Genomic DNA, 72,089 nt, shown 5'->3' with positions numbered 1-72,089 from the left:
GTATTTTGTTATCTCGGCATGTTTTGAAGAACAAAATATGGCAGAGATCAGATTATGAAACAATGTTGTGTTTTTGAGTTCGTATGCCGTTCGATATCACAGTCGGATTGGAAATGAATTAAGAAACGAACTTGTCATGGTTTCAGCATGTTTTTGACTTGTTAACATGTGATTATAGCTGCTGATATGATGAATTGAATGATGAATTCAGCTGATATAAGTGATACAAATGATTGAGTTGATTAGAAATGAATTCGATACCGAGTCGGTTCCCGATTTTCAATCGCTACGCCGCCGGTTGATGTTTTGACTTCGTTTTGATATCCTATAACTGAGTTGATATAGTTGTTTAGATGTTAAGAATGTTATGGCATTTGTATTTCTCGATTTCAGTTGAGTTTCGAAGGCTAACGATTCAAAACTCCGAGTTATATCGAATAAGAAGAAGTTGAAGTTTGAAATGTTGTTGATTGAATCTATATTGATGATTTTGATTCAATTCTGAAATGATTGAATAGAATGAGGTTTGATATGCATGTTTTGATGATATTTTTCAGAGTTTAATAGGAGACTATTGACTCAAGAACCTCAACTTGAAACCGAAGAAGAAATGATGATAGTTGAAGTTGTTCTACCTTGAAGATCGAATGTTATTTGAATGAGCAGATTTGCTATGAGTTGTTGTACTTCCTATCCAGATGTGGAACATCGTCAACTCGAGAATGAAAGGTATAATGATGATATCACGAGTCAGGGACTGTGAAACTCAAGAACGACTATTCTTGAGTTATCCCGAACAAACCACATACTTGTTTAAGTATTTGTTCTTGAGGTAGAACTTATGTTATTGTCGATCCATCATAGGTAGTGGATCTTTATTGCTTTTGATATGATTTTATATTGAATTGATTCTATTCCAAGGTTGCGGCTAACCTTATTTTCTAGCCCGGAATGGCTACGATAGATGGATATCCATGTCAAGATCGGATACGAATCTTGATGGCAACGAAGTGATAAGAATCAATTCTTGAAATAAGAGCTCTATATAAATTGAGTCTTGATTTGAAGTTTGAGTCGATATATGCGTTATCTTTACTCTATTCTTGAGTTGATATGTTTAGAGATGATATGAATTTATTTAACGCATTTATATGTCTATTATACTGAGAATGATTTCTCACCGGAGTTTATCCGGCTGTTGCTTTATTTTGTATGTGTGCATTGCAACAGGTGGGGCAGGATTTTTGTTGAGACGACATTGATAGCTCGGGAGAGAGAGGTAGCAAGTGTGGACTCGGGTTTATAAGTTAAAACTTGGTATAGTGATAGCATCAAACATAGCAAGAACTTAAGACTTGAAGTTGTTTATGTTATGTTGAATAGCTTGTAGTTTTATATCTCTTAAGCTATTCATTTGATGTAATACATGCATGATTTGATGATAGGAAATTGATATATGAATGTATGCATGTTCTCATAATTTATAATATGTTTAGACTCGAATTTTGTTGGTTGATTCATGCCATTGTTCCAAGATTGACAGCAGAAAATGTCTTCTGGTGTTTTCTTGAAATGGTGCCCGCTCGATCGGGTGAAGTTCACCGATCGAGCGAGGCCCTTAAATTGATGGCAGAAAATCGAGCATTTTGGGCTCGCTCGATCGGTAGGTTTTGACCGATCGAGCGAGACCAAAAATGTGCAGACCCGAGAATTTGATATTTTGCTCGCTCGATCGGCTGACTTTGCCCGATCGAGCGAGGCTTGGGAATTTAAAAAAAAAAAAAATTGCTCTTGGTTTATTACTTTTAATTGTTTGATTAATTGTTTAATTAATCATTAGCTGCCCTAAAATGATATTAGCAACCCGAGGTCCCCACAACAGGTGGTATCAGAGCGTAGGTTCTGGACTGAGATAGAAGCTGAGCGGGGTAGAGTGAGTCACATGCATTTATAGTATTGCATGATTATGCAGTATTTGATTCGATGATTTAATAAATTGCATGTACTCTTGATCTACCTTTGAAATTGAATTGATTAATTTACTGATTTGTACATTTTCAAATTATTATCGATGTTATTATAAGAATTTCCCCGGGTGATGTAAGCACCCAGGATCGAAGAGAATATTGTTCTTTGGGTGATGTAAGCACCCCAGACTGACAGAGTTGTATGGCCAGACTGAACAGAATGGTATGGTCAGATTGAATAAAACTGTATTATTGCTCAGCTGAAAGAAGTATCTCTGATTGAACAGAACAGAATATCAGCGAATGAATAGATGTATTGCAGGTAGAAGTTGTTTTGAAGAACTTGATCAATCGTTCAGATACCTAAAAGATACCGATGAATGATGTATCAGATTGATTGAATACCAACTTCGAAACCTAGCAATCAGCTGATGAATTTTGATGAAGAAATGATGAAAGAACAGAGGTATATTAATTTGTTGGTAAGTGCTTAGAACATGATTTTTGTTTATAGTTATTTGCCACAACAGATAGAAATGATGAGAAGGAAAAAAAAAACATATACCTTTTAGAAGCTGAATATTTTGAGTATTGAAGAATGTCTTGTTAGATTTCAAGCCTATTATAATTTTTTGAATTGTAAATGATCAGAAGCTCAAGATTGAGTTGTTTAATTATGGCTTGAATTCGAAGAATATGTCTGAATAAATGCTGATGACTGAAGTATGTTATGAAAGACATAGTCTTGTTTAATAGAACTGAAGCTGAATGATGAAGCAAAAGGACTGAAATTGTAAAGATGCTACGCTGTGTGAGAAAAACACATATTTAGCTACAATTTATAGTCCAGAAATATACAGAGAATCAGAATGAAATTGCACCTGAGAATGAAATTTCAGGTAACAGATTTATTTTGTTTTGACCTGTTTATTATTGGTGCAATAGATTCATAATAGCTGAAAGCTTATTATATGATCACCTCTGTATCAGAAAAGAGACTGTGTGAATTGAACTGAAGAATGGAACTATTGCTTCGATGAACTGAAACAGAAGATGATTTTGTTCGTATTGAAATATCTGTTTTTGTTGCATGATAGATGGTGATGCAATAATCTAATACAGATTAGTAGAAGAATTGATGATAAGAAGCGATTAAATTAGATCAGTAAGAACATAATGTGCAATTGAATATGATGATATAGAATCTCGAATTAAGATTATGTGATTTCGGGTTGATATATGATGTTTGATTACAGAGGTATGCCGAAATAAATATATTCAATGCACTAGATATGTTCATGATCTAAACCAGATTGCAGAGATATATTTCAGTAAGATTCTTGACTTTAGTTAAGTTGTGAACTGGAATTTATCATAGAATTAATGAGTTTATGAATTGACTACTGCTTATGAGGTTTACAAAATAGATGATGATATGAAAATCAGTTACAGATGAGTCTTTTATTTGATTTTACTGAAGTTATTACATCATAAAATCATGATTTTTAAAATTCTTGATATTGATTTTGAGGTTTTGGTACCGACCTCAATCGATTTTGACTGACTCTTATTTTTTTTTATAGAGTCTGATTTGATCTACTCGTCTTGAGTTGAGATGCTAGTGGGTTGTTTTCACTTAGCATATTGTCATTCATATTATTGTTCTGCGGATGATCTTGACTTAAGTGAGTTTTCCTGATTATGAATTTCAAGAGTTACTGATTGTTTGATGTATACATTCAGGATATTATAATATTATGACTCGTAACTGATAGAATTTCCAATTGAGATTTGGGAAATAGAACGAAGAGAAGAGATGAATGCGTGATTGATTGATCTTTTGAATTTATGTGCTTGAAGTATTGGGATAGATACTAAAACAGTCAGAATTGCTGTAATCCAAATTAAGTGAGAATTGATTTTGAAGGACTAAAGTACATTGAGACGAGATCAAGTTATTAGAATTTAATTGAGAACTAGAAATGAAGAATGAAACAGGCATTCGATTAATTGATTTCAGAATTTTGTATCTTCTGGTTTAAATATTCAGACGAATATATCACCAATCAAAATGATTTGCGATTGAAAGTAAGCCAGAACTGTTCAGAAGATAAAAGAAACACAGAAAGTAAACGGAAGTGATGACAATTCAGTATAGAATGCCATATAGAGATATGAATTGAAGCCTCAGATCAGAATGAATGAATTCTATTCTGATTGATTATCTGATTGTGATTGATATTTCTGAAAAGAGATATCAGAATTTGAAGAATTGCACAACAATGAATTCAATATTCATCCGATAATTGTTTTATCAGACGATAAAGCAAATAGAAGTAACAAAATTAGTACGTTTTCGAAGTTAAACGTACAGAGAGTTTCCGATGAATTTGAAAATTGTTGATCAGATGAGTTCAGTGATAGTTTAGAAACTCCAGAATTGTTACGAGATTGTGATTTGAAAGAATATTTTGCGAAACTACCATGATGAAAAAGTATAGATGATGTAAATAGGTGATAGTTATGAACAGATTGATGGAAATTACTGTCTACGATGATTTGTCTGTATGATTAAATCACTGAATTGTGATTAGATTCTGATAAGTGTATTTTATACACTTAATTTATATATGATTTTAATTGTTAATTATTTGTTTCGAGCGAAAATATGTCTGGGTTTTGTTGTTTTTGTGCTTGCAGAGAATTATGGAAATAATAGAGAAAAGAAGAATTATTGTTGAAGAAAAGGAGAAGAAAATAGGAATTAAAAGAATTAAAAGAAAAGTATAAAGAGAAAAGAGAGAAAAGAACGTTCAGAGAAAAGAAAAGGAAAAGTGTTGGGCTTCTTTATTGGGCCAAGAATGATTAGCGCTTGTTGTTAGCGCATAAATTAGAGCAATCGCGCGGTGTCATGAGAAATCTGAGAATTGGAAATTGCGAGTTGAAGGCGCGCCCGCGCCTTCACTTGAGCGCCCGCCCCGTCGCTGTTAATTGGAAATTTTATTATTTCGGGTAATTAATTCTTGGGCTTGGTTTTGTGGGATTTTGTACGCAATATAAAAAGAATTCTTATCAGACGAAAAAGAGAGAGCCGCCGTAACACACACTACAGAATATCAGAGAGTTGATCGTGGGATTTCTGGAGGAATTTCTGGAGCTTCATCGTGAAGAACAAAGACGGAGTTCGATAGACCGGACACGGAATCGACGACGGATTTGTTTCTTATCTTTTATTTTATTCTGAATATGCTTGAATCTATGAAATATTATGTTATTCAGAACTTGATTATGAACTAAAGTTTTAGAGTCTAGAGGTCGGATGGAACCTGGTGTAGACGCTTTCATGAATGTTTGATTTTATTAAATTAAATTTCTTCTAGATTAATTGTTTTTTTCTAGAATTGATTGTCTTTTAAATTATCTGATCAATAATTGATTTGTTATATTTATTTGAAATCATTGCTCGGGAGAGGGGATTTTGAATAGGACATTAGAAACTACACTGTTAATTATTTATACAGCTCGGAAGAGTGTATGATTTTAACAGAGCTTTTAAAAAGAACATTGTTTTGTGATAGATCACTGCGAAAAATTCTTAATACGGATATTGGAATTTAATTGTAGTTGATAAATATTATTTGTTGCTCGGGAGAGAGAAATAATACACGTAAGTGTTCTTGGCTATTAATTGATTGAAATTCATGAAGATTAATTAATTAGGATTGATTGTTGTTGAAACCAGGTGAAATCTAATCCTCTAGACCATTTTTCTCTGATTGATTTTTCCTGAAAGTTGTGTGTGTGCTATCAAAATCATCCTGATTATTTTTATTTATTGCAAATTTCTCAGATATTAATTTTCTAGATAAAGTTTAGACTATTTTAATTACAAGTACTAAATATTTTCATTTTACTCCCTGTGGGATCGATATCTGAATTATTCACTATATTAAAACTTGACACTCGTACGCTTGCGAGAATTTAGCCTATGGACTGTTGATTGATGTTTTTAATGATTATGAATTTTGATCGAAACACGCACACTATTATTCTTTGCATTTACCTATTTGTGAGTGTTTTTGATTGTATATCCTTTATTTGATTCTATGTCTTCTTAAAAAAGTCCTCATGATCTATGAATGTTTGAATTGAACTTGGAGAATGGTGTTTTGAACTTGAGTTGCGGAGATTGTGAGTTTATGCGGTTATTTTGTTATGACTGAAACTTTCAAGTGTTAGTAAGTTGGATGAGATTGGATTTGAAAATTCTTTGAAATCATTGTCGTGGCCATTGCTCCATAATATTTCTTGACTATTCTTGTGAGTTTATGATGATTTGAGTTTTTGGAAGTTATTGTTTTGAATTGTTTTACTAGAGACTAGCAAAAGACTAAGTTTGGGGGTATTTGATAAGTGTATTTTATACACTTAATTTATATATGATTTTAATTGTTAATTATTTGTTTCGAGCGGAATTATGTCTGGGTTTTGTTGTTTTTGTGCTTGCAGAGAATTATGGAAATAATGGAGAAAAGAAGAATTATTGTTGAAGAAAAGGAGAAGAAAATAGGAATTAAAAGAATTAAAAGAAAAGTATAAAGAGAAAAGAGAGAAAAGAACGTTCAGAGAAAAGAAAAGGAACAGTGTTGGGCTTCTTTATTGGGCCAAGAATTATTAGCGCTTGTTGTTAGCGCATAACTTAGAGCAATCACGTGGTGTCATGAGAAATCTGAGAATTGGAAATTGCGAGTTGAAGGCGCGCCCGCACCTTCACTTGAGCGCCCGCCCCGTCGCTGTTAATTGGAAATTTTATTATTTCGGGTAATTAATTCTTGGGCTTGGTTTTGTGGGCTTTTGTACGCAATATAAAAAGGAATTCTTATCAGACGAAAAAGAGAGAGCCATCGTAACACACACTACAGAATATCAGAGAGTTGATCGTGGGATTTCTGGAGGAATTTCTGGAGCTTCATCGTGAAGAACAAAGACGGAGTTCGATAAACCAGACACGGCATCGACGACGGATTTGTTTCTTATCTTTTATTTTATTCTGAATATGCTTGAATCTATGAATTATTATTTTATTCAGAATTTGATTATGAACTAAATTTTTAGAGTCTAGAGGTCGGATGGAACCTGGTGTAGACGCTTTCATGAATGTTTGATTTTATTGAATTGAATTTCTTCTAGATTAATTGTTTTTTTCTAGAATTGATTGTCTTTTCAATTATCTGATCAATAATTGATTTGTTATATTTATTTGAAATCATTGCTCGGGAGAGGGGATTTTGAATAGGACATTAGAAACTACACTGTTAATTATTTATACAGCTCGGGAGAGTGTTTGATTTTAACAGAGTTTTTAAAAAGAACATTGTTTTGTGATAGATCACTGCGATAAATTCTTAATAGGGATATTGGAATTTAATTGTAGTTGATAAACATTATTTGTTGCTCGGGAGAGGGAAATAATACACGTAAGTGTTCTTGGCTATTAATTGATTGGAATTCATGAAGATTAATTAATTAGGATTGATTGTTGTTGAAACCAGGTGAAATCTAATCATCTAGACCATTTTTCTCTGATTGATTTTTCCTGAAAGTTGTGTGCGTGCTATCAAAATCATCCTGATTATTTTTATTTATTGCAAATTTCTCAAATATTAATTTTCTAGATAAAGTTTAGACTATTTTAATTACAAGTACTAAATATTTTCATTTTACTCCCTGTGGGATCGATATCTGAATTATTCACTATATTAAAACTTGACAATCGTACGCTTGCGAGGAATTTTTACAACAGATTCGTTGTAAGACGAACATTAAGCCAAGAAATAATGTTTCAGATTGAAACATTGGGTTTACTATTACATTGTAATATAGATGATTCGACGACTTTGAGTACTTTTTGAGATGAAGGTACAATATGTTATCCTTGAATTGGAAGAATAATCAGAGAAGATGAATTGAATTTCGAGAATGAAATTTTATCTGACATGATACCGATTATCAACAGCTCTGAATACTTTGAAGTCTGTAAATACAGCATATATTCTGATTAATAGATAATTCGAATAGACTAATCAGATTTGTGGAATATACTGTATGAGATGTGAATAACAGCTATCGATTCAGATCTGTGAAAAAGAAAGAGATATGATGAAATTACAGGAATGATTAAAATCTATTGTCAGAATTAAGACTTTAGATTTTTTCGACAGAATGTGGCATTAATTGATTGACTAATGTTCTGAGAGTTGGTTATATGTGATTGCATTATACCATTTGTCGATTGATGGATTATCTGAGTTGATTTTCCGGATATTGAAAATAATCTCAAAACTTTAATACCTGATTCGGTATTACTTGTCTTGATGTGTTGCCACTTGATGATTATAATTCCTGTAATAGCCAATGAGTCGATTTTGAGATAATGCTATGATGATATGATGAAAAGAAATCCGATTTCTTTGTGGTGGAATGATACTACTGAAGTATATGATATCATATCAGACATGATTTGTTGTCAGCAGATTAGATTTGATTTGAGGAACACAAGGATGATGAATATGAATCTGTATGGAATAAAAGCAAAGAAGATGAATCAAAATTAGTAATTGAATGATAGATATAACTTTTGAAGCTGAAATTGATTAGTTAAGTGGAAAAGTTATTCTTGAAACATCATTCAATTCAGAATAGAGAAAGGGCAGAGTTTAATTTACAGATTCAAAATATGAAATTGAATACTAATCTTGAAGCGATGAATTGAATAACAGTATAGACTTGATTTATTTCTATACTCTGTATAGAATGATATAGAGAAAGAATCAAGTCGTCACCAAAGCTGAATTGCACTGAATGACATGTCAGACGGAATTGATGATTGTATTGACCGAATGTATTCTTTTCAGCTGAATAAGTTCAGTATCTAAGTGAAAGAAGTATCAGTAGATTCTTCATATGTACTTTATTCAGATGAGATAGATATTGACGAGATTCTGAGTTAAGTTGATTATTCGACAAATCCTTGATTGAAGAAAGAAACAGCTCAGATTCAATGACTTAAAGTACAACTGAATAGATACTGATTACAAGAGAATAAAAGCAGATTCGAAGTAATAATCTGACAAGAGATTGAAAGATGAAGTGAGATACGAAATACAGAGTGGATGATTGAAGTGAGAAGCACTTCAGATAATCATTCAGTGTATTAGAGTTGATATTCTGGATGAATACGATTTCGAGGACGAAATCATTTCTTAGAGGGGAGGAATTGTAAGGCCCGAAAATATTAAATTATTAATTATGGGATTTGAGAATTAAATTCCATATTATGGGCTACTATTGATTTGAGACGTTATGGGAATAATAGATTTAATTTTCGAACCGAAAATATTTAATTTGAGAATTTACGGATTTTGCGAATTAAATTCCGAGAATTCTTAAATTAAAAGAATAAATATTCGATTTGAATATTTATGGAATTTAAGATTAAATTCCATGTTTCGGTAATTAACGAAGATTAATTTTGAAGATGAAACCCGACCAGGGGTTGATTTGAAAATATCGAAGATTCGAGGGCTAAAGTGCAAAAGGCCGGGATTATTGATTTAATCCGAATTTATTTAATTTTAATTCGAGTATATTTAATTTGGGAATATTTAGAGTTTCTATTTTAATTCTAATATTCTTAAATTATTTTGGATTGAAATTGAATTAAAACGAAGGCCGAGGACTGAATTATAATTAATGAAGACTTGAGGGACTAAATTGCAATTTATGCAATACATATCCGATTTAATCAGATTTGTAAGCTTGTACACGTGCATAAGTTGTAAGAAACTTCAGAATTCAGAAAGTGGACAGAGGAGCTCGAACCCTCTTCCATTTCCTTTGCTTTTCGATTTTCAAATCGTCATAACTTTTGATCCGCTCGTCTGATTTCAATTCCGAAAGTGGACAGAGGAGCTCGAACCCTCTTCCACCACGCCACAGGGAGCCTCAATCGCCAGACCATTGGCGTCCTCGTCCAATCGCTCCATCTACCCCTAATCCATACTTAGAGCACTGCCAATTATGTGGCGTGCAAGGACATTCAGCCAAGCATTGTTCGGACTTTCAGTACCTTCCCTGGTATCCGTTGGTTCCCTCTAATCCTCGCCTCCAGCATACACCGGTCCTCATGCCCATACTGCTTCACGGCCCATGGCTGATCCAGCATCCTCCGAGTGTCTCCTTGACTCTGGTGCATCTCTCCATGTGACGACTGACGACAGACCTCGCCAACCTATCCCTCCAAAACCCATACAGCGGTTCCGAATCCATTGTCAATGGCAATGACTCTAGTTTTTTTTTTCTCGCACATTGGCTCTATCACTTTGTTTACTTCGTCCATTTATTTCTTACTAACGGATGTTCTTTGTGTCCCCTCTATGACTAAAAACTTGATTTATGTTGCTCAACTATGCCTTAATCATAATGTATATGTTTCATTTCTTCCCTCTTGTTTCCAGGTGAAGGATCTCAACAAGGGCGATCTGCTCCTCACGAGATCGTGTAAGAATGACATTTACAGCTGGCCCTCCTCCAACTCACTAGTGTCGTCACCATTTGTCTTCTCCTCTGCCAATATTAGTATTTATCCTCTTCCTAACTTGGATCCTAGTACACTACATGATAAGATTACAGTTCCTATCAAACAATATTAAACACAAATTTGTTTGAATCTACAGATTCAAACTTTCAAACTCTTCTTCTTGAGCTTTCTGTCTGAAATGGTCGAGGAGCTTGATAAACCCATAGTTGATCCTTGAAGATCTTATAAATTTCTTGATAAGTGAGGGTTTGTAGTGACCCGTTCCGAAATCACTAACTAATTGAGCTTAAGCATGCAATAAATATCTTAAAGCTAAGTAATAATTAAAAACTAGCGAAAACTTAAATAATACAACTAAAACCCACCATCATAAAATACAACCGGCACTGGAATCAAGTGTAGAAAAATGTTATATAACCCCATCGAATATCAATACTAAAAATCAACTAATAGAAACTTGGTATGGTACAAATCCAACCCTGCTGTAGCTCAATGACTACTACCTCCCGACCAGTCCAACCTAAGCCCTGTCCTATAGAATAGGGTGTCCAGAACCAAAAACCGAGGACGTGAGCTAACAACGCTAAGTACGAAAGTATAAGTATACACATGTTATGAATGTTAATGCAAATGAACGGGTATCGAAAACCCATCACGGTATAAAACTCTTGATCAAACAAATGGCGCCATGGTATGTAGCGTGCTGAGCAGTCACATTAGTTGGTGACTTTCATACCATAAGGAAATACATGGATATAAGTAACCGGATCCGAATCCACAGAATCCATCCACACAATAACTCGGAACTGAGAAAACCCACTACTGGTAATATCAAGGTATAAGCTCAACATGCTAATACATGTAGCATAATAACCATGACATAATAAATGAACATAAGCCATGCCATATATACCATTCAAACATAGAACATGCATACTCAACCACAATATCTCGGATAGAACGTCAGTACCTCTATCAAGCAACTCAAGCAACCTAGAAACACTGGCTCTGTAGTGACCCGCACCGTGATCACCTACTAATCAAAAACTTAAGTATGCAATTAATCTATAAATAATCATAATCAGAGTGTCTGAGGAATTAAGTTAAAATACTGAATTGACGGAATATGTAGTAGACCAGTTCCAATTTACAAGATTAAATGGTTAATTATGTTTAGATCTAATAAATATTTTATTAACAAGAGCACAAGTCAAGAACACATGGCATGAGAATGAGTAAGGGTTGATGGATTTGACCATGGCTCGGGTCGGTCATGAGTAGCTCGGGTCGGTCATGGTTGATCAACAAGGGCTCGGACATGGAGCAAGGGCTCGGGTATGGAGCTTGGCTTGAGCTCGGGTCTTTCCTTTGGGGATCGGGCATGGAGCTAGGGCTCGGGCATGTGTTTGTGCTTGGCTCGGGTAGGGGCTTAGGGTGCTCAAGAAAGTGATGTGCAAGGCCAAGGTAGTGTTCGGTCATGGGAAGAACACATGGTATTCAGGTCGGGAATGAACACATGGCTGGAGCTAAAGCACGATTAGTGTCCTGCCAGGTGTCATGCACTCGGTTGACACTTGTCCCGGCTCATCCTCTTTAAATAGGAGACGAGGGTTAGGTCATTTTACACCATTTCATCTCACTTCTTAGTTCTACTCGGACCAAGGAGTAGCTCGGGAGCTCGGGAAAGAGTAGCTCGGGAGTTTGGGAAGGAGTAGCTCGGGGCTTGACCAGGTGCAACTCAGGTTGGGCTTGTCAAGGAGCAGTTCAGGTCGGGCTTGACCAGGAGCAGTTCAGGTCGGGCTTTAAGGGAGAGGCCAGGTCGGGTCAGTCTTGAGACTAGGTCGGGTCGGGGCTTGGACCTAAGGCAGCTAGGGGTTGTCTTCTTCCAGCTTATTTTAGACTTCGGTGTGAGGTACGAAAGTACTGTTCAAGATATCCTGACTGAGTATGCATGTATTATGTGACTGCATGATTTATATGTCATTGATTTATGCTACATACATTTGTATATTGAGTTATCTCGTTCGAGATGTCTATAGTAGGGTTTTACCCTATCCTGTTAGTGGTTGGACTTCCATCGATTTGGGTCCAGCATATCCACTGGTATTTCGATATGGGAGCCACCTCCTGAAGTGACGGCACAGCGTGCTACATACCAGGGCACGGTCTGTCTTTGTTATCTGATCCTTGACCTCGAGTTTATAGGGAGTTCACTTTGCATGCATGTATACTCATACTCTCATGTTGAGCATTTTATGCTCACGTCTCGTACTCTGTGTTTCTGGACACCCTATTCCTTGGGGCAGGTTTGTGATTGAACGAGGCGGGTGGATCCAAGAGGGGCTAGGCAGTGGTTAGCCAGCTGGAGCTTCGTCTAGGTTTTTATTTCTGTTGTATTAGGTTGATACATCTTTTTATTTGGTTGTATAACTCTTTGGGTATTTACAGATTCCTTTTCTTGGGATTGTATTTTTGTTTATGGTTTTCGCAGCTTATTCTGGTTTACTGTTTGATTAAGTCAATTGCATGCCTAAGTTCTGTTTAGTAGGTGATCTCGATAAGGGTCACTACATTTATGGTATCAGAACATGCATTATATTCTTGGGAATTTAGATTCTGCATAAGATAACCGTGAGGTAATTTTTGTAGATGGAGGATCGTGATGATCAGAGTAGTCACGACAGTATTGGTGGATGTTGGGGCGATGCCGACCAGGAGCGTCGTCGAAAACGCCATCATCGTCGTCGTGATGACGATTGTTTCAGTGTGCGCCGCTTCCTGCAGATGGTTCCTAAGCCCTTGGTTGGAGGCGAGTCTCCAGAGGATGCGGAGAACTGGTTAGACCGCATGGAGACGACTTTCCAGACTTTCCACTGCACTGAGGAGCAGAAGATGGAGACACTGGGGAATCTTTTGGATGGGCGAGCCCGTAGGTGGTGGAGGTTTACTTCTGCACCTTTTGTTGCGGCGAGAGGAGTGGCCACCTGGGCAGAGTTCCGCACAACTTTTCAAAAGCTATATTTTCCTCCTGCACTCCGTCAGTCGAAGGCGGACGAGCTACTGAGTCTGCGACAGGGAGCCATGTCTATTGACGAGTATCAGCAGAAGTTCTTCGATCTGTTATCCTATTGCCCCGAGATTGCTGACAGCTCTGAGATGAAGTATAATCTGTTCCTTCAGGGCCTTAACCCTGAGATTCATGATCGTGTGGTGGTTGGTGATGACATGACCTACGAGGGTTTGGTGAGCCGTTGTCACCAAGCGGAGGATAGCATTCGGCGGAACAAGTCTTTCTCTCAGTCTAGGCCTGCGAGTTCTTTGGGTCCCCGTGCTCAGACTTTCAAGAATTCCGGATCTCCTTCTTCTTCCTCTGGTTTTGCTGGTGTTGTCCATCTTGGGAAGAAGGACAAGTGTGATCATTGTGTGAAGAACCATCCAACCGACCTTTGCCGCAAAGCTTCTGGAGCTTGTTTCCGATGTGGAGAGGTTGGTCATCTTCGGAGGGATTGTCCATTGTCTGGGGGAGGTGGTTCTGGTTCTGGTTCGGGATCGGGTTCTCAGGCCATCGTTCAGCAGAGGTCGCAGGGACAGCCTGCTGGGAGTTCTGATTTGAGGCCACGAGCTTCTGGCCAGGTGTTTGCCTTAAGGCACGACCAGGAAGTGGAGATGAATGAGAAGGTCATCGCAGGTACATTTCTCTTATATGGCATACCTGCTCTTGTACTTATTGATACTGGTGCATCTCATTCCTTCATTTCTGCACGTTTTGTTAAGAGGCATAAGTTACCATGCATTGCACTAGACGTAGTAGTTTCTGTTTCTACGCCGACGGGCCAATCTTCTTTGGCTAAGCGTCTAGTGATGGATTTCCCTTTAGAGTTCGAATTGAACATTTTGATAGCGAATCTCATGGTTCTTGCGATGGATGACTTCGATTGTATTCTGGGGATAGACATGCTGACTACCTATCGAGCTTCAGTGGACTGCTATCAGAGATTAGTACGCTTTCATCCGGATGGGAGTGATAGCTGGTTTTTCTATGGTGAGGGAGAGCGACCCCCGATGCCTTTGATATCAGCTTTGAGAGCCTGTCGAGCTCTAGAGTCTGGCGGGGAAGGCTACCTTATCTATGCAGTTGATTTGTCCGCTGAGAGCGTTGGGATAGAGAGCATTCCTGTTGTGGATGAATTCCCAGATGTATTTCCAGATGAGATTCCGGGTTTTCCTTCTGCTAGGGAAGTCGAGTTTGGCATAGAGTTGATGCCGGGTACTTCGCCTATTTCTCGAGCACCGTATCGTCTGGCTCTGTCAGAGATGCGAGAGTTGAAGAATCAGTTACAGGACCTTTTGGACAAGGGGTACATCCGTCCTAGTGTATCTCCTTGGGGAGCTCCTGTTCTTTTCGTGAAGAAGAATGATGGGTCTATGCGGCTATGCATTGACTATCGTCAGTTGAACCGAGTTACTGTGAAGAACAAGTATCCTTTGCCTTGTATCGATGACTTGTTTGATCAGCTGCAGGGTACTTCGGTTTACTCCAAGATTGACTTGCGGTCTGGGTATCATCAGATGAGAGTCCGAGATCAGGACGTAGCCAAGACTGTATTTCGCACGCGCTATGGGCATTACGAGTTTCTAGTGATGCCATTTGGTTTGACTAATGCGCCGGCTATGTTTATGGATCTGATGAACCGTGTCTTCAGGGAGTACTTGGACAATTTTGTCGTGGTCTTCATTGACGACATTCTGGTGTATTCGCGTAATGCGAACGAGCATGTTTCTCACTTGCGGTTGGTACTGCAGACTCTTCGGGATGAGCAGTTGTACGCCAAAATGAGAAAGTGTGAGTTTTGGATGGATCGAGTGGTCTTTCTTGGCCATATCATATCCAGGGAGGGGATTTCTGTTGATCCGAGCAAGATTGAGGTTGTGCTTAATTGGTCACGTCCGACGACAGTTGCTGAGATCCGTAGTTTTCTGGGTCTAGCAGGATATTATCGTCGTTTCATTCTGAACTTCTCTCAGTTAGCTCGACCATTGACGCAGCTTACCCGCAAGGGTGTTGATTTCGAGTGGTCGTCAGAGTGTGAGGAGAATTTTTGTGAATTTCGACGACGGTTGACTTTTGCGCCAGTGCTGGAATTATCGTCAGGATCTGGAGGGTATGTGGTTTACACGGATGCTTCTCTTCAGGGGTTAGGTTGTGTCCTGACTCAAAATGGGCATGTGATTGCATATGCTTCTAGACAGTTGAAGTTGTACGAGAACAATTATCCAGTCCATGATTTGGAGTTAGCAGTCATTGTGCTTTCTCTGAAGATCTGACATCATTATCTGTATGGCGAGAAATTTGAGATCTTCACCGACCATAAGAGTCTCAAGTATTTGTTCACTCAGGCGGAGATGAACATGAGACAGAGACGTTGGATGGACTTTCTTAAGGACTATGATTGCGAGATTAAGTACCATCCAGGAGCTGCTAATCTCACTGCTGATGCCTTGAGTCGCAAGGTGCGACTATCCGCACTTCAGACTTGTTCGATGTCTAGTGCGATTGAGGAGTGTTGTTCTTAAGGGTATACCTTCAAGCAAAAAAAAGGTATGCAGAGTATCCAGATGTTTTCAATTTTATCTGAGCCAGCTTTGTATTCGCGGATTCGAGATGCTCAGATGTCTGATTCGAAGACCCAGCATTTGACTCGTCTGGCCAACGAGGGTAGCACGTCTGGATTTCACTATCAGTCAGATGGTTTTCTGTGTTTGTCTGGTAGGCTTGTGGTTTCGAAGGATGCAGAGTTGCGAGAGGAGATCTTGTCTCAGGCACATCGCACCAAGTTGAGTATTCATCCGGGGAGCAACAAGATGTACAAGGATCTACGTACTCGGTTTTGGTAGAAGGGAATGAAGCGCATTGTTTATCAGTATGTTTCGAGATGCTTGGTCTGTCAGCAGGTCAAGGCGGAGCACCGATGACCTGGAGGTTTGCTTCAAAGTCTGCCTATTCTTGAGTGGAAATGAGAGTTTATCACGATGGATTTTGTGACCCATTTGCCGGTATCCTCGAGGAACTATGATGCTATCTGGGTTGTGGTGGATCGACTCACCAAGTCTGCTCATTTCATTTCCTATAGCCGAGAGTACAATGTGGATCGTATGGCTCGGTTGTACATTCAAGAGATCGTTCGACTTCATGGAGTGCCTGTGAGCATTGTCAGCGATCGAGACCCCAGGTTTACTTCTAGATTCTGGGGGAGTGTTCAGCGCGCGATGGGCACTACTCTCAGTTTGAGTACTGCCTATCATCCGGAGACAGATGGTCAGTCAGAGCGCACTATCCGTACTTTGGAGGATATGCTTCGAGCGTGCGTTATGGATTTTGGTTCAGCCTGGCAGGATCATTTGCCATTGATTGAGTTTGTGTACAACAATAGCTATCATACTAGCATTGGGATGACACCTTTTGAGGCGTTGTACGGACGACGTTGTCGTACTCCACTTTTATGGGAAGAAGTGGGGGAGAGACAGGCTGAAGGACCGGAGTTAATCCAGCAGGCAACAGTTATTGTTGATCAGATCAAAAAACGGATTAAGACTGCACAGGATCGTCTGGCCAGCTATGCTTATACTAAGCGTAGGCCTCTGCAGTTTGATGTTGGGGAGAAAGTGTTTCTGAGGGTGTCACCTTTCCGCAGGATTCTCAGATTTGTCCTTAAGGGAAAGTTGTCTCCCAGATTTATCGGTCCGTTTGAGATATTGGAGAGCATTGGCGATTTGGCATATCGTCTAGCTTTGCCACCATATCTGTTCATTATTCACAACGTGTTCCACGTATCTCTGTTGCGACGGTATGTGGCAGATTCGTCTCATATTCTGCAGCGGTCTGAGGTTCAAGTGGATAAGAATTTGACTTATATTGAGAGACCTATTCGTATCCTGGATCATAAAGATAAGGTCTTGCGGAATAAAGTCATTCCCCTGGTATTAGTTCAGTGGCAGCGCCGAGGCACTCAAGAAGCCACTTGGGAGCTCGAAAGCATGATGCGGTTAGAACATCCTGAGTTATTTTGATTTTATTTTCGAATTGTATTCAGTTGTAAACTCTGTAAATTTTGCAATTTGAATAAAAGAATGTTTCTATTTATTGTTTGACATTCAGTACTTAAGATCGGATTTCGAGGACGAAATATCTTAAGTGGGGGAGAATGTAGTAGCCCAGTTCCAATTTACAAGATTAAATGGTTCATTATGTTTAGATCTAATAAATATTTTATTAACAAGAGCACAAGTCAAGAACACATGGCATCTGAATGAGTAAGGGTTGATGGATTTGACCATGGCTTGGGTCGGTCATGAGTAGCTCGGGTCGGTCATGGTTGATCAACAAGGGCTCGGACATGATGCAAGGGCTCGGGTATGGAGCTTGGCTTGAGCTCGGATCTTTCCTTTGGGGCTCGGGCATGTGTTTGTGCTTGGCTCGGGTAGGGGCTTAGGGTGCTCAAGAAAGTGATGTTCAAAGCCAAGGTAGTGTTCGGTCATGGGAAGAACAAATGGTATTCAGGTCGGGAATGAACATGTGGCTAGAGCTAAAGCACGATTAGTGTCCTGCCAGGTGTCATGCACTCGGTTGACACCTGTCCCAGCTCATCCTCTATAAATAGGAGTCGAGGGTTCGGTCATTTTACACCATTTCATCTCACTTCTTAGTTCTACTCGGACCAAGGAGTAGCTCGGGAGCTCGGGAAAGAGTAGCTCGGGAGCTCGGGAAAGAGTAGCTCGGGAGTTCGGGAAGGAGTAGCTCGGGGCTTGACCAGGTGCAGCTCAGGTCGGGCTTGTCAAGGAGCAGTTCAGGTCGGGCTTGACCAGGAGCAGTTCAGGTCGGGCTTGAAGGGAGAGGCCAGGTCGGGTCAGTCTTGAGACCAGGTCGGGTCGGGGCTTGGACCTAAGGCAGCTAGGGGTTGTCTTCTTCCAGCTTAGTTTAGACTTTGGTGTGAGGTACGAAAGTACTGTTCGAGATATCCTGACTGAGTATGCATGTATTATGTGACTGCATGATTTATATGTCATTGATTTATGCTGCATACATTTGCATATTGAGCTATCTCGTTCGAGATGTCTATAGTAGGGTTTTACCCTATCCTGTTAGTGGTTGGACTTCCATCGATTTGGGTCCGGCATATCCACTGGTATTTCGGTATGGGAGCCACCTCTTGAAGCGACGACACATCGTGCTACATACCAGGGCATGGTCTGTCTTTGTTATCTGATCCTTGACCTCGAGTTTATAGGGAGTTAACTTTGCATGCATGTATACTCATACTCTCGTGCTGAGCGTTTTATGCTCACATCTCGTACTCTGTGTTTTTAGACACCCTATTCCTTGGGGCAGGTTTGCGATTGGACGAGGCGGGTGGATCCAAGAGGGGCTAGGCAGTGGTTAGCCAGCTGGATCTTCGTCTAGGTTTTTATTTCTGTTGTATTAGGTTGATACAACTTTCGATTTGGTTGTATAACTATTTGGGTATTTACAGATTCCTTTTCTTGGGATTGTATTTTTGTTTATGGTTTTCGCAGCTTATTCTGGTTTACTGTTTGATTAAGTTAATTGCATGTCTAAGTTTTGTTTAGTAGGTGATCTCGGTAAGGGTCACTACAGAATACAACTGGTAAATAAATCCAAATAATACAACTCAATCGAATTAACTTAATACAATAGAAATATAATCTAGCGGTTAACCCTGCAATCATGCCTTGGTCACCACCTAATTCCCATATCTCTGGGTGAACTACCGGCAACTGCTTTCGTCGAATGGGGTGTCCAAGAAAACACAATAACAAGGACGTGAGCAAACTAAGCTCAGAACGTAAGCTTGGGTAAACATACTAATATGATGCATGCATAAATGAATGATTGGGTATCCATAACTGGGAAAACTGTATCAATCCTGCTCAGACTGGCGCCTAGGAAATGAGCAGTACCATTGGGGAGTCAAAACACTGGGTACATCCACTCACTCCTAACCGGACGTGGATCTAAATATCCGAGAACACTAGAGTTCGATCAACCCATCGGTCACTGTGACTCTCAGCGTTTATCCGTCCAATCAAGGGCTGAGCAACCCTACTACAGGCTTCTCTCGAAAGAGACACATGCTCAATATGACCTATATATGTACATGCAACATAATATATCAAAGCAATAATATTTAATCATGACACATAAATGTAACACATAAACATGCATAACCGCTGACAATCTCAGTCAGTACGTACGTACCTCAATAATTGTCCTACATGTCCAGACATCTACAGTCCAATCACTACAAGTCAATATAATCATGCATCACTATTTCTGATCTAAAAGCCTTAACTAAGCTAAAAGATACTCTCAAACTATTTATAGAAACTCCAGTATATCTACATCCGTAATTAGCTCGTTGATGTCAAGAGTCCTACCTTGAAGGCACCTCTCTACTATAACTCCGATAGTGCGTCTCTAATGATTGACCCTCAATAATAAGGCTAGATAGCCCCTAAAACACTCAAGATCGAGAGGGAAATCAAGTGAATTGGAAATTGAAAATGAGTCTCGGATGCCCTATTTATAGGCGAATTTTGGATCGTCCGATCTCGAGTTCGGACATTCCGATCCTGCATGAAAGCCACGTCGCCTGCAAGCGCAAATCGGGCACTCTGATCCACACTTCGGATCGTCCGATCTCTATCAATCAAACACTTGTCCAATCCTTCGACACTTGTTGAGCAACGAATTCGGACGCTCCGATCTGGAACTTCAGACGGTCTAATCTCGGCCACGTGTCAATCACAAGTTGACAACACATTGGACACCTCACTGTTAGAGTTCGGATTGTCCAATTGTGGGATCGGATCGTCCGATCTATCCCCCCTTCTGAACTCAAACATAGCTTCTGAACTGCTGAAGTTCGGACCATACGAACTTGGGTTCAGATCATCCGATCCACCCAAATATTTGGACACTTCCGGACCATTTTTGAATGTCCTGAATCAGATTTTCAACTCCATTAACACAATTGGAATTTCCTTAATCCTTTTTTACCCATTGTAAACATGTTGAAATCACTTAATCTTATAAAATGAAACTGTGCTACTATAGGCTCTCTAGTCCAAGCCTAAAGTAGATAATCACCATATTATTTTTTGCATATTAAAAGTCTTAACTAGATTAATATCTACTCACAACATCTAATCAGAGTCTAGACTTATACATGTTTCTGTCGTTAGCCTTTTGATACAATGACCTCAACCTAGGCACGACTTCTCTACGATCTCGGTAGTGCCTTGCTATTGTCCGACCTCCGAACCGAGGTCTAAAACCGCTAAAATCAAGCTAGAATTCGAGAGAGAGAAGTGAGAATGGTGTGAATAAACGGCTGCCTTGAGCCTCTATTTATAGATGATGATCGGAATTTCTGATCGGAATTTGGAGATTTCGATCTCTATCCACCAAACGCGTGTCCTTGATTAGACAACACACTGCTGCCGACGGAGTTCGGACCTTCCGAACTAGGGTTTGGAGCTTCCGATCTGTCTCTCATCGTATCACCAATAAAAAAACTCATACTTCATTATCCAAAGGTGATCGAACCCTTCTATCTTGAGTTCAGAGCTTCTGAACTCACCATCTTCCTTCGAAGTACAATACTGCTTTCAAACTGGTTCGGTGCTTCCGAACTGCTCTTTAGGGCTTTCAAAATTTCCAATAACTTGAATTCCTTGGAACAATTTTCAATCATTCTGAATCCGATTTTCAACTCCTTAAATCCCATTAGGAAACCCTTAATCATGTTTAAGCAGTTGATTTACTTAATTAGAAATCGGGCTACTATATCTCCCCAACCTAGGAGATTTCATCTTCGAAATCCAGACTAGGATGATCAGAACAAAAAAATACTGGAAACAAATTCTCAATACAATACCGCAGTTTCAAATAAAACTGAATTGCACAAATAAAATTACAATATAAACAACTTTGGGTGTTCTGAATGCATACGAATCTCTAACTCCCAAGTCGTCTCTCAATGCCTCGACACTGCCACTGAACCATGACTAGATAAATGCGCTTATTTCAAGGCACATTGTCTTTCCTGTCAATAATCCTGAGGGGTCTCTCTACGTATGACAAATCATGTTTTAATTGAACCTCTTAAGGATTCAGAATGTGTGACTCATCTGTAATATATTGGCGTAATAACGATACGTGGAACACATTGTGAATTCTAGACAGATACGGTGGTAACGCCAAATGGTAAGCCACTTCTGCAACCTTCTCTAGTATCTCAAATGGAACAATAAATCTCGATGCTAACTTGCCCGTCAGACCGAACCTCATCACCTTTCGGAAAGGTTATTGTAGCAACCCTACCCGGATCCACTACCTAATCAGAGTAATAAAGCACATGCAACAATAATAAAAGCGTGAATAACAGAATACTCAAAATACAACAAATCTGATCGACAAAATACAACTGACGATAACAAAAGTGTATAATACTTATACAACCAAATCGAAAGTTCATAGGGTCACAACCCTTCCACTAAACTCTCACTGCCACTGACACCGACCTCACTCCTGGTGCGAGCCTCCTGGACCGTCTAGCCTCAAACCTGCCCCGCCACAAAGTATCCCAAGAACACCAACACAGGGGCTTGAGAGACAACGCTCACTACGAAATCAATGATATATAAACAAATATACAACACATAAATGACTTTAAAATCCTGGGTAAAACAGTCTGCTCAGGGCGCCACCGAATATACAACACCTTTCCAGAGAGTGACTCCGCGGGGGTACTCGTATATTCACCCTATAAACTATAGCGTCTACTCCACCATCGTGGTCGCTCCTAGTGATAGCAAAACCGGGGGCTGAGCCTCCCCAAAACCTGACCCGAATCCAAAACAGGACACAAGACTCACATAGAAACTGACAATACCTGACTCGAATCCATTATGAGTTACAAGCTCCCTATGGAAACTGTCAATGACTCACATCTCACGGGATGCAGTCGAGTATAAAACATGCATGTGCTAAATCAGTAAATCATGGAAAACATATAGCACATACAAATTCAGCATATAATCATATATATCATGCCGGCTATCTCGGTAAGTACCTACGTACCTCTAACACTGCGGGTCAAACCTAGCACACGGGTCTAGATCCCATGTCTACAAGTCCAGTCTACTGAGCCTACAATGCAATTACCCATTCATCACTCAATAAGCTCTAAAAGCCTTAATTAAGCTATTCTATACTTCTAAATATGTTTAGAAAGCCAAAGTTATACTTGCATCCGTCGTCAGCCCTTTGTTGTCGCTTGCCTCAAAACTAGGCCATAGCTCCGCTACGACGCCTGGATCGCTATGCCACTTTCGGAATACCAAAAGAACGCCTAGAATTCCCTAGATCTAAACTAGAAGGCTAAGAATCAAGAGAGAAAAGGAATTTGGTGCGCCTAGAAATGAACCTCGACACCTCTATTTATAGAAGACGTTCGGACCGTCCGACCTCCGATCGGAGCCTCCGAACACATTCGGACCATCCGAACTCGACTTCGGAGCATCCCAAGTCCCATACACACGTCAGCCATGACATCACCTTGCTGACGTAGATGATGATGTAAGCCCTAGCCCTGATATATTATATTATATATCTATATATATATATATATATATCGAATATATATTTATATATATATCTATATATATTATGGATCCTTATCTCCAATTCCTACTTGGAAAAATTAATTAAACCCTTTTTAATTAATATTGCTCTCAAAATTTCTATAAGCCTTTATAAACCATTTATAAAGCTTATCTATCGATCCAGACTGTTGGATCTCGGATCTCTATCGTGCCCAAAACGCAGCGGAATTTTAAATTTAATTTTGACGTTCAAAATTTTTTCGGACACTCGTATGGTTTAAATAAATGTACGTAGGGAGTTAAGAGATTTATACCTATCAATCTTAAAAGATTGACGATGGCTCCAACTATTTCAAAATTAGCTCTTGTTGTAAATCCCTACGAACAATCAACTGGATTTTTCCTCCTTTCTTCAAATCAGGTCCACGACCGGATTTCCTATTCCTCTTCTAATTCGCACTTAAAAAAAAGAAGAAATTTAACGAAGAGAAAACAAAAGGAAGACGACTGGAGAAGAGAGCTTGCAGAGAGCTTCGAGCAGAGAGAACAAAAACTTTTCTGTGCATCTAATGCACTGCTTCTCTCCATTTTCAATCCCTTCAATCAATTGATTGAAGGGAATAAATGAGTTGTCGGCAATAATAGCCAACAACTCATTTAAACTTTTTTTTTTAAAAAATATTATAATAACATAAGGTCCCATAATAATATAATATATAAATATATTATATTATATATCTATATATATATATATATATATATCGAATATATATATATCTTGGAAAAATTAATTAAACCCTTTTTAATTAATATTGCTCTCAAAATTTCTATAAGCCTTTATAAACCATTTATAAAGCTTATCTATCGATCCAGTCAAATTTGTTTATCATAAATTCAACTCTTTGAATTTATTATCTCAACGGGAACAGGAAAACCAGTACTTGTGTAACCCTCAATGGTTCAGGGATACAGCTAGCTGTGGGTCCAGGCTTACCCTTATTAGCCTCATTCTATGTATCAACTTCTTGATCATAAAATGTCAGAACTCATTTCTGATTTAACCCATCGAATCATGATAAGAGCGTTAAGTAGCACCGCCCCATGATTCCCTAGGTATCACTGATAGTGCCTGCAAGAACCAGTCGATTATGGTTAACGTACAGTACAGTCCCTTCATCTCATATATCCCGATCGAAACTGCAACCATTGGTTCATCGAGGGATGCATGTGAATTTCGATAACGATGTGATGTATTTGAGAATACATAGTGACATCGCATGTGTAACTTGGTAAACACTTTACTCTACTACACATCTTACACTCTGGCCAGAGATTTCATGCACTATTATCTCATTTTATCACATAGGATATCCACACCCGTAGGTGAGCGGTGAATCCCCGACTACAATGCACTGGCTCCTACATGTGTCGCAACTGTACCCAAACTCGCCACCTGATGACCCTCATGGAGTCGATAAACGAGTCAAAGTAACGTTCTAGCATGTAGAGCCTCAGTGTTGTCCCGGGTCGTAAGGACTAATGGTGTACAACCATAACCACGGACTTATCCACTCGATGAATGATAACCACTTGGGAAGTCCGAGGGAGGGTAGTTCAGTGAACTCATCGTATGAGCACCAATCTGTATGATTGAACATCTCTATGTCCATACCAATGAAACGTGATACACATCATCACAGATTCTAGTCTCGAGCTCGAGCGATCCTTATCCTTATTTCGGACGGCTCAATCGACTAGGAACTTGATTTAGAATATACAGTAATTAATAATACTTTTTGTTAATTATTCTCTTAATCACATTGATTAGTTATGTGTCACTACATTCTTCCCACCTTAAGAAATTTCGTACTCTAAATTTAAGTCTAGAGGAAAACATGGATATTCAAACAAATGTTCTTTATTACAACTGAACATTAAAAAGTACAAAACATCAAAATAGTTTTGGATGCTCAGCTCACATCCGGCTCTCCAGCTCCAAAGTTTCTTATTCGGTTCCCTTTCGCTGCCACTGTACCATCACCAGAGGTATATGCTTATTGCGAAGCACCTTGTCCTTTCTGTCAACAATCCTGAGAGGTATCTCCGCATAGGACATATCCTGATCCAATTGCACCTCATTTGGTTTCAAGATGTGCGACTCATCTGCCACATACTGCCTCAGCAAGGACACGTGAAACACATCATGGATACTGGAAAGATATGGTGGCAAAGCTAGACGATAAACCACGTCTCCAACCTTCTCCAGAATCTCGAACGGACCAATAAACCTGGGTGATAACTTAACCTTGAGGCCGAATCTCATCACCTTCCGGAAAGGTGACACTCGCAAAAACACATGTTCTCCTACCTCAAAGTGTAGTGGCCTGCGGTGAGTATTCGTGTAACTGGCATGTCGATCCTGGGCCGCCTTAATCCTACGTCGGATCATCTCTACCACATCAGTCATATGCTGAATCAACTGCGGACCCTCAACTTGGTGTTTGTCGACCTTATCCCAAAATAGGGGCGTACGACAATGGCGTCCTTACAGAGCCTCAAATGGTGTCATGCCAATACTGCGATGGTAGCTATTATTGTATGCAAATTCCACCAATGCCAAATGGTCATGCCACGCTGGTCCAAAATCCATGACCGTCGCTCGAAGCATATCCTCGAGAGTGCGAATCGTCCTCTCTGTCTGTCCATTTGTCTCTGGATGATAGGTCGTACTCAGACTCAAAGTCATACCAAGGGCTCGCTGTAGGCTACCCCAAAATCTAGAGGTAAACCTCGGATCTCTGTCACTGACTATGCTCAACGGAACACCATGCAATCGGACGATCTCTTGCACATATAGACGTGTTATCCGGTCAAAAGTGAAGTCTCGATTGTATGGAAGGAAATGCGCTGACTTCGATAGTCAATCCACAATAACCCAAATCGCATCGCAATTCCTAGAAGACATCGGCAAGCGGGTGACAAAGTCCATTGTCACATGCTCCCACTTCCATTCAGGAATCTCTAAACTCTGGAGCAGTCCTCCGTGTCGTCGAAACTCTACCTTGACCTGCTGACATACAAGGCATGGGGATACAAACCGATAAACATTGTGTTTCATCCCTTTCCACCAAAATCTCGTACGGAGATCTTTATACATCTTCATGCTGCTAGGATGTACAGAGAATCTACTGCGGTGAGCTTGCGACAAGATCTTGTCCCTCAGTGTTGAATCATCAGGCACTACCACACAGCCAGAAAGACACAACATACCATCTGCCTGTAAATGGAAACCAAAAGTATTCTCACCTTCAGCCAAATGGGCTAACTTTTAAGTCTTAGAATCTGAATTATGTGCTTATCGGATTCGTCGATACAAGGTTGGCTCTGCAAGTACCGAAGAAACACGAATTTCCTGCTGTTCCTTTTTATGGCGAAAGGTAAATCCCAAGGAATAACATTTTTCAACCACCCGCGAAACAGAACTGGTACGAATGAAACACACATGAACTTTGCGACTAAGTGCATTAGCAACCGGATTCGAAGAACCTGGATGGTACTTGATCTCGCAATCATAGTATTTCAACAGTTCCATCCATCGTCATTGTAGCATGTTCAACTCTGCCTGAGTGAACAGATATTTCAAGCTCTTGTGGTCGGAAAAGATCTCAAATCTCTCTCCGTACAAATAGTGACACCATATCTTAAGAGAAAAAACAATGGTTGCAAGCTCCAAATCATGTACGGGATAATTCTCTTCGCGAGCCTTTAACTGTATTGAAGCATAAGAAATCACGTGGCCATTCTGAGTCAACACGCATCCCAAACCCTGGAGAGACGCATCGGTGTATACTACGAACCCACCTGATCCAGACGGTAAGGAAAGCACTAGATTTGTCGTCAAACGACGTCTCAACTCACGAAAACTATCTTCACACTCGTCAGACCATACAAAAGAAACTTCTTTCTTCTTCAGCTGAGTCAGAGGCTTAGCAATCTGAGAGAAGTTCTCTACGAATCGCCGATAGTAACCTGCCAAGCCAAGGAAACTACGGATCTCGGAAGCTGTCGTCGGACGCGCACAATTCAGAATAGCCTCCGTCTTGCTGGGATCAATTGATACACCATCCCTGGAAATTTCATGACCAAGAAAGACAACTCGGTCAATCCAGAATTCGCACTTACTCAGCTTCGCTTACAACTGTCGTTATCGCAACACCTGCAGAACTATATGAAGATGATAAGCATGCTCGTCCATGCTGCGAGAGTATACAAGGATATCATTGATGAACACCACTACGAACTTGTCCAGAAAGTCGTGGAACACTCCGTTCATCAGATCCATGAAGACAGCTGGAGCATTCGTCAAACCAAACGGCATCACTAAAAACTCGTAGTGACCATATCGCGTACGAAATGCTATCTTGGAGATATCCTCCTCTCTAACCATCAACTGATGGTATCCCGACCTCAGATCAATCTTTGAATAAATAGAGGTACCCTGAAGCTGATCAAACAGATCGTCCATGGAAGGGGATACTTGTTCTTCACGATCACCTGATTGAGCTGTCGATAATCTATACACAGACGCATCGACCTATATTTTTTTTGACAAACAAGACTAGGGCTCCCCATGGCGAAACACTCGACCGAATGTAGCCCTTATCAAGAAGATCTTGAAGTTTCTTCTGTAACTCTATCATCTCAGAGGGTGCCAATCGGTATGGAGCTCTGGAAATCGGCGTTGTCCCTGGTACTAGCTCGATGCCAAACTAGATCTCTCTCACTTGTGGTAATCCTGGAATCTCCTCCGAAAACACTGTAGTGACCCTGCATGAAATCATCTACTAACTGGCAACTAATAGCATGCATTAAACTTAATACAACAAAATTCTTAACAGAGTAAAACGTGCGGAAACATAATCCATAATTTACGTATCAGCTTAGTAAAACATATCCATGCTTAATACTGTAGTGATACAACCATATCGAAAAGGTTAAAAGTAAACATTATACAGTTATATCGAATCCTGCTGTTTAAATAACTTCTCAAGGCGCCTGCTCTCTAGTCCTGCCTCGAACTACCAGCTCCGTCCATCCTGTGACTTGCCCCGTTGAATAGGGTGTCCAAGATAACAACTAGGACGTGAGCGCTAACGCCCAGTCATAAATATGAGTAAACATATGTATATGATTCATGCAACATGATGACTGATAAAGGGTCATCTGAAAAGTCATGCTCAGTACCGGCGCCACATGAGTGCTGCCACCGCACGGATCAACCTTTGGGTGCAACCACACTCGTCTAGTACACCAGAGTAGTCAAACATACATGTCCCCATTGTTGCGGTACTCTCAGTGACAGACTATCGAGTATAGAGCTGAGCGGCTCTATAATCAGGTATAACAAGGTATAGGCTCAACATGTATGTATTGTGTGCACATGATATATGAATATAGAAAACGGTAAATCATGCCACATAATAATGCCAAATAAATGCAACATATAAACAAGTATACTCGCTGGCAATCTCAGTCAATTTGTACGTACCTCTAGGCTAGTTCAAGTCTAGTAGGATTCTAGGTTCCAAGCCTATATTCAAAAGTTCACCGTATCACTACACAAGTTCTATAAGCCTTAACTAAGCTAATAAGTACTCCCAAAACTTAAATAGATTCCCGGACCATACATTCGTCCGTAGTAAGCCATTTGGAGTCGCTAGTCCCGGATGACTATAACAACGCCTTGGTTATTCCAGAACCTCTATTATAACCGATAGGGGCCTCAAGTGTATATCTCACACTTATATAATTGAAGAAGGAAACTCGGAATTCGTAATTCAAAATGAAATCGAATGAGCCCTATTTATAGGAAAATTTTTGGTCAACTTCGGACCCTCCGAACTCGGGTTCGGATCGTCCGATCCAGCTCACTGTCTGCATGCGAGACACGTCGAGTTCGTACCGTCCGATCTCCACTTAGGGCCGTCCGAAGTGTCCTAAATCCGACACTTGTCAAAAACCATGGCTGAGTAATCCTGCCTACTTGGCATGAGGAAGTTTGGGCCGTCCGATCTTGGTTTGGACCGTCCGAACGTGCCTTAACTCCGAAGTCAGCATGCCATTCTTCGGAGCCCCCAGTTTGCTGAGTTTGGATCGTCCGAAGTCCTCTTTGGACCGTCCGAACTGGCCAAAACTATGGAAGCCAATTCTTGATTCTGAAGTCCGAATGAACAGTAGAATTGGTTAATTACTAACCCTTAATCATTTTTAACATATTATTATCTTAAAATGGATTCTGGGTTACTACAAACACATCGGGAAACTCACGGACTACGAGTATCTCCTGGATGTCTGGTCCCTCCAAGCATGCATTGATGGCGTAGATAAGGTAGCCTTACCCACCAGACTCTAAAGCACGCTGGGCTTTCAGAGCAGAAACCACTGGCATCGGGGGTTGCGCTCCCTCACCATATAAGTACCATGCCTCGCCATCCTCAGGACGAAACTGAACAAACCGCTGATAGTAATCAACTATGGCTCTGTAAGTAGTCAGGAGATCAATCCCAATAATACAGTCAAAATCCTCCATTGCTAAAACTATCAGGTTAGCACTGATCTGATGCCCCTCGAAATAAAAAATGCAACCCACAACTAGACGCTTGGCCAAGACCTCTTTACCCATTGGAGTCGATACTATTAGCAATACATCTAAAAGAATAAACGATAATCTATACCTCTTAGAAAAACGTGCTGAGATGAATGAGTATGATGCACTAGTGTCAATCAAGACATAAGCAAGAATACCACACAAACTATAGGTACCTGCAATCATCTGATCAATGTCTGCCTCTGCCTGCTCCTAGTTCAGTGCAAATACCTGCCCATGAACACGTGGCCGTAAGGAAGAATGACCTCGTGAAGAAGTCTGTCGCGGAGAATGCTGGCACTGCTGCTGATAGTGTTGCTGCTGCTGCTGGTGCACAGATGCCTGAGTGCCTATGGATCCACTCGCTGCTCCCATCAGAGTATGGAAGTCCCTATTCATGTGTCCCTCCTGTCAGCACAGAAAACATGCGTTGGTCAATCGAGAACACTGACCTGCAAGATGTCTCCGCCTGCACTGCTGACAACGTTTCCACTTCTGACCACTAAATCAATGCACTCCGTTGGATCCAGAGGAATAAGAAGAAGTTCCTCCCTGCTTCTTGAAAGACTGACCTTTCGGCCCCAAAGAGCTAGTCGGTTTGGAAATGGAAGAACCCATGGACCTGTTCCTCCGAATGCTGTCCTCTTCCTGGTGGAAACGACTCACCAAGGCTTCATAAGTCAGATCACCACCCACTGCAACCAACTGGTGGATATCAGGGTTAAGATCCTGAAGGAACAGAGTATGTTGTGTCGTAGAGCTACCGGCAAACTGCGAACAATAAGGAAGAAGCTCGATGAACTTCTGCTGGTACTCTTCGATAGTCATCAACACCTGCTGCAAAATCAACAACTCGCTAGCCTTCGACTGCAGTAGGGCTAGAGGAAAATATAGCTTCTCGAAAGCCGCCCGGAACTCCGCCCAAGTAGAAACTCCTCCAGCTGCTATGATCGGTGTAGAAATGGTTCTCCACTTCCTGGCATTTCCTTCCAGTAGGAAACCCAGTGTCTCCATCTTCTGCTCCTCAGTACACTGATACTGTCGAAAGCAGTTCTCTAAGAGCTCAATCCAGTCCTCGGCAACTCCAGGTGTCTCGCCACCTATAAATGGCTTCGGACTCATCTGAAGGAATCGGTGCATACTGAAACGATCCCGATCCTCATGGTTTCTGCGTCGTTCCCACCTACGACCATCTCGATTGCCCCATCGACCGCCTACACTATCTTGACTCTCGTCGTAATCTGCCATCTGTTCAAAAACAAAGAGTATTTCAATCCTATTTTCTTAATTTCCCCCAGTTGCAATGCGCTCTGATACCAATAAATGTAGCGACCCTACCCGAATCCACTACCTAATCAGAGTAATAAAGCGCATGCAATAATAATAAAAGCGTGAATAGCATAATACTCAAAATACAAAAAATCTGATCGGCAGAATACAACCGACGATAAAAAAAGTATATAATACTTATACAACCAAATTGTAAGTTCATAGGGTCACAACCCTTCCACTAAACTCTCACTGCCACCGGCACCGGCCTCACTCCTTGTGCGAGCCTCCTGGACCGTCTAACCTCAAACCTGCACTGCCACAAGGTATCCCAAGAACACCAACACAGGGGCATAAGAGACATAGCTCAATACGAAAGCAATGATATATAAACAAATATACAGCACATAAATGACTTTAAAATCCTGGGTAAAATAGTGTAGTAGCTCGGTTCAATTCCACAAGATTAAGTAATTTTAAACATGTTTAAGGAGTTATTATTTGATAAAAATAAGTGTAAAATCAGATTTGGAACGTCCAAAAATGGTAGGGTAGGTCCCGGGGGTTCCGGGGGTCCAAAACGAGTTCGGAAGGACCCAAACAATTCAGAGCGTGCGGACCAGTTCGGACCATCCAAACCCAGTTCGGACCATTTGAACTCAGCAAAGTCCAGGTGTCAAAAGTGGCTCGGACAATTGGCAGTTCGAACCATCTGACCCCAGTTCGGACCGTCCGAACTCCCCGTCAGATTGAGGTGTCAAAATGCACTCTACACGTGAAAATCATGCTTGGATCGGAGCCTTCGAACCCAGTTCGGACCGTCCGAACCCAGGCCTATAAAAAGGGGTCCGAGGCTCTCATTTTGGATATCCAATTTACTCTCCTCTCCCGGTAATGGCTCTATTTTAATGGCTTTGGGACTCTTTCTTTAAGAGTTGGAGTACGAAATAGTATTTTTATAGCGGACAGTGTCCGCAGTAGCAGCCAGGCAACGGAGCTCTGGCGAGGCGTCCAAGGGTCGTAGGTAGGCTATGCCCAGGCTCTGGGGAATGCGACATTAGCGGGCCAAAGACGGACGAAGGTATGACTTTGGTTCCCTATAGTAAATAGGGAGTAGACTGTAGTTTAATTAAGTCTTTTAGAGCCTAGTAGGTGATGTTTCACATGCTAGGTAATGCATGGTTATTTATATTGTAGTGATGCATGGTAGGCTTGGACCTATATGGGAGCTTCTAGGATCTGCCTTAGTAAGGTTCGAAAGTATTTATTCGAGATATCCAGATGAGTATGCATGTATTATGTGTTTGCATGTATTATGTGATTGCATGATTTATATGATACATCATGTCATGACTGTATGCATTCATATGCATATTCAGCTTTATTACCTTAGAGGTAACCTGTAGTAGGGCGCTCACCCTACGAGTCATGGATGGTTGGATACGTAAGTTTTGTGTCAGGTCACCATGATTGGTTGGACACATGTACTAGTATCAGGTCACCATTATCCACTGGGTATACCACCTCCTGAGGCGACGGCGCAGCGTGCTATATACCCTGGGCCCGGTCTATGAGTTAGTTTCTTGACCTGAGTGTCTTGGTACCCAGTTCATTTGCATTCATGCGCATATTATAGTGTATACTCATACTATCGTACTGAGCATGTTAGGCTTATTTCCGGTTGTTTTCTGTTGGCTGGATGCCCTATTCCATGGGGCAGTTGCAGGTAGTTCTCCCGGGGACAGGGAGGTTAGGTGGTGACCAAGGCTGGATAGCAGGGTTGACCACTAGGTTTTGCTTACCTGGTATTTGAATTACTTTAATTCCGCAGTTACTCTGATTAAGATTATTTTTTTGATTAATTGCATGCTTAAGTTTTGATTAGTAGTGATAACGGCGCGGGTCACTACAAACAGTCTGCTAAGGGCGCCACCGAATATACAGCACCTTGCCAGAGAGCGACTCCCGAGGGTACTCGTATATTCACCCTATCAACTATAGCGTCTACTCCACCGTCGTGGTCACTCCTAGTGATGGCGAAACCAGGGGCTGAGCCTCCCCAAAACCTGACCCGAATCCAAAACAGGACACAAGGCTCACATGGAATCTGATAATACCTGACTTGAGTCAATGATGAGTTACAAGCTCCCTATGGAAACTGTCTCAATGACTCACATCTCACGGGATGCAGTCCAGTATAAAACATTCATGCGCTAAAGCAGTAAATCATGGAAAACATATAGCACATGCAAATGCAGCATATAAGCATATATATCATGTCGGCTATCTCGGTCAGTACTACGTACCTCTAACACTGCGGGTCAAACCTAGCACACCGGTCTAGATCCCACGTCTACAAGTTCAGTCTAATGAGCCTACAATGCAATTACCCATGCATCACTCAGTAATCTCTAAAAGCCTTAATTAAGCTATTCTATACTCCTAAATATTTTTAGGAAGTCAAAGTTATACTTGCATCCTTCGTCAGCTCTTTGTTGTTGCTTGCCTCAAAACTAGGCCACAGCTCCGCTACGACGCCTGGATTGCTATGCAACTTCTGGAATCCCAAAAGAACGCCTAGAATTCCCTAGATCTAAGCTAGAAGGCTAAGAATCGAGAGAGAAAAGGAATTTGGTGCGCCTAGAAATGAACCTCGACACCTCTATTTATAAATGACGTTCGGGCCGTCCGATCTCCAATTGGAACCTCCAAACACGTTCGGACCATCCGATCCTGCCGACGGAGCGTCCGATCCTTGCTTCGGATCGTCCGATCTGTCCTGGCCCAATTAGCTTACTTTTTTTTAATTATTCTTTTAATCACCTTAATTAGTTACGGGTCACTACATTGATACTCACATGAAAACATGTTCTCCCGCCTTAAAATACAATTGTCTTCTCTTGGTATTGGCATGTCTGTACTGTGTTGTCCCGATCCTTTCCTTGTTCAAATCAACTTTGTCCACGATCTGCTGGATCAACTCCGGCCCTTCTACCTGTCGTTCTCCTACCTCATCCTAAAATAAAGGTGTCCGACAATGATGACCATAAAGAGCCTCAAATTTTTCCATGCCAATACTGCGATGATAGCTATTGTTATATGCAAACTCTATCGTCGGCAAATGATCTTGCCACGACAAACCAAAGTATATCACTGAAGTCCTCCGCATATCTTCTAATGTCCGAATAATCCTTTCGGACTTACCAATCAAACACAAGATAATTAGCTATTTTGAGGCTAATCACCATTCACCCCTACCAAACGGGACCTTAGTGATTAGTCCAAACATATTTATATCAACAGATAAAAAAATAACATTCAAGGCTTTCGAATTGTAATTGAAAGTTTGAACTTCAGCTGATGTCCATTTGATTTCGGGTTTAAACACTATATCACCATCTGCACAAGTTTTCTTTGGTAGAACTCAACCATTTAGAACACATTGTCATGCTATCTAATCTAAGTATTTGATGTAAACCCTCATCTTCACTTTCCAAAGTGCATTTGGTCTCGTCCAAGATTGGTGGTTGAAGTTTGGTGCTGGGATAAGGTATGTCCATGGTAGATTCCTGTCAAATCAAAAATAACCAGAATATCATTTAGTAAATTCAAGATTTGGCTCTAATGACATTTGTAAGAGTTTTATGTTTTGACGGGATTGAAATATCTGTAATTGTAAGTGGGTGTTGTCTATGGTGTTGTCAACACCTAAGACAACATGCAGCAGAATTATAAAACCTGAACAAAAACTAAGATAAACAATACTCAAAGATAATTATACACAAGTAACCCTGTTAAAAAAATTATACACAAGTAACAAGTACTTGTGTCGTGCTTCAGGTCAAATAATCACTAGAAAATGTAATCAATTTACAAAAAACCAATAGAATGTTAGTCTTGTATGCCGAAATCAGAGAAACAAAACCAAGTCTTCAATCAACACTTTCTAAATGTTGTCTTCAGATGTTCTCAACACGTTGCGACAACACAGAAACAACAACGACGATCGGCTGTTAAAAATTCCTTCAGAAAATCTTCAATATTATTCAATGTTTAGAGCTCTTGATTTTCTGTAATCAGCATTTTGTGTCGCAACCATAGTCCCTTGATATATATAGATTCTTGTAAACATAGGAAATATTCCTTATTCAGAGTTCTATAAATTATGAAAACAAGTGATCAGTAATAAAAAAATACTTTTAAATAAAAGATCAAATATATCAATTAAATGCAATTAAAATTCTTAAAAAGGCAAAACAACTAAAAAATATCTTGTAAAAATAGGAAACTAATATTAAGGAATTTGTATCTTGCAAGTCAAGTTACGTATTCATTTCACTGTTTAAGTTAATTTCATACTAGTAGTAGGTGATTTAGGTTAGGTTACTATATTTATAATATCAGAGCATGTATGAGATTTTTGAACTTAGATAATGCTTTTTAGGAATAATGTCCGTTACTCTTTTCAGATGGTCGGACACGATGATGAGAGTAACCATCACAATGTCGGGCATTGGGGCGATGATGCTCAGAGGCATCTCCGAGGACACCGTCATCATCACGAGGGTGGCCCTCGTCGTTATGAGCTGCATCGATTCCTTCATATGGGACCTATGACATTGGTGGGAGGTGAGACTCCATAGGTAGCGGATGATTGATTTGAGCATATATATGAAGAGTTGTTTTCATTCTGTCCAATGTACCAAGGAGTAGAAGATGTAGGCTGCCATTTTTCTACTCGAGGGACGAACTCAAAAGTGGTGGAAGTACACATCCGCACAGTTTATCCACGAGCAGGGACATATAGTTTAAGAGTGATAAACTAGGACTTTCGGTTGAAAAAGTGTTGAGTCCAAGGCGAAGTGGGCTGTTATAAATTATTTGTAATCATCAAAGTTTTTTATTGTGAATATTATAAAAATAGAAGAAGATGAAACGTAGAAGGGATTATACTACCTTTGAACTTCTAGAAACAATCAGTTTTCTTATTTTATTCTTATTTCTATAACTCTGTCGAGTTTGATAAAAATATCATTAAGTGTTCAACTGAGATCACATATCTATTTCCGTACATAATTGTAAGCTTGCTCAATTGTATCTCGGCTAAGTTGAGATAGTATTGATTAATCTTGAAAATTTCGAGTGGTATTCATTCACTCCTAAACACGTCGTCGATCCTAATTCCTAACACAACTAATGATTTAAAAATTAAAAAAATACTAACATCACTAGTGATATTTGGTCTCAGCATTATTTGATTTATTTTCCCGAGACCAATTTTTCTTAGTTTCTCTATTTGATTATACACATTTTTATGCAAAAAAAATATTATAAAATAGTTTCACACGTCAATTTTATGTTATAAAATTTTTTGTTGAAAATAACTTGTGAAAAATATTTGTAGCAAATTTAAGTTTTTTTTAACATATATACAAACATTTATCACGATATATTTTTCAAATAATGTTATCTGAATTTTCGGCTACTATATTTATTTAAACTATAGAACTGAAAATCATTTGATACATTGAAACTGATTCACAAATCACACCAACCAAACATTTTTTCATCTTACTTCTCCATTTGACGAAGGCATGGATAAGCATTCGATTAGAATCGAACCGGTCAAACCTCATAGTCCAAATTGTATTACTCAATTTTTTTAAAAAAATATAATTAAACCGATCGAATTTTTCATTGAAAAAATATGATATAATTAACTAAACCAAGTCAAATTTTGTTATATAAACATCATGTGCTCTGTAACATAGCAAGAGAATGAGAATAAGTAGTTTACAGTTTACACAAGACCAAAGCCAACGGTCCAACACAATTAAGACACTATAGATGAAATTTAATATTATTTAAAAATAAATCAATTAGATTGGTTTAACCGATTTTATATCAATAATCAAAACCAAAACATATTTAACTGAAATTTTTTAAAATATTTAAACTAAATTTTATAATTAACTGCACCAAAATTTTTCAAATTAATTCGAGTTTTTCGGTTAATTAGGTTTAACCGATTTTTTTTCTACCCTTAGATAAAATATAAGTAAAAAACTTAAACTAATTAATGTTTTGAGCAAATTATTTTTTTGAATTATTTGACTAACACACTAATTATAAAAATTCCAAGTATGGTCATATATATTTAATTTTGTACTATCAAAATGGGTAAAATATATTAACTACTGAACTATTTATTACACAACTTTGAAATAATAGTACTCGAATTAGTTAATTGTTTAACCACATTAATATAAGTTCCAAGTGTGATGCATGGAAAAACAAAACACAAACGTATAGAAACATAAAGTATGTACTTATCACAGCAACAAGATAATTTGTTTTTCTAGCAGACATTTGCTTTCAGGGAAACAAATCGCTGAACGAGCAGACAATGCCATTCTTCTTTTTCTTTGTACTCCGAATCTCAGTTGAATATATAGCTTGTATGTATACCACAATCATGCACCCCAATCTTCACACTGGGAATGTGGGCTATCTTATACCAATCCGCTCCTCTTTCTTTCTCGCATCGTCTTTCCAATTCCGAGCAATCCCAAATCCATAAGCATTCAAGATTTCCCACAGGAGGAAAAGATGTCAACTTTGTACAATTGCGAATGACTAAACCACGAAGAGACGTGAAACTTGTCAAACAGGCCGATAGCGTAGTCAGCTGAGGAAGGTCAGCCACGCCTAGATAATAGGGAGAGGGAAGTTGTTTTAGTGCTTCAGGTAGGGAAACCATCTTCGGCAAAAAAACAAAGACAGATCTCTTTAAGAGATTGAAGATATGTTATATCTTCTGGTAGCTCGACAAGTTCAGGACACCAGCATATACTTAATTTCGTCAGAGCAGTGAGGTGTAGAGACCAACCATGAGGAAAACATGTCATTGTCTTACTCTCCCATAAACCTAAATATTCAAGAGATTTCAAGCCCCGCAAACCTTGCTCCACCAGGGAGTTTTCATGTGCTTTGTAAATCTTCAAGGACTTGAGATTACTGAGTTTTTCCAGTACCTCATTCGGAATATCAGCATTACGAACATGGAGAGAAGTAAGATCCTCGGGTTTAGATAATCTGTTTAAGTTGCTTCCTTCACTTATGACTAGCTCTTTGAGAGGTGGAAGCGGTGGCAATATCAGCGAGGGGCACTTTCGAATACAAAGCTTTTGAAGACGAGGGAATATTTCTATAGCTTCCTCCTTTCCAAATCCTTTTAGATTGTGGAGAGAAAATAGTGTAAGTTCTTCCAAGGACGGGAATTTTGTAAACATTGGACTTCCGTCTTCAACATCATCCTCAATGATGTACTCTATGACAAGATGTTTTAAAGACACGATTTTGAGATAAGGCAGCTTACTCAATTGCGGAAGACTTGAACAATTTGGGCAATTTGCTAAATCAAATTTAACTAGATTCATCAAACTTGAATATCTCAACCATTTCGGAAAATACCTTCCATTGAATCCATAAATTTCTAGAATTTCAAGATTTGGATGAGGTTCAAGAGCTTCTAATACCTTTTCATCCACATTCTCCAACAATTTGGACTTGTTTTTATCTTCCCATCCTAGTCTCAGTTCACGAAGATTCACTTTATCACGAAGATACGCCATCTTTGCTTCCATATGGTTTTCCACTCTTTCAAGTGACAAATATTAAGCTTGCCTCCAAGATTCAAGAATTGCAGTTCACTAGGTTGATTTCCATGACTCACAACGAACAGACTCAATGTTTTAAGGGAACTTAATGCCCCAATTTTTGACGGCATCTCACTCAATGATTCACATTTTTCTAACAGAAGGTGACAAAGATTTTTTAAGAATATCATACGTCTAGGCAACCCAACAAGATGTGTACAATAATTCAAGTTCAAAATTTTCAGATTCCAAAGACTACATATAAGACTGGGAAGCGTATGAATCTTAGTGGAAGACAAATTCAGATATCTCAAATGCTTTAGATTGCCAATTGTAGAAGGCACGTTATCTATATTTGTCATACTTGCATCTAATATTCTCAAACTATTCAGGTTCCTTAAACTGAAAGATAAATCCACCTCGAGCTGAATGCTAGAAGGAAAAGCGACGTGATGTTTCCGTAAATTTACCTGGCGAATTTTGCCTATCGATACACTTTCAGCATAGCATTGGGCTTTAAATCTGGGGACCTTATTGTCTATTACCGATTGGGCTAGATCATGAACAAGATCATGCATCGTGAAAATCGTTCCTCTAAAATCTGTTCTTACATCTTGGAACAGAGATCTTAAAACTAACTCGTTCCATATTTCATTACCAATATCCTCCTCCTCTAGTATTCCATTTGATGAAATATACCCATGAGCCATCCAAAGAAATATCAACTCCTCTTTCACAATCAGTGAATCCTTGGGAAATACAGCACAATAAGCAAAACAACGCCTCATTTCTAAGGGAAGATGATGATAGCTCAATCGCAAGGCTGGTAACAGCAGAGTTTCTTGCGGCAAATTCCAAATGTCACTGTTTTGGACATGAATCCATTCCTTTTCTGTCCTCTTAAACCTCAGAAGGCTTCCAAGGGCCTTTGCGGCAAGTGGCACGCCGCCACACTTTTCCAGCATCTGCTTCCCAATGCATTCAAGATTAGGGTGTTCTTCGTTCTGTTGTCCGAACGCACACCCTTTAAACAACAACCAACAATCCTCACGGGACAACCCGGTTAAGTTATGGGATGGAAGTGTTCCCATGATGTCTCCGACTTTTTTAAGGCGTGTGGTGAGAACTATAGCAGCACCTCTTGAGCCACAAGCTATAGTATTTCTCAGATTATCCCACCTCTCCTGTTCATCATTCCACACATCATCTAACACAATCAAATATCTTTTCAGGCTCAACAACTCCCAAAGGCGACGTTGCAAAGCATCCAGGCATGCTAAATTGGAAGCACTTCCACTCCCAGTGGCAGATTCTATCATGGCCTTAATCACAGTTTTCGAATCAAAATTGTGGGAGACACAAACCCAAATTTTAGTATCAAAGTGTTCAACTACTCTTTTATCATTAAAGACTAGGCGAGCAAGAGTGGTCTTGCCAAGGCCTCCAATGCCAATGATCGACAATACAGAAAGTTTTTCACAGTCACTCACCTGATTCACCAAGATCTCCACAATCTCTTCCTTGTCTTTATCCCTTCCATAAACATGTTGAGACTCGTTCAAAATGGAGCCTGTCTCGCGTATTGCAGCATAGTCACTCTTTTTCTCCATACCCATTTCACGCAAATGAAACTTGTCGCGCTCTGCAGCAACCATGTCCAGTTTCCCCAAAACTTCTTTCATCCTTCTCCCGATTTTGCGCCGGAACATGATTTTCTTCAAACTGTAGCGATTGGATTTCCAATTTTTGTGCTCCAATTTTGAGACTTGAGACGCACACTCATCCAAAATGTCATCGATCTCGTAAGTGAGGTCGTTGAGCTTGCATAGCCAGTCGGTTACTGCCTTGCTTTCCCATTGCTTCATTTCTGCATCTTCCACCACCGATTGGATGGCGGCGAGCGTGCTGGAAAGCTTCTTCATCTCGTTGTCAACACCCATCAACAATCCAATCTCCTGCTGGATAAGAGAGCTCAGATTGTCCAACAAAAGTTTCAGAAATGTCTCTGCCATTTTGGGCAAGGGAGAAATTATGGAGAGAAGTGTGATCTGACGAGGGAGCTTTGAAAATCCAAAGACTTTCCTTTCCCCACATTAAATAATTTATTTATTTCACAAAGTCACACAAAAATTTCAAATTAACCGATTATTGTTGAAATGGCTCTAGACATTGTTGATTTATTCAACATCCCTTAACAATGGGTCGGGTATTAAATTCATCTCATACTAATATTTATCCGGTATTCAATTTCATCTCATCCTCATACTCGTCGGAGATCGGATATTCATACTCTACCCATATCCCCATTTATTGTATCTCCTCTATAAAAATATATTGTTTTTAAATTTTAATTATTTTGATAAAACTATACTTGTTTACTAGATTTTATACCAAAATTTTTAAGACAACTATAAAAAAATGAAACATAGAAGAAAATCTACAACCTAAGAATTATATAGAAAATAAAACTCTTAAAAATAGCATTAGTTTTATATTAATAATTTTCATTGTTTCGTCCAAATAACATAATTCAACAAAAAAATTAAATTAGCATTTATTTAATATAAATTAATATGTGTATGTATGTATATGTGTATATATATATATATTTAATCGGATATCAGGTCGGATATGGATAGGATATTACTACATCCTCCTTCATCCCCATATACGAGATCCTTATACCCATTTACTAATTTATTTAATCGGGTCCAAAAAACGCTCTGAGAAAATTTTCATCCCTAAACATCATGTTTGTATTTCAATATAAAAAAATCACAATATAAATATTAAAGAAGCCAAGTTTTTTTTTTTTTGACGGAAACACTTGTAATCAACTTTAGTCCAGTTAAGGGACAGATTTTTTTTTTGGCTCAATTATAATTAGTATGAAATTGAAGAAGGCTAATTATATTTCATATTTTTTTCGATGATTTTTTTTATAAATATTTTTTGAAATTTCAGTAGATCGGGTTCTTCTTTATTTGTCCTTAGATCTAAATCATAAGATACATAGTATTATATAGAATCTTGTTTTAGCCAACAAACATAAAATCAGTTATTCCCTTGCCGCATTGTCCCTGCGATTCGGCATTAAGTTACACATATAATTGCCAGAACGCCGTTCTCTCATTATTGGCCGGGCTGATTGATCAGATGCTAGCATAAGAATGTTATACTCACATTTAATTTTAATTGGTCATGTTAGTTCAATGTATTTTTTTTTATCTCATATGTTCAAATCAATTTGAACCCTTAAATTTAGGGTTAGGCTACTAATATCTCACATGAACTCAACCCGGCTCATGGATCTTTCTGTCAAGATTGATGGACAATGCAGGCACATGCACACTTAATAAAGATAGATTATTGTAAACAAATTAAATAAAACATTAACATGTATTCATACGTGGCACTTAATAAGGAAGATTTTGACACAAAAATAAATTATACAGGAAAGTCAACAAAAAAAAAACGCAATAAATGACAATAGAACGTGTATTTCTTGGAGTAGCTTGTTCTTGTTGATCTTATGGCCAAAACCTCCAGCGGTATTCTGTGCTCCTTCTTTCCACATGTCCGACACTTACCTTCCAATGGCATAAAAATCTTGAGGATTGATGAATGATGATGAAAGGAATATTTATTGCTTAAATCTTTTCTAATTTAAAAAGATTAAATATGATCTTTTGTTTTTCTTGTGCCTCAAGTTTTAAATTGTTTATTTTTTTAAATATTTAGATTTGAGATATGATTAATTGTATCATAATATTTTATTATTTCATTTCTAATGATTTTATTCCTTAGCTTTGTAGATTTGAGTTGATAAAAAATTAACAAGATCTAGAATCATATGTCTACAAGAAAACATCTACGGGGAAGAATTTTCTAGGCTTATTTATTAGGCGCAGACACGAAGAAGAGCTCAACCAAGAGAATTGAGAGAGAGCTTTTTAAGCATACAAATCAGAGAGAATTAAAAAGGTTGGTTCGAAGCTCATATCAGTGTTGTCACCTTGATTGTCTTGAAGTTTTAAAGAACACGTGAAGAGCAAAGATCAAAGATTGGAGTGTTCTAGTCAAGTTTCGGCATCAAGGATTCATTTTCATGTTTTGTTTATTTATTCTATTTCGTATAGAATTTTAGGAGATGTTTTTATTCTTTATTTTGTCACATATTTTGAGAAAATTGATTTTACAATAATCACTAGTTTTAGGGTTTGTAAAACTCTTTGAATTATTTTTCTAGTGAAAGTTTTGCTCTGAGGCGCTGCAAGAGTATTTTATATTCTTGCTTAAAAATCTGAGTCTATTTATTTGGTTGCTTGTTTATTTTATTCACGCTTTAATTATTTTTCACTGCATATTACTCAAGGTGTTATTAAAGGTGTTGTCAGCACCTTGTGACAAAACCTTAAACTGTTTATGTGCAACCAACATTCCCTTACAAGTGGCATTAGAGACATATTCTTGATACACTAAAAACTGATCCGGGTTTGTTTATTTTATTACAGGGATTAATATGGACTCATCTACTGTTGTGAACTCGTTTTTGAAACCTCCGGTTCTTGATGGTACGAATTATGCATTGCGGAAGACAAGGATGCACTATACCATCAAAGCAATGGATGTTCGTGCTTGGCAAAGTATTATGGCTGGTTGAACCCCGCCAAAGATGCTAGATCAAGAAGGAGAATACATTCTCAAGCCAGAAGCAACTTGGACCACTGAAGAAACACAAAGCTCGAGCTACAATGCTAAAGCAATCAATGCAATTTTTTCATCTGTGGACATGAGAATGTTTGGACTCATAGCTGACTGCACTGTTGCCAAGGATGCGTGGGAAGCTCTTCAAGAACACTGTGAAGGAACTGATAGTGTGAGAAGAACAAGACTGAGATTTCTAAACACAATTTGAGAATATCGTAATAGATGAGAATGAGACTATTGCTGATTATGATAAGAGACTTATGGAGATAGCTACAGAGGTGTTTGATCTTGGAGGACATATTGCAAGTGAGAATATGGTGAACAAGGTTCTTCGGTCTTTGCCAAAGAGATTCAATGGAAAGATTTGGGCACTTGCAATAATATTGAGCATAAAAGAGAGATAATTATATTGAATTTAAGTGTTAGTATTTGTTCGACCAAGTTTTTGGCGCCGTTGCCGGGGACTATTGATTACTTTGATTTTTATTATTTAATTTTCTTTACTTCAATTTTAATCACTATTTTCATCTGTGAACTGCAGGATTCTCTTGCAGTGCATGAAACATTCACCCGAAGCAGAACTCTTGCCTTTTGATCCAAAAATTGAAAAAAAACTTTTCGCAGAAGAAGAAGGCAACAAAAAGAAGCAATGGCAGAACAAGAACGACTACGCGAAGATGGATAAGATGAGAATAATGCACCACCTATGTACATGTCAATGCTGGATAGTGTTATGCCATCTATAGAAAATGTCAAACCAAGCATCATCAGGCCAACCATAGCAGCAAACCAGTTTGAAATAAAGCCTGCTATCATTCAAATGGTGCAAAACACAGTCCAGTTTGGTGGGATGACAATCGATGACCCATATGCTCACCTCACAAATTTTCTAGAAATCTGTGACACTTTCAAGATGCAGGGAGTTTCTGATGACGCTATTCGTTTGTGTTTATTCCCTTTTTCGTTACGAGATAAGGCTAAAGCATGGCTAAAAAATCTACCTGCAGGTTCAATCACCACTTGGGATGATCTCGCAAAGGCTTTCCTCACCAAATACTTCCCACCGTCCAAATCGATGAAGTTAAGAGCTGGCATCACAACCTTTGCTCAAGGAGAGCAGAAAACACTATATGAAGCTTGGGAGCGCTACAAAGATTTATTGAGGATATGTCCACATCACCAACTACCAGAAGGTCTTGTGGTACAAACTTTTTATTATGGTCTTCCTCATTCAAATCGCACCATTTTAGATGCAGCTGCAGGTGGTAATTTGTTACGAAAATCACCGGAAGATGGATATGAGCTAATTGAGGAGATGGCATCCAGTAGCTATGACCCTCAATCTAACAGGAATGCAGCCAGAAAACCCGCAGGAATGCATCAAGTTGATGCATTCACCTCACTAGCAGCTCAGCTAGAAGTCATGAATAAGAGGATTGAAGAGCCATGTAGCGACCCAAACCGGATCCACTACCTAATCAGAATTTAGGAGCATAATTAAACATGCATTAAATAAATCGCTGCGGAAGACTTAAATTAAAACAGACCGGCAGAATACAACCGGGTAAATAAATTCGATTATACAACTCAATCGAATAAATAACCTTAAAGGCAAAACCTACAGCTAAATCCTGTTGTCTTCACTGGTCACTGGCTACTCCAAGCTCCTGGTGCCCAACCATGCACCTACAACTGTCCCGTCGAATGGGGTGTCCAGACATACAGAAACACTGGACGTGAGCTCTGAGCTCAATACGAAAGCAATGATATATATAATATATGCAACACATAAATGACTTTAAAATCAGGGTTAAATCACTTTCTCTGGCGCCTGGAATACACAGTACCGGGCAAGAGAGCGACTCCGCATGGTACTCGTATATTCCCAAGACACGAATCCTCAGGAAAAATCGCCTCGACTGATAGAAACTGTCATGACTCACATCATACCCAATGCAGTCTCCGTAAAAACATATGCATGTGCTAAAGCCGTAAAACATGGTAAACACATAGCACATACTCATGCAACACATATAATATATATCATGCTGGCCATCTCAGTCAGTACTTACGTACCTCACTATAGGCAAATCCTAGCAGTCCCACTCTAGGTTCCAAGCCTATCAACAACTCTACAATGCAAATATCCATGCATCATTCATTAAGCTCTAAAAGCCTTAACTAAGCTATTGCATACTCCTAAATAATTTAAGGAGACCATAGCTATACCTGCGTCCGTCGTCAGCCCACTGATGGCAACTATCCCGCAACTAGGGCACACCCCTGCTGCAGCTCCACAGCTTCGAGCACTGCTTCGCTACTATGTCAGACACTGTCTGACTATAATAAAGTATATTTCCTACTCCAACTCTAAAATAAGAGTACCCAAAGCCCAAAATAGAGCTACTAGAGCAAAGGAGAGGAATTCGGAATTGGCAAGAAATGAGGAGCTCGGACTCTATATTTATAGATGTCGATCGAAAGCTCCGTTCCTCGATCGGACGTTCCGTTCCGGTAGATCAAAAGCTCCGTTCCCCGATCGGACGCTCCGTTCGCCACGTGTCAATTCGGTCCACATGCAACCACACACCTGTCACCGACAGCCATCGGAAGCTCCGTTCTTGATCGGACGTTCCGATCGTCGATCGGACGCTCCGATCCTGGATCGTTGCTTCTGATCCCTCTCGAGTCTTGGAACCTTCTAAACCAATTTCGAGTGTCCTGGATCTATTTCTGGGCTCCGTTAATCCTCCTGGACTTAATTAATCATGTTTTACTTAACCCAAACACGATTTCATGATTAATTACTCATTAATAGTTAATCACGGATACGGGTCACTACATTCTGCCCCCTTTACAAGATTTCGTCCTCGAAATCTAAGGTAAAACCTCGAGAACATATAAAAGACCCTTGTTTGAGTGCCTGGTCGAAATAGCTTCCGACATACTCAGACTCTTGTCGAATTATATGCAAACTGCATAAATGCTAAATCACAATAGCATTCTCCGAGCTGGAAACCATTGCATTACTTGATGACAACTAACCTCGCTTGACACTAACGTACCACAGCACTGATACGTCCTTCGTCACAATCACGATCTTACTGATCACGAAGGATACAACAATCCACTTGATCAAGATTATCATCCCAAGTAAAATCTAAAACTGACTAAGACCAAGTCATAACGTGACTGGCTTACGATATTCGTCGAATCACTAAACAATTCTAACCATCCACTGGTCCCCAAAAGTTCTCAATGCCCAACACCTCTAGTTAGGAAACACTAATCCCAACACTGTGCGGACACAACAAATCTCTAATTCTCTTCAAAAGAATCTAAATGACACAGGGTTATACTGCAACATAACTGCTTAACATGATTCCATAGACTGATTATCCTTCCCATGCCTCACCGAAGCAAAACAGCTTCCCAAGGGCAACACTGGGAACTCAGACCATCCAATCTAGCACAAATCATAGTTCATGTTTCTTAGTATAACTCAGCCATAGGTTATTCACCCAAGAATTCCCAATCAATAGACATTCTCCCGATAGTTATACTTACTCGCAATCACTGTATACAATTCAAGACTAAGGCAAGCTCCCACCAATATGTTCGACTGGGACATTCCACAGTACACAGACATATGGAAACGCTTCCTATACCGTCTCGAAACTCAACAGTTGCAAGCGTCTGGTATAACTCAACTCGGAGTCTCTGATAAAGCCATCTTCGCATACCAACCTCCCAAGATTAAACACACTGATCCTGGGACTAAATCCCAACGGATTCTCAATAGTCAAATAGCTTCCCTTGCTGAACTCATCAGCCACAACAATGAAAAGACTAATTCGTCGATTCCCTAGCCGATCCTGGGAAACATTTGTCCTCTAATAGCTGGTCACACAACGCTTCTGATTGTCGTCATAGTTGGAACGTAAAATCTTTGACAAACAGTCAGCACAGATGTGATTTACCAACTGGAAAGAACAAAGTCGTTGCATCACTGTCTTGCGAAGTCTTCAATTCCCACAACAATCTTGTTGACCACTAAGTCGATCAACGACTGCTTCGATCGTCTCAATGATCTCACGCACCACATGCTAAAATTTAGTGACACCCCTTGCTGGATCTCGAAAATAGACTCCAGCTAATGTCACACCTCGCGATCATACAACTGATGTCCATATGAGTATCCAATCCTCGTTGGATCCCAAACTCCAATGGTACACTTAAGACATCATCACAAAAGCACTATCCTGGAAGTTACCAATTCCTTCACTTGTGTCTCCTGTCAAGTTAACCCTTAACTTGACCCTTCAAGTCAATTGAAACTCTTTGGTGAATTCATCTCCGGAAACCTAGAGATTTCAAAGCACTACCTGATCCGAGACTGTACCAAGTACTCATCTCTTAAGCATTTGAACGACAAAATACTATCCCAAGTATTTCTCGATTGCTACATCCAAATCATCACCGATTGGACTTACTAATCGACCTCGTCGATTTACTGATTGATACTCACACTTATCAAATCAGATAACCACTGATCGTCAACACCTAAGTGGCTCGATCAATTACTCTTGACTCGACTGATCCAAGTATACTATTCCAAACATTGGATTACGCAAAAACTCTCTGGTTACAACAAACTCGCGCTTGGTAACCGAAACATAGCTATTAGTAATCTAATGACACATCCTCGTGTCTTACTACTGACAGCTGCCTCGTACACTGACTTAACCAATCTAACCCTAACAGAGTTAATCAATATCCACTAGTAGTCATTAGCACAAATCCTGCGCCGTCTCAGCACTACTACTCGTTGTCTTGTTCACTCAAGATGAACATCAAGACGAACTAAGTCCAAGAAGCATAACTAACGAATACCAAAGATTTCCACAATCTTCGAATGCACTCCTGATCATAATACTTGCTAAGACTGTACGACAATTCAAGACTTAGGGTAGCTTACCACGATATCCCACCTGGACAATCACCAAGGCTTCACGGGTATAGGCCATGCTTCCCTCAGATCTCAATAATCCTTGTACAATACTTATCATATGATCCAACACTTGATGAAATCAATCATCATGAAGTAGTCCTCGTATTCGAGTCAAAGTCTCGAAACTACATCCAATCTTGGATCCTGAATAATTCCTATCACAAGGAAACTTTATCCACAACTCTGATGACAACCACATGTCATTGTTGGTAGAATTCCATCCACCTACTAAATCCACACGTCTAGAAGTAATCCAAAGGTCAAACTTATCTGCTCATAGAACACACTCGTCAAGGAAATCCCTCCAAGACTGGTTCCTATAGCAGAACACTATTACTGATATCTCTGACACACCAGACGATATTGAACCATCAATATCAAACCTGATATCTAATCCAAGGTCATACCCTGTCGTGACTGTCACCAAATCCCTAGACTGAGTAGCCTTCTCACCGCCGTCTCCTGAATCACAAGGGCTCCCAGATAACCTCTGAAGTAAAAAGACTCCCAGAGTAATACTGGCATAGGGTCGCGCCCCATCACGTCTAGTCATGGTCATAGTCCACAACTCTTGGTATATACTCGACCTGTCATCCTGATGAAATCCCATCATCACAAGTCTCAACCTAACAAAGGTCAAACAGTACATTGTTCTAAGGAAACAACCTAGAACAAAGTCCAATGTCCGAAAATGAACAATATTCCCATGCCTCTAGATGAGTCCAGAGAAAGCTTGGGCCTGATGGTAAGGTATTGACCTACAAGGCGCGATTGGTGTCGAAAGGTTATACTCAAAGACAAGGAGTTGACTATGATGAAACCTTTTCACCAGTTGCAATGTTCAAGTCCATAAGAATCCTTATTGCCATAGCTGCTTGGTATGACTATGAGATATGGAAAATGGATGTGAAGACTGCTTTTTTTAATGGAGACATTAAGGAAGAAATCTATATGAAGCAGCCTGAGGGGTACACATCCATGGGAAGCGATCATAAGGTATGCAAGCTTCAGAGATCAATTTATGGTCTAAAACAAGCATCAAGAAGTTGAAACCAGAAATTTGATGAAACAATAAAGGATTTTGGTTTTATCAAGAACCCGGAGGAACCATGCGTGTACAAGAAAGTAGTTAAGGATGCTGTGACATTCTTAGTACTTTATGTTGATGACATCCTACTCATTGGGAATGACGTAGGGATGTTGCAGTCAACAAAGATATGGTTATCAGGTAGATTCTCGATGAAGGATTTGGGTGAGGCATCCTATATTCTAGGGATACAGATCTATAGAGATAGATCTAAGAGAATGATAGGACTCACTCAATCAACCTACATCGACACCATATTGAAACGGTTTTCAATGGATGGGTCCAAGAGAGGACATCTACCCATGTGTCATGGAGTTTCTCTATCCAAGTCTATGTGTCCCAAGACTGATGAAGAGATAGAGAAAATGACACATGTACCATATGCATCAGCCATAGGTAGTATCATGTATGGGATGATATCAACCAGACCGGATGTAGCATTTGCTCTGAGTGTCACGAGCAGATATCAAGCTAATCCCGGTCAAATGCATTGGAAAGCCGTGAAGGACATTCTTAAGTACTTACGAAGGACTAAGAATATGTTCATGGTATATGGAGGAAAAGAACTAAAATTGGAAGGCTATACCGACTCTAGCTTCCAAAGTGACATGGATGACTCGAAGTCAACCTCTGGATTTGTGTTCATGCTCAATGGCGGTGCTGTCTCTTGGAAGAGTTCCAAGCAGGACACCACAGCGGATTCCACCACTGAGGCAGAATACATTGCAGCATCAGCTGCTGCTAAAGAGGCCGTTTGGATGAGGAATTTCGTCCAAGAGTTGGGTGTCATTCCTGAATTTGTTGGTCCAGTCCCGGTGTACTGTGACAACACGGGTGCCGTTGCTCAGGAAAAGAAACCAAGGTCTCATCAAAGATCCAAACACGTACTGAGGAAATACCACATCATCCGGGAGATTGTGGAAAGAGGAGACATCACTGTCGAAAGAGTGGCCTCTGCAGACAATATCGCTGATCCACTTACTAAGCCCTTGCCAGGACCATTATTTGACAAACATCGCGAAGCAATGGGTCTACGTAGTATGACTAGTTGGCTTTAGGGCAAGTGGGAGATTGAAAGAGTAGGTGCCCGGTGAGCCAACTTGTGGCTAAGGGCTTTGATGACTCTTTGTATAAACAATCTTTTGTTTAATATAATTTACATTTTTATTAATGGCAATGACATTATCTTTCTTCATATTGTTATATTGTGATATACTATTGTTGTTTTGATAAAGACCTTGAATATACTATAGTGTATGTAAGATGTGGTAGAACATGGAGATGTCTATCATGAAACACATCTTATAGTCACTGTGTATTCTAAACTGTTCCTAGTCGATTGAGCCGTCCGAAATAAGGATAAGGATCGCTCGAGTTTGAGACTAGCATTTGCGATGCAGAGTACCACGTTTCATTGGTAAGGAACATAGAGATGTTCGAAGCATGCAAATGGATATTCATACGATGAATGATCGAACTACCCTATCCAAACTTTCCAAGTGGTTATCACTTATCGAGTGGATAAAGTCCGCGGTTTTGGTTGTACACCATTAGTCCTTACTACTTGAAACATCATTGACACTCTATATGCTAGTACTGTGCTTTGACTCGTTTACCGACTCTATTAGGGTCATCAGGTGTCGGGATTGGGTACAGTTACAACACATATAGGAGTCGATGCTTTGTTGTCAAGGATTCACCACATACTTGCGAGTGTGGATATCCTATGCGATCTGAGGAGATATTAGTGTGACGAATATCTGGCCAGAGTGCATGATGTGTTTTAAGAAATCGTTTCTTAGTAACACATGCGATGTCACTATTTGATCTTCAAGATGTATTGCATAGTTATCGAATCTCGAACGACTCTCGATTTACCAATGGTTGTTGATTCGATCGGGATATATGGATGAAGGGACCGTACTGTACGCTAACCAAAATCTATTGGTTCTTGCAGGCACTATCAGTGATACCTAGGGAATCATGGGGCGATGTTGCTAGGCGCTCTTACCATGATTCGATGGGCAAGTCGGAAATTGTTGTTCCGAGTCACAAGGAGTTGTGAGCCCACGGCTAGCTGTATCCCTGAACCATTGAGGGTCACACAGAGTAATAGATTTTAATCCCTGTTGAGATAGTTAAATTTAAAGAGTTAAATTTAATGAACAAAGAAGTTGGACTTCTTATTTAAGAGTAGAGGAGTAAGATTTCCTAAAATGACATAGGGATGGACATTTTTGGAAATCACTGAATTCGGATTCAGAAAAATTTATCTTGACTTTAAAAGGTACAGAAATGGTTTCTGTGCACATTGGTGAAATCGGTTTATCAATCGGAGTCATGATGAATTTTATATTAATTTTTGAACATGCGGGCTTTGCTTGTCGGGCTTGAACTTATGAATAATGGGCCCTAAGCTGTTAGCGGCCTACATTATAAATAAGTTATTGCAGTACAGAAATTACACACAACAGGTCACAATTTTCGAAAACCTAGTTATTTTCTATCTAAAGTGGCCGCCACCCTTCCCTCTCTACTCGGGAAAATCCAGCCTGTGAATTTTGAATTACAGTCTGGTTTAACGGATCAAATTTGTTAATTCTCTTCTTAGAAACTTCTGATAGATTTTCTAGTGCAATCTATCAGAGGGATTAATTATCCGTTCGTGGACCTGATTGAAGAACAGTTTGTCCATCAGTTCCAGGGATATACAACAAGAGCAGAGCAATCTGTCGGTGTCCATAATCTCAATTCGAGATTGAAGGTAAAAATTTATAATTGTTATTTAATTTTTACACACACAATTTAATCGTTAAGTTTTGATACCCATTATGGAATCGTTCCATATAAAATTTTTAAACTTCCGCTGCACCGGGTATCAATTCTGATTGATCTGATCGCCGTTCTCCAACATATAGAACTGCTTTCAAAACATCTATAGGCACCTCCCCTTATAGACTGTTGTTTTTAAAGGCATGTCATTTGCCAGTTATGTTAGAGCATAGAGCATATTGGGCTATCAAAGCATTAAATTTTGAATTTGCTGCTGCAGGTGAGAAAAGATTGTTTGAGTTAAACCAATTGGAGGAATTTCGAGATCAAGCATACGATATGGCGGTGTCGTACAAAGAAAGGACCAAGAGAATACATGACCGACGCATTCGTCAAAGAGAATTTAAGGAAGGGGAAGCAGTTCTTCTGTTTAACTCCAGGTTGAGGCTTTTTCCTGGAAAGTTGAAGTCTAGGTGGTCCGGTCCTTACAAAATCACTAAGGGGTATCCATCGGGGGCCATTGAAATAAAAGATGCAAGAAACGAGTCTTTCACGGTCAATGCTCAGAGGCTGAAACACTATGTAGGGGGTGATGTCGAATCAACGCCAGTCATCACCACACCGATCGACCAAGACTAGTTTGGGGAGGAGAACAGTCGAGCTCTAGACTCTAAATTGAGAACTACTCCCTTACCTTTCCTTTATTTTATTTTATTTTGCTTTGAAATTTTTAAGTTTCCGTTCTTTTAAGTTTTAGCAGTTTTTTTTCGTTTACTTTTGAAAAAAAAGAAGATTCAAAAAGGGGTGTGCTCGGACTGCAAAATTCATCAGACCGAGCGCCCAAAAACACCCGAACTCACTGTTTTGCTCAATAGGGTATGCGCTCGGTCTACAAAATTCAGCAGACCGAGCGCCCGCAAAAACCCCAACTTACTGTTTTGTTCGTAAGGGGGTGCGCTCGGTCTGCAAAATTTAGCAGACCAAGCGCCTAGCGCAGATACAGAAATATAATCGCCCGATCCCCTTTCCCATTTTATTTATTTCTTTCCTTCTCTCAATCTAAACCCTAGGCACCTCCTCTCCCTCCTATTTCTCACTTTTTCCCATCAAATTCGCATTTACTCTCTCTGATTTCTCTGATTTCAATCAAGATGGGTCCTAAGAGAGCACAGATTGCCACCTCTCGTGCCTCTTCTTAATCCTCCAACATTATTGATGGCAAGTTTATCTCCGTGGAGGCGAAAGCACGATATGAAGCCACCAAGATCAACTGGACTCCGATTCCCGAGAGAGGCATAGATCTATCTGAGAACCTCACTCACACCCTCGGCATCACTGAACGTGGATGGACCGAGTTCTGCCGCCAACCTCAAGCGGCCATCATACAGTTGGTACGGGAATTCTATGCCAACGCACCAGAACATACAGATAACAAAGCTTTTGTGCGGGGTAAGTTCGTCTCTTTTGACCCTGACACTATCAATGATTTATTGCAAACTCCGGCAGTAGACGATAGCCAATTCCAAGCGTTTAAGGCTAACCCGGATTATAATCTCATATCTGCTGAACTGTGTTATGATGGGAATGTTTGGAAGGACTCGGTCAAGTTTTTTTCGTTTAAAGAAAATTTTTTGCAAATGGAACCGGCATTGTGGTATGCATTTCTCACCCATAGGATGATGCCGGTAACCCACACGCACATCGTGGTGATGAGTCGAGCATTGTTGTTGTTTGACCTACATAAAAAATGGCCAATCAATGTCGGGAAACTCATCAACAAGGAGTTGTACATGTCAATCCGTTCAACGAATATTGGAATTTTCTTTCCTTCTATTGTTTCCGCACTGGGTGTGCAAGCTGGAATTGTCGTGCGAGATGACGAGGAATGGCAACATCCAATGCAGGATGTGGACAATTCACTGGTAAAGACAAAACAAAATTTCAGAATACAAGAGTTCACATCGCAGGGGCAAGCAAGTTCCGGGACTGGTACCTCTTCGCGCCATGTCCCAAAACCAATGCCAATTTGTCGCCCTGCTACTGAGACGACAAATGAATTGTACGTCTGGGCTCAATACCAGAATGAGTTTCAAAAAGTCGATGTTGCCCACTCGGAGTCCCAGACTGCTATGCTCCAAGCATTAATCTCTAATGTCGGGATGGACCCTGCAGCATTTCCTACTCCACCACCATATCCACCTCCATTCCATTTCCAGTACTCTGCTCTCCGCCAAAATTTTTCTGATAATTCAGATGACGAAGCCGATGGCGATGATGAGGACCAATAATCAGGGGAGTTTTTGTTTTCGTTTTATTATTGTTTTGTTTGTGTTTTGCATTGTCCATTTTGTTTGTTTTGTTTCGTTTGTCTAGCATTGGGGACACTACTAGATGTTATTTTGGGGAGGGTGTCTTGGCACAATACGGGCATAACTGTGATTAGGAATGATTTAGGCAATCTTTCTGTGAATCGTTTGAGCCTTTCAAGCTACCCATCGATACATTCTATCTCTAGTACCTTCTTTGAGCTTTATTGAAATCGAATGGCATGCGTGAAAAAGTGTGATAAACCCCCATTCATCATTTTTTTTCATAGTCCTACACTCACTACCGAAAAATAGCCTAAATATTATTTTCCACCCTAAAGGGAGTAAGTTGAATGTGAGAATTGTATATGCTCCGAAATTGTAACTGCAAAGTGAAATGGTGTGTTAGGAAAAGTTGAAAAAGAAAAAAATTATAAAGAGTTGAAATGAAAAGACAAATTTGCAAAAGAAGTGAAGTCAATGGATTGATGAGTGAATTAGAAGGATAAAGAAGAAGGAAATGAAAATGAACAGTTGGTTGTAACTTATTCCCTTAATTGAATCGATATCCTTCGTGTGTAGCCATAAACCAGGCCTAACATTATAAGCTTATTAAGACCTATTGACCGATTCACAGTTGCCCAATATACTAGTGGAGAAGAGTTGCGAGAATTTAGCCTATGGATAGTTGATAGACACTTTTAATAGTATGGATTTTTGATCAAAACATGCACACACTGTAATTCTTTGAGTTAAACCAATGTGAAGTGTGTATCATTGAATTTCTCTCATCTTTGAGTCTGTAATACCTAAAAATTCCTCATGATCCTTGAATGTGGGAATTGAATTCGGAGGAAGGTATGTTGAAACGTGAGTTGCGGGATTTAGGAGTTTACAAGGTTTTCCAGTTTGTATTTTATTTTCAAAATATTAGTAGATTGATATGATTGGATTTTTAATCTTTTGGAAGAAATTCTGAGGCTTGAAAAGTTTGAGTTTGTCCACATTTGTCGTTGTGTCGTGTTGTGTTTGCATTTGCATTTTATTTTGTCACCTATTTTGCTTGAGGGCAAGCAAAAGGTTAGTTTGGGGAGGTTGATAAGAGTCATTTTTCCATGTTTTATTGTTTGTTTTATTTTTGTTTTGCATTAGTTCCTTGTGGTCTTGTTAGTATTTTTCTAATTTTGTTTGCATTTAGTGTAGTTTTATGTGTTTTGTTTATTCATATGAATTATGGTTAAATTGGCAGGAAAACGAGAAAAAATCATATTTTCGGGCTTCAGAAGGAGGTGCGCTTGGTCTGCAGAAAAGAGCAGACCGAGCGCTGGCATTATTTAGGCAGGAAGAGAGTTGAAGGATTTTGAGCGCTCAGTCGGGGAAAAAGAGCAGACCGAGCGCTTGCTGAATAAAAATGGACAGAAGGTTGGCCAATTTCCAGCGCTCGGTCGGTAAAAATCAGCAGACCGAGCGCCCGCGCGTAATTTTTGGAAAACTTTATTTCGGGAGTTTTATATGGAAAGGACTCTGAGGGCAATATATATAGAATATTTTCAAACATTTTGGGGTTGGAAAAACACAGCAAATCAAGGCGGAGGAGGCTCTGAAGATCGAAGCTTCTTCTTCTCGTTGGGAGTTCTTTTTCTTCACGATTTCTGAATTCTTGTTTTAATAACTTTATTAGATTGAATTTTATTATGAGTTGTAGTAGCTAAACTCTATTTTGTTGGAATTTAGGGGATCCTAACCCCGAAACATGTTTTTGTGATTGAATATTTGGACAAATTGATTTAAGTTTTACACAAGTATTTGATTTTATCATGGTTTATTATTCTGTGTTGAGGAGTAGCTAACTTTAACATAGATTCGTAGATTGTGAATTGCTGTCGAGAGATAGATTCATGATTAGGACGAGTGATAAAATTTATGGACTTAAAATATGCATAGAGATATGATATTTAGTACATGTTGATAACCATAGACCACCAGGTTGAAAGTTGTAGGAATTCAATGAACGCAAAGCAGTCAGTAATGATAAACACTTAAAGAGATTTAATTGTTTCATTAACTGAACTAGATTGGAATAAACTCGAGAGAGAGTGCCGATATATCAGAAATTCTTGTCAAATTTATGAGTGTAAAAACTGATTTCAATAGTCCAAATTCAATTAGGGGGAAAGTCAACCGAGATTCCAACAAAATTTTCTCATATTATATTTTTCTGTGCTAAGAATTGTTGTGGTTTATTTTATTTTCATTCAAGTAATTTTTAATTTAATTCATTAATTTATAATTTTAGAATAATCAATGATCAAATTTTCGTTACTTTGGGTAGAGAAATTAAATAATTGAATTATTGTGACGTAGTCCCTGAGAACGATACTCTTACTCAGTACAGTTTTCTATAATTTGAGTCGTGCACTTGCGATAATATTGAGCATAAAAGGGAGATAATTATATTGAATTTAAGTGTTAGTATTTGCTCGACCAAAGCTCAGGTGATGTTTGAAGAGCTACATGCTGACTGGATTGAAAGGAATAAGATGATTACTATTATTTCAAAAGAAAATACTGATTTGAAGGCTGATGTATCAAGACTTGAAGTTATGCTGAGTAAGAAGGACCTGAAATTAATTCAGGTGAAGGAAGAACTCGGAAAAGCAAAACTACATTGGCCAAGTTTAATTCAAGCACTACCAAGCTTGATTCTCTACTCGTGATGGGAAGAGATGGTACAGCTGTTTTAGGTTTTGAAAACAGCAAATTTGATGTTGGTGAAAGTTCAAAAGGCCCTGTGTTTGTCAAGGAAAATAGCTATACAGAAATATCAACCAAAAAGATCACACCAACTGATCCTCCAAAACCAAAGTCACCGCTTATTGTTCCTTCAAAGCCTAGAAGGAAAGGTAAGTATATTTGTCACTACTGTCATAGACCTGGGCATATCAAACCATATTGTTTTAAGCTGCAGGAAGATTACAAACAGAGATCTGCATCGAAGGTGTTACCTAAGGTATTTCCAACACCCTCACACAACACCTGCAGAAACATATCTACTGCGATAAAGGTTTGGGTACCAAAAGCTGATATTCACTGTTGTATGATTTATACTGATTTAAGAACTAATGTTTCAGGTTCTTGGTACTTTGATAGTGGTAGTTCACGTCATATGACAGGTTCCAAGAAGTTTCTCACTGATTATGTTGAACAAAAAAGTGGTAAAGTAACCTATGGAGGAGGTTCAAAGGGAAACATTGTTGGAAAAGGAACACTGAACGTTGCTGGGTTGCCTAAGCTTCGCAATGTGCTTCATGTTGAAGGGCTTACCGCAAATTTAATAAGCATTAGTCAACTTTGTGATGATAACTTGCATGTTCAATTTGATAAGAAATTGTGCAAAGTATTTGATAAATCTAATTTGTGTGTCATGAAAGGTACAAGGCCATCTGATAACTGTTATCAACTTGGAGAAGAGATGGTTTGCAGACACACAAAAGTGACTGAATTTGACCTATGGCATCAAAAATTGGGTCATGCAAATTTCAAGACACTAAAGAATTTGAGTAAGTTAGATGCTTTTAGAGGTATGCCTAATTTAAAATTTGGTATTCCATTTGTATGTGAAGCATGTCAAAAAGGAAAGCAGACTAGGGTGTCACATGAGGTGCTGCCAACATCTGTGACAGCACGCTACCTTGAGCAAATACATATGGATTTAATGGGTCTAATGAATGTTGAAAGCTTTGGTGGTAAGAAATACTCTTTTGTTTGTGTTGATGATTTTTCACGATATACTTGGGTGAATTTTTTGAGTGAAAAATCAGACACATTTGATGTCTTCAAGAAACTGCTCACTAATATTTCAAATCTCCACAATCAGAAGGTAATCCGGATTCGTACTGATCATGGTAAGGAGTTTGAAAACTATTCTTTTGAAAGTTTGTGTGATAATAAAGGTATTTCTCATGAATTTTCTGCCCCTAAAACTCCACAACAAAATGGAATTGCTGAAAGGAAAAATAGGACTTTGCAATAGATGGCAAGAGTGATGTTAAGTTCGAAAAATATCTCAAAACGTTTTTGGGCTGAAGCCTTGAACACTACATGTCATATTTCAAATAGAGTATATTTGAGGAATGGTACTACTATGACATCCTATGAAATTATCATGGGAAAGAGGCCAAACCTTAAATATTTTCATGTTTTTGGATGTGTATGTCACGTTTTGAATGATAGGGATCATCTTGCTTAGTTTGATGCAAAGAGTGATAAATGTTTGTTCTAAGGATATTCGTCCAATAGCAGAGAATATATGATGTATAAATTAATATCTAGAACTATTTTTGAGTCTATTAATGTTGTATTTGATGATTTTGTAGATTTAAAGAAGAAAACAGCTGAAGATGAAGTTGATGATCTGCTTGATAATTCTAAAAATTTAGATGTTGTCCAAGGTGTTACAACATGAAACGACCCTAACCTCTAAGCTTAAATTAAATAATAAAGAAAATACTGATTTTAAAAAAAAATTTGCCATGACTCGTTTGAAAAGTAAACAAGCCACCTTGACCCAGTCAGCATTTCAAATAAAGGAAAGAAACGATGACTGAAAGTCTCAAATGCAATAATCATAAACGTTCAAAGACTAAGTAACCACTTCCGGGTTACAACATAAAGTAAACTAAGAAATAACCTTCAACATAATCTCAAGTGTGCTAATCATAAACATGCAAAGACAAGTAACCATCTCCCGGTTACAAAATAAAGTGCGCTAATAAAAAACATGCAAAGGCAAGTAACCACCTCCCGGTTACAAAATAAAGAGCGCTAAGCATAAACATGCAAGGACAAGTAACCACCTCTCGGTTACAAAATAAGGTGCGCTAATCGTAAACATGCAAAGACAAGTAACCATCTCCCGGTTACAAAATAAGGTGCGCTAAGAAATAAACTTCAACAAGCACAGGGAAAACACATCCTGGCTAAAAATTACCATTCTCATAATCATTACTACACATCAGAGTTAATACGCGGAAAACTTAAACATTCAACAGCGACGGTCATTGGGCTTCGCACTACCAGTGGCCTCAACCCAGTGGATCCTGCCCCTCAATCACCTCAACATATAACTCATCACCTGCAATCAAACAAGCGTAGTGAGTCTAAAGACTCAACAAGCATAAACAGTTGATAACAAGGTTTAAAATACATGATGATGTACTCAAACTATGATACATAGTATACTTTGAACTTTAACTGTAAATATGCATGAAACTAGAAAGTATAGTAACATGCATTGATGAACTCACGCTATGGGAGACCTTCAACTTTCATAACATTCAACTTTCATAACTTAAACTGAACCTCATGCATTTCTGATAGACTGACATAAAAGTGAGATGAGTCAACTGAAACTTTGAAACTTTAACTTTTCTTTTCTTTTCCTTTTTCCTTTTCCTTTTACTTTTTCCTCTAGAAATCAGATCCTTGAATTGTGACCCTCTGTTTCGATCATGATCATGGCTGCAGTGCACTATGCCGGCAAGACGACGAGATTTCTCCCGACGAACTTAACCCCTCTGTGGCAAGGAGACCGAGATAACTCCCGATCCCACATTGCCCCTCTGTGGCAAGGAGATCGATATTACTCCCGATCACACATTGCCCTATGTGGCAAGGATAAACAAGATGTCTCTTGATCCCTACCTAAACCTCTATAACCTCTTGGTGAGTAGACCGAGGCATCCCCCGGCCTAGCAACACCCCTCTTTGTCACAAACAAATCACTTCATTCAAAAACATTTACTTTCTTTTCCTTTTCATTCATTAAGACTCGACTCACCCCTCTTTATAGCATGCAAAACAAGAAAACTTCCTTTCACTTTATGAAACTCAAGAACATGTCATATGCACACGAATAGGCAACCTTTAAGACATGAGACTCAACTCAAAAATGTGGGTGTAAGGTGGATGAGTGGCTGCCCCTAAGACAAAAGAAACACTTCACTCAACAATTTCCCTCAAACTTGACGTAGCCCGAGCAAGAGAACCGTAAGACCCTAAACTTTGTCATGCCTTAACCAAAACCCGTCCCGCTTGAACCGACACTTAACAAACACTTCAAATTACCCCTAGAAATAGGTGGTAACATCAAATGATCAAACGAGCTAATTGACAAGACAAGAAAATTGGACAGCCCCTTTTTACAAAGAAAAATCTGCACCTACACCTCCAATTTAAAAGACTCATAACTTGGTCCAAACTTATCCGAAATAAGCCCATTTTATACCGACACGACCACAACATCATGAAATTTACTATGGTACAGCCCTAACCCTGCCCAGACCTCAGCCAAGACCTGCCCTGCCCCGTGAACAGTACTGCCCTGCACACTCAACAATACCCAACTTACCTCTAACTCAAAAATTCAACCCCATAACCCTCTTTTCTCAACTTTTCTCCATACCAAACAACAATACACCTCAAATAACATCTCTTAGGACTTATCCCAAGCACTAGGGCAACACTCAACCACACTCCCACTCCACAATTTCGAAATCATCAAGATCAAGCACCAAACGTGTCTTGATCCTTGTTCAATCAATGTAACCAATTGCCAAACAACATAATGCATTAATCATACATTCAAAACAGCCCTAATATCATGAAAATTTTGAAATATATATAGGGAATACTTCTGAAAATTTCAAAAATCATATATGCAATCAAAACACTCCATTCTTTCCATCATAATTCAAAATGCAACTCCTTAAAACATATAGCACTTCCAAATTTCGAAAATCCCCCAAGAACCCTACTGAAAATTGTCAAAATTTCGAACCCTATATGCATACATTAACAAGCATTTCGAAAATATTTAAGGGAATAAGAACAAGAGCATAAATAGCTTGAATGAGAGCCAAGAAATGCTTATACTTGCCTTCACCAAAACAACCAAGAAAATCAATGGAGAAGGGAGGGGAGCTCAAAGCTTCGAACCAAAGCTAGACCAAGCTCCTCCGGTGACCTCCTAGCTCCGGCAGTGGTGGTGGCTGGCCGGCGGCTGCCGGAGAACTAAGAAGAAGAGGGAGCCGAAATGTTGAAGAGAATGGAGAGGGGGGGGCGGCCAAGAGAGGAAAAGATGAGCTAGGGTTTTAACTTTTCTTTTGCTTTGGAGTCAAGAAAGAATGTGTACCAAGTGTACTAGTGTAAGCATGTGTATGTATAAAGTAGTGTGAATGTGTGTGAGTCAATGTATAACTTTGACTAGAAAAGGTCATACTCCAAAAGCACTTTTAACTTTTCTTTTAAAACAAATGCTAGCTTTTTTCCTCTAAGTTTGAAAGTCTCTAATAAAATAATTAAAGTTGGAAATTTAGTATTCCAGGTCTCAAATACTGCTTTTCAGAGGAATTTGAAAATAAACTCAAGAATGCGATAAAAGCGATTCTTGTTACCCGAAAATTCTAAAAATCCAAACTTCAACATTTTTCCTCCGAAACTCACACCTAATAACATTAGAAGTACAGTCTGGGAATAACCGCCATAATCCACCACTGCCGAGGTCGGAGACGGAGAACCCTGAACTTAAAAACTTTAACATAAATATACTTGAAATATTTGAACAGTCAGAACTTTAAAGGAAAATTAAACAGTCGCCTCAAACAATTAAAATCAACACTTTAAATATTTTGATGTCACAACAATCAGTGAAATATTTACCTAAAAGACAGAGCGAATAAAATGATTTAAACAACTAGACAAACAATTAAAAGTCATTTAAATAAATACACTAACGGCATAGAAACCTTTAAAATGATTTAGACAGATAACGACTTAAAAATAATTAAGCTAAACATTTAAAATCATTTAAACGAATAGACTAAGCAATTAAAGTAATTTAAATATGAAAGCTTAAACCTTTAAAATACTTAAAACAAATAAGCTGCACGATAAAAAAAAATCATTTGAATAAATAATCTAGACATTTAAAATTATTTAAATAAACAAATATTGAACCTTTTAAATATTTAAAACGATTAAATTTCAGAATAGAATCATTTTAAAAATACATAAACTTAAACAATTAAACATAATTCACATATAGAATTTAAATCAATTAAACTAAAAATAATAATCATAATATTTATTAAATTAATGCATGCGATTTAGTAGATTGGATTTCAGGTACTACAATTCTTCCCTCCCTTAAATTGAATTTCGTCCTCGAAATTCAGGACATACTAACTAGGTCTGGACACGTACGACTAATTAAACATCAACTTTTCTAACTCTTCACTCACCTGAGTTGACACTCAATACCTTACTCTGTGCACTATGATGCTTATTGACATCTATATCCTCAAGGATTTGGTTAACTCCTTCTGCAAAAAAAAAAATAAAATAAAATAAAATTTATATTTCTTACTTGTTCCCAAGTGGTCTTATCCTCAAGAAAATTCCATCACTCCTCAAATTTGCTTTCGATCCAAATATACAAACTTAAAAGCGTCATCTTACTGCAACCGATAAGTTCTCCATGTTACAGATTCTTAGATCTTTAATTTATTGCACAACATACCTTTGCTAACCTTATACCCTACGCCAGAACTCCAGGCCATAGAGTTCATACATTCCATAAATAATTTATGTCGACCTCAACCAAAACTTAAAAAACTTTCTAACAACAAAGCTACACCTAAGGTATATTTACCAAGTAGACTTAACTTACATAATATACAATTCGAGCTCTTAAGAAATTCACAAGTTCCCAAAATACTTAGCGACTAAGCACTACACTTTCCTAAATAGGATAGCTTAGGGACTATACAATTCTATCTCGTTAAACCTCGGATATGATATGAATCTTATTCATACTTCCTCAACATCGATACATGAATTCCGTCATGTATCACTAACAACTCTGCGCCATCTCAAAAGATAAAACATATTACCTATCTCCTCAACAATCACATAAGTACCGACGAATTGAGTTAATTTCCTATTATACCTAAATCGATAGTATTACAGGGCAACGATACCTTCAAGAACAACTTATTAACCAATTTGAGATTCTAAAGATCTATACCACTTATTAGCAGTTCTGCGCTTAATGATCACAGACTACGCTCAATCTCTTATTAGTTACCATAACTCACAACGCTTAAAGGGACGCTTAAAGTTCTCTTAAGCAACGACTCTAGTTCGGTTAACCTTTAAGTGGAAATAGTGACTCTCCTCATCTTAGGATTGATTGACTCATTCCTGTAAATAAATCTAATCTAATCCTTGATAAGGAAATATATAACCTTAAAATCCACTGTTGTTCAATTCCTATGGTAAAAGCCATTAACATATATAATCCAAATAGGTTCCTAAACAGATCTCAATTATCCATTCATAAATTTCTACGTTCACCTCTAGCAGCTTTGATTCTACCGGAAGTTCAACTCTTGATTAGGATTTCCCAATAGATTTATCCACCTTTTCTAATCCAGACGGAACGACTAAGAAATTAATATTTATCCTTGAAGCCAAAACATACCACGAACTATTATCCACTTATTGGATTAGATCGTCTCTAAGTACAAAATATTTCTTACCTATCGCCTGAAGACATATCTCGAATCTCTAATTCAATTTGACGGCAAGTCTGAAAATCCAAAAAAATTCCCAAATATTAAATGTACAACCTGAATTCAAATTTCAAGGACTTAGTATACCACTGGACACCTCGAACGGTGCCTTAATTACCTTAGTATTACCCCGATAAATAAATCTACATCTTATCCAAAAAAATAAAACTATCAGAAATTCTATTCGTCATCCTGCATCCAAAGTTGGTGCATTAGTCTTACCGGTTGACGTCCGCAAAAATCTTAGAACGCTAATATAAAGTACCCAAAAGTCTTCTAGCGGCAGCTCTATTTCCTTCAATGTTCTAAATAATAACCAGGTTAAAACACACCCAATCCGCTTACCAACAATCTTCTGATCGCTCTTAATGGTCCCGGTCTAAAATTGAAGTAAACACCTTCAATTAATTCACTAACTAGCAGTCTTCCTGTTAGGACTTGATATAATTGATAATCACCATTCCTCGGAACACAATTATAACTTAGGATCTTATCAAGTACTTATTACTAAATTCCAATATTCTAAACTCTCACTATGCGGTCACGAGACAATTCTCTATTCAAGAAGTCGAAATGATAATCGAAACTATAATCCACCAAACTTCTCATCATGATGGATCATGGAAGGAAACAAACATACATGTAATGCTTCTTCATACGAAATGAAATGATGCAAGCATTACAAACAAGCGAGCTGAAAATAAGAATTTAGATAAGTGAAATCAACTCACTCACAATTCAATTTTAGAGATGAATGAATAATAATGGAGGCTTCATGAAAAATGAATATGAGCCAACAAGGTACAAATCTCGTGATCATTCATCAGGGGTGATGAAATCATGCTCAAACAATCAAAGTACAATCAAGGGTAGTCAGTGTTACTTCAATCGAGAGAAGTCCACACAAGTCAAAAAAATTTAGGGAAGCAACGGTACAAAGACATATTCAGGAGTCAACCACACAACGCAAGTATATCACCAATAAAATACAAAATGATGCTTACTCGCATCGACATGTGTGGTTCTAGTACTGGAGAAAAGAAAAAAAAAATTTCAATAAATGTGAAATACAAACATGGCCTTATTAAAAGTTCAACCAATGTCAAAGTGGCAGAATTCAAGGTTGACTGATGTCATATGATTCCATAATGCACAAAGGAAGTGCAAAGATATTTCAGATGTTCAAAAGTATATGTTGCGATGAATACGAGCACAAAGAAGTAAAGGAATTAATGATCGGAATATTAGTTCACATAATCGAAAGACTCATTAATAACCGATTCACTATTCTTCAACAACAAAATTGCCCAAAAGAACAAAATAAAACTCAAACTATCCATAAAAATATAAAACAAAGTGCGAATCCCAAGTCATTGCACAGATTCGATTCATTAACTTAACTGGCCAAAACATAAGTCTCATCGAATTCTAAAAAAACTATGCACTTAGTTGCATCCGACTAGAATCCAATATAAGAAAACAACTCACAACAGAAATACACAATTACTATCTCCTAATGCGCAAGTTAAATATTTCCAACAAACTCCTACTACTCTTCAATATCACTAACACTACTGGATAACTCAAACAACCACCACGTACTGTCCAAAACTGGAAGGAACATTGGTACACCTACTCCGTTTAACTTGAAATCGCATGCTATAAAATATAGATAGTCAAATAGTACACTTTAACTACTAAAGAAATTTCAAACAATAAAACATTGAGCTACACATCTAAATAAATTAAACATCTAACTTGAAAATATTTTAAAAAGGACGACATCAAAACATTTAAAGTAACAGTCTCATATGCGTCTAAACATATAAAATTCCTTAATACTTACAGACCTTGAGGCGAGATCCCTTGAATTTCAGCAACCGGAAGTAGGCTCAGCCCATACCAAGACCGCGCTCTGATACCAACTGAAACGACCCTAAACTCTAAGCTTAAATTAAATAATAAAGAAAATACTGATTTTTAAAAAAAAATTGCCATGACTCGTTTGAAAAGTAAACAAGCCACCTTGACCCAGTCAGCATTTCAAATAAAGGAAAGAAACGATGACTGAAAGTCTCAAATGCAATAATCATAAACGTTCAAAGACTAAGTAACCACTTCCGGGTTACAACATAAAGTAAACTAAGAAATAACCTTCAACATAATCTCAAGTGTGCTAATCATAAACATGCAAAGACAAGTAACCATCTCCCGGTTACAAAATAAAGTGCGCTAATAAAAAACATGCAAAGGCAAGTAACCACCTCCCGGTTACAAAATAAAGAGCGCTAAGCATAAACATGCAAGGACAAGTAACCACCTCCCGGTTACAAAATAAGGTGCGCTAATCGTAAACATGCAAAGACAAGTAACCATCTCCCGGTTACAAAATAAGGTGCGCTAAGAAATAAACTTCAACAAGCACAGGGAAAACACATCCTGGCTAAAAATTACCATTCTCATAATCATTACTACACATCAGAGTTAATACGCGGAAAACTTAAACATTCAACAGCGACGGTCATTGGGCTTCGCACTACCAGTGGCCTCAACCCAGTGGATCCTGCCCCTCAATCACCTCAACATATAACTCATCACCTGCAATCAAACAAGCGTAGTGAGTCTAAAGACTCAACAAGCATAAACAGTTGATAACAAGGTTTAAAATACATGATGATGTACTCAAACTATGATACATAGTATACTTTGAACTTTAACTGTAAATATGCATGAAACTAGAAAGTATAGTAACATGCATTGATGAACTCACGCTATGGGAGACCTTCAACTTTCATAACATTCAACTTTCATAACTTAAACTGAACCTCATGCATTTCTGATAGACTGACATAAAAGTGAGACGAGTCAACTGAAACTTTGAAACTTTAACTTTTCTTTTCTTTTCCTTTTTCCTTTTCCTTTTTCCTCTAGAAATCAGATCCTTGAATTGTGACCCTCTGTTTCGATCATGATCATGGCTGCAGTGCACTATGCCGGCAAGACGACGAGATTTCTCCCGACGAACTTAACCCCTCTGTGGCAAGGAGACCGAGATAACTCCCGATCCCACATTGCCCCTCTGTGGCAAGGAGACCGAGATTACTCCCGATCCCACATTGCCCTCTGTGGCAAGGATAAACAAGATGTCTCTTGATCCCTACCTAAACCTCTATAACCTCTTGGTGAGTAGACCGAGGCATCCCCCGGCCTAGCAACACCCCTCTTTGTCACAAACAAATCACTTCATTCAAAAACATTTACTTTCTTTTCCTTTTCATTCATTAAGACTCGACTCACCCCTCTTTATAGCATGCAAAACAAGAAAACTTCCTTTCACTTTACGAAACTCAAGAACATGTCATATGCACACGAATAGGCAACCTTTAAGACATGAGACTCAACTCAAAAATGTGGGTGTAAGGTGGATGAGTGGCTTCCCCTAAGACAAAATAAACACTTCACTCAACAATTTCCCTCAAAGTTGACGTAGCCCGAGCAAGAGAACCGTAAGACCCTAAACTTTGTCATGCCTTAACCAAAACCCGTCCCGCTTGAACCGACACTTAACAAACACTTCAAATTACCCCTAGAAATAGGTGGTAACATCAAATGATCAAACGAGCTAATTGACAAGACAAGAAAATTGGACAGCCCCTTTTTACAAAGAAAAATCTGCACCTACACCTCCAATTTAAAAGACTCATAACTTGGTCCAAACTTATCCGAAATAAGCCCATTTTATACCGACACGACCACAACATCATGAACTTTACTATGGTACAGCCCTAACCCTGCCCAGACCTCAGCCAAGACCTGCCCTGCCCCGTGAACAGTACTGCCCTGCACACTCAACAATACCCAACTTACCTCTAACTCAAAAATTCAACCCCATAACCCTCTTTCCTCAACTTTTCTCCATACCAAACAACAATACACCTCAAATAACATCTCTTAGGACTTATCCCAAGCACTAGGGCAACACTCAACCACAATCCCACTCCACAATTTCGAAATCATCAAGATCAAGCACCAAACGTGTCTTGATCCTTGTTCAATCAATGTAACCAATTTCCAAACAACATAATGCATTAATCATACATTCAAAACAGCCCTAATATCATGAAAATTTCGAAATATATATAGGGCATACTTCTGAAAATTTCAAAAATCATATATGCAATCAAAACACTCCATTCTTTCCATCATAATTCAAAATGCAACTCCTTAAAACATATAGCACTTCCAAATTTCGAAAATCCCCCAAGAACCCTACTGAAAATTGTCAAAATTTCGAACCCTATATGCATACATTAACAAGCATTTCGAAAATATTTAAGGGAATAAGAACAAGAGCATAAATAGCTTGAATGAGAGCCAAGAAATGCTTATACTTGCCTTCACCAAAACAACCAAGAAAATCAATGGAGAAGGGAGGGGAGCTCAAAGCTTCGAACCAAAGCTAGACCAAGCTCCTCCGGTGACCTCCTAGCTCCGGCAGTGGTGGTGGCTGGCCGGCGGCGGCCGGAGAACTAAGAAGAAGAGGGAGTCGAAATGTTGAAGAGAATGGAGAGGGGGGGCGGCCAAGAGAGGAAAAGATGAGCTAGGGTTTTAACTTTTCTTTTGCTTTGGAGTCAAGAAAGAATGTGTACCAAGTGTACTAGTGTAAGCATGTGTATGTATAAAGTAGTGTGAATGTGTGTGAGTCAATGTGTAACTTTGACTAGAAAAGGTCATACTCCAAAAGCACTTTTAACTTTTCTTTTAAAACAAATGCTAGCTTTTTTCCCCTAAGTTTGAAAGTCTCTAATAAAATAATTAAAGTTGGAAATTTAGTATTCCAGGTCTCAAATACTGCTTTTCAGAGGAATTTGAAAATAAACTCAAGAATGCGATAAAAGCGATTCTTGTTACCCGAAAATTCTAAAAATCCAAACTTCAACATTTTTCCTCCGAAACTCACACCTAATAACATTAGAAGTACAGTCTGGGAATAACCGCCATAATCCACCACTGCCGAGGTCGGAGCCGGAGAACCCTGAACTTAAAAACTTTAACATAAATATACTTGAAATATTTGAACAGTCAGAACTTTAAAGGAAAATTAAACAGTCGCCTCAAACAATTAAAATCAACACTTTAAATATTTTGATGTCACAACAATCAGTGAAATATTTACCTAAAAGACAGAGCGAATAAAATGATTTAAACAACTAGACAAACAATTAAAAGTCATTTAAATAAATACACTAACGGCATAGAAACCTTTAAAATGATTTAAACAGATAACGACTTAAAAATAATTAAGCTAAACATTTAAAATCATTTAAACGAATAGACTAAGCAATTAAAGTAATTTAAATATGAAAGCTTAAACCTTTAAAATACTTAAAACAAATAAGCTGCACGATAAAAAAAAATCATTTGAATAAATAAGCTAGACATTTAAAATTATTTAAATAAACAAATATTGAACCTTTTAAATATTTAAAACGATTAAATTTCAGAATAGAATCATTTTAAAAATACATAAACTTAAACAATTAAACATAATTCACATATAGAATTTAAATCAATTAAACTAAAAATAATAATCATAATATTTATTAAATTAATGCATGCAATTTAGTAGATTGGATTTCAGGTACTACAATTCTTCCCTCCCTTAAATTGAATTTCGTCCTCGAAATTCAGGACATACTAACTAGGTCTGGACACGTACGACTAATTAAACATCTACTTTTCTAACTCTTCACTCACCTGAGTTGACACTCAATACCTTACTCTGCGCACTATGATGCTTATTGACATCTATATCCTCAAGGATTTGGTTAACTCCTTCTGCAAAAAAAAAAATAAAATAAAATAAAATTTACATTTCTTACTTGTTCCCAAGTGGTCTTATCCTCAAGAAAATTCCATCACTCCTCAAATTTGCTTTCGATCCAAATATACAAACTTAAAAGCGTCATCTTACTGCAACCGATAAGTTCTCCATGTTACAGATTCTTAGATCTTTAATTTATTGCACAACATACCTTTGCTAACCTTATACCCTACGCCAGAACTCCAGGCCATAGAGTTCATACATTCCATAAATAATTTATGTCGACCTCAACCAAAACTTAAAAAACTTTCTAACAACAAAGCTACACCTAAGGTATATTTACCAAGTAGACTTAACTTACATAATATACAATTCGAGCTCTTAAGAAATTCACAAGTTCCCAAAATACTTAGCGACTAAGCACTACACTTTCCTAAATAGGATAGCTTAGGGACTATACAATTCTATCTCGTTAAACCTCGGATATGATATGAATCTTATTCATACTTCCTCAACATCGATACATGAATCCCGTCATGTATCACTAACAACTCTGCGCCATCTCAAAAGATAAAACATATTACCTATCTCCTCAACAATCACATAAGTACCGACGAATTGAGTTAATTTCCTATTATACCTAAATCGATAGTATTACAGGGCAACGATACCTTCAAGAACAACTTATTAACCAATTTGAGATTCTAAAGATCTATACCACTTATTAGCAGTTCTGCGCTTAATGATCACAGACTACGCTCAATCTCTTATTAGTTACCATAACTCACAACGCTTAAAGGGACGCTTAAAGTTCTCTTAAGCAACGACTCTAGTTCGGTTAACCTTTAAGTGGAAATAGTGACTCTCCTCATCTTAGGATTGATTGACTCATTCCTGTAAATAAATCTAATCTAATCCTTGATAAGGAAATATATAACCTTAAAATCCACTGTTGTTCAATTCCTATGGTAAAAGCCATTAACATATATAATCCAAATAGGTGCCTAAACAGATCTCAATTATCCATTCATAAATTTCTACGTTCACCTTTAGCAGCTTTGATTCTACCGGAAGTTCAACTCTTGATTAGGATTTCCCAATAGATTTATCCACCTTTTCTAATCCAGACGGAACGACTAAGAAATTAATATTTATCCTTGAAGCCAAAACATACCACGAACTATTATCCACTTATTGGATTAGATCGTCTCTAAGTACAAAATATTTCTTACCTATCGCCTGAAGACATATCTCGAATCTCTAATTCAATTTGACGGCAAGTCTGAAAATCCAAAAAAATTCCCAAATATTAAATGTACAACCTGAATTCAAATTTCAAGGACTTAGTATACCACTGGACACCTCGAACGGTGCCTTAATTACCTTAGTATTACCCCGATAAATAAATCTACATCTTATCCAAAAAAATAAAACTATCAGAAATTCTATTCGTCATCCTGCATCCAAAGTTGGTGCATTAGTCTTACCGGTTGACGTCCGCAAAAATCTTAGAACGCTAATATAAAGTACCCAAAAGTCTTCTAGCGGCAGCTCTATTTCCTTCAATGTTCTAAATAATAACCAGGTTAAAACACACCCAATCCGCTTACCAACAATCTTCTGATCGCTCTTAATGGTCCGGTCTAAAATTGAAGTAACACCTTCAATTAATTCACTAACTAGCAGTCTTCCTGTTAGGACTTGATATAATTGATAATCACCATTCCTCGGAACACAATTATAACTTAGGATCTTATCAAGTACTTATTACTAAATTCCAATAGTCTAAACTCTCACTATGCGGTCACGAGACAATTCTCTATTCAAGAAGTCGAAATGATAATCGAAACTATAATCCACCAAACTTCTCATCATGATGGATCATGGAAGGAAACAAACATACATGTAATGCTTCTTCATACGA

At 38.6% G+C, this 72,089-nt stretch overlaps 1 non-coding gene and 1 pseudogene across 1 annotated transcript; both read right to left on the bottom strand.

Annotated features, from left to right (window-relative positions):
* Nucleotides 1-37,542: 37,542 nt before the first annotated feature.
* Nucleotides 37,543-40,868, bottom strand: LOC140872569 (disease resistance protein RGA2-like; annotated as a pseudogene).
* A 3,743-nt stretch (nt 40,869-44,611) lies between these two features.
* On the bottom strand, nt 44,612-44,718 carry LOC140872689 (small nucleolar RNA R71). Its single transcript, XR_012147887.1, has one exon. It is a non-coding gene; the product is annotated as a small nucleolar RNA R71 (small nucleolar RNA).
* Nucleotides 44,719-72,089: the final 27,371 nt, after the last annotated feature.

This window comes from Henckelia pumila, unplaced genomic scaffold, assembly GCF_033568475.1.
Source record: "Henckelia pumila isolate YLH828 unplaced genomic scaffold, ASM3356847v2 CTG_466, whole genome shotgun sequence".
Taxonomy (NCBI): Eukaryota; Viridiplantae; Streptophyta; class Magnoliopsida; order Lamiales; family Gesneriaceae; genus Henckelia; species Henckelia pumila.
Note: the sequence above shows the minus strand (reverse complement) of the source record. Positions and strands in the feature narration are given on the sequence as shown.